At 43.7% G+C, this 72,089-nt stretch overlaps 2 protein-coding genes across 2 annotated transcripts in view; both read left to right on the forward strand.

Annotated features, from left to right (window-relative positions):
* Positions 1-25,373: 25,373 nt before the first annotated feature.
* LOC144599336 (ciliary rootlet coiled-coil protein 2-like) lies at positions 25,374-39,502 on the forward strand. The gene is made up of 3 exons (XM_078410130.1): positions 25,374-25,503; positions 27,912-28,062; positions 37,657-39,502. Exons 1-3 carry the CDS (start codon positions 25,453-25,455, stop codon positions 37,698-37,700), a joined length of 246 nt encoding a protein of 81 aa, XP_078266256.1. The 5' UTR covers positions 25,374-25,452; the 3' UTR covers positions 37,701-39,502.
* Positions 39,503-69,791: 30,289 nt separating this feature from the next.
* LOC144599338 (alpha-1,4-N-acetylglucosaminyltransferase-like) overlaps positions 69,792-72,089 on the forward strand; it is a 12,495-nt gene continuing 10,197 nt past the window's right edge. Inside the window, exon 1 of the mRNA XM_078410131.1 lies at positions 69,792-70,220. Coding sequence (XP_078266257.1) covers positions 69,792-70,220 — 429 coding nt within the window. The remainder of the gene's footprint in view (positions 70,221-72,089) is intronic.

The raw sequence follows: 72,089 nt of genomic DNA on the forward strand, positions 1-72,089 counted from the left end.
TACCGCTGGCAATACCTTGACACCAGCTCAGATAATAAAATATAAAACTGGTCCAAAGAATATAACCACTAATGCCGGGATTATGTTTGTGGAATCGACTAACAATGTGGAGCCGAAGCAGTTGGCGATGCGTTCAGTGGAGTCCGCTGCTCGTCACAACCCAGATAAACAAATCTACTACTTCATGAAGGGGTTCAGTGGAAACCTGAGCCAGTATCCACAGCCTGAATACAGAGGCATCCCTTTACTCTCGTCAATGAAGAATGTCATCATTCTACCTTTAAATCCCACTGAACTGTTTAAAGACACGCCGCTGGAAGGCTGGTACCAAAAGGTAACGAACACTTATGACATTCATTCGCATAAGTAAATTGGTTGTTTGAAAAGTAGAGGAGCTGTAGAATATAAGTGACCTGATGAGAATTAAGGGGTTTGCTCAATAACTCTCGTGATGCGGCTGAGAATAAGACCTCACAGTTTTACCAAATAATTCCGCGAAGAAACCCATCACCAAACACCACAGGTTTGCAGTTGTACAGGACCCTAGTGAGACCGCACCTGGAGTACTGTGTGCAGTTTTGGTCTCCAAATTTGAGGAAGGATATTCTTGCTATTGAGGGCGTGCAGCGTAGGTTAATTCCCGGAATGGCAGGACTATCATATGTTGAAAGACTGGAGCGACTAGGCTTGTATACACTGGAATTTAGAAGGATGAGAGGAGATCTTATCGAAACGTATAAGATCATTAAGGGGTTGGACACGTCAGAGGCAGGAAACATGTTCCCAATGTTGGGGGAGTCCAGAACAAGGGGCCACAGTTTAAGAATAAGGGGTAGGACAGTTAGAACTGAGATGAGGAAAAACTTTTTCAGTCAGAGAGTGGTGAATCTGTGGAATTCTCTGCCTCAGACGGCAGTGGAGGTCAATTCTCTGAATACATTCAAGAGAGAGCTAGATAGAGCTCTTAAGGATAGCGGAGTCAGGGGGTATGGGGAGAATGCAGGAACAGGGTACTGATTGAGAATGATCAGCCATAATCACATTGAATGGCGGTGCTGGCTCGAAGGGCCGAATGGCCTCCTCCTGCACCTATTGTCTATTGTCTATTGGATTGTTCTGCATTCCCCCGCTTTGAGTGTCGGGACTGCTGCGGCTCTGCACGGTCCACAACACACACTGTGACATTCTCCCTTGCCCCGAGGAGCCCGCGTGGGTCGGCAAAGCTCCCTCTATCACGATGCTGACAGATCCCTCACCATTTCCGCATTGCCCTTTGAATCTGCCAACAACATTCAATGCCCAGGAAAGAACTCGTACTGTCGGTGTCAGCGTGTCCGGCAAACCTGGTTCAGGGCCATTGTCGGAAACAATTACAGATGCTGGTTTAAACCAAAAATAGAAACAAAAAGCCGGAGTCTGAAGAGGGATCTCGACCCGAAACATCACTCATTCCTTTCACCCAGAGAAGCTGCCTGTCCCAGAGTTACTCTAGCATTTTGTGTCTATCTTCAGTGTAAACCAGCATCTGTAGTTCATTCCGACACATGGATTTTGTCTGTAGCTTTGTAGCTCTCTGCTTTGCAGCTCGTGTATATTTAATTGAGCGATGTGGTAAATTGTTTTCTAAAGAACCCAATTAGTTACAGAGTCCTACGGCGTAAAAAAACAGGCCCTTCGGCCGAACGTGCCCACACCGACCAACATGTCCCATCTGCACTGGACCCACTTGCCTGCATTTGGCCCATATCCCTCTGCTAGTTTAATATTTTTAGGCGAGGAACGCATAATGCAATTGCTTTAACCCGGTCCATTAAAATACATTGTAATTCTTGCATAAAATAGTGTTGGTGTCGGGAGAAGGAAGCTGAAGATTCGTGCTGTGGTTTTCACATTCCAGACAGCAGGAATCATCTTGTTCTCAGTAGAGTACTTTTCAAGCGTATTCTTTGATGGCGGGACATGATGAGGCACAGTAAGCTCTCGCTTGCAGTGGTGTGAGAGTAACCAGAGGTTGGGTGGAAGAGACGTTGATTGAGGGATGGATACAGTGCGGGTCGCCCAGGATAAATCATCTATTAATATTAAAATAGCGCTTTAGAATCTTTACAGCGAGCTGAGAAAGCAGAGCTGGGATTGAGTTAACATCTCAGTGGGGAATTCTCGTATCTCGGTGTAGGAAGGGAGGCACCTAATGTATCGGAGCCCAACCTAAAGTGAGTGGATAATTTTAACAGTGGTGCTGGTCCACTGTTACAGATTTTCTGGTCCATCACCATTGACATAATCTATAGGAGGTGCTGCCTCGAAAAGCTCTCATCTCGCTGCTACCATCGGAAGAAGTAACAGGAGGTTGAAAACCCTGGCCACCAGGTTCTTCCCCAGCAACCATCACGCTCTTGAACACTGCACGATATTACATAGTCCTCCCCTGAGCACCAATGACCTTCTATAGACTTTGTTTTAAGTTGAATTATGGACTTTGGTTTTGCACTGTATGGTTACTTTGTATTACTGATTATTAACTTGTGTTATTATTACATCTTTAATTGTGTGCACATATTTATTTGTGCGTATTAGGTTAATGGGCTTGTAAGACTGCAGCAAGTAAGAATTTCATTGTTCTGTTGTTGGTAAATTTGACAATTAAATGCGCTTGCAACTCTGGCCCCATTGTCTTCAATAAGAACTTAATTCAATTTTCACTGACCAACGGCCAGGCTACAAATCTCCGCCCACTCTAACACACACTTGGTCATTAGGAATAAACGAACACCTGTGAAACCTTGAGCAGATTCAAGGGCTGGTTGACAGTGTAAATGTGATGAAGTGGCCTCAGTGGGAAACCTCCTCCCACTGCACGATCTGCATTGTCAATGGCATATACAGAGAAAAGAGCACCATTAGCCTGAAAAGCCGACAGCAATTATGTCCACGTAGCATAATACGTTGATTTTAAATTCTACATTGGTGCAGCAATGGAAATTTCTTTGCTCTCCAATAAAACTTGCACAGTCCGACAAGACGTTTCACTATCCCACGAACATTTCTTCCTGGTTTCTATTTCTGTGCCTGTTCTTTATCTCCATGTATTTGTGCACTCTCCTTCCCAGAACTGTGCAAGCCTTCTCGGCTCCAGGTGTCCAGGACTGAAAAGGAAGGTGGAAGGAAGTACAGACCAATGTGATGGGAGTGGAAATAATTTAATATGCGCAGCCCCAACTGCTGAATTTGAGCTTTTGACGCGAGGGGTTTGTCCCAGTGCCATTCCACAGTTGCATATCCAACAAGAAGGAAATGGAGGCACATTCCCTGCAGCAGTGACTCTGAATCCTGATCAATGCCCAGGAGCTCTGCTGCAATAAATATGCATTTTCTCACAGGAGAAGACGGAGAACAGCACTTGTCTCTCCGCAATCCCGGACCCTGGAAAAGTTGGTGTTCCAACCCATCCTTGAAAGAGTTTTTGCCACTTGACAGGTGCATCAACTGGTCGCACAATCTTGTTCTAACATTCCTGTGCCCATGTGTGTTCACCATTAAGGTGGCGAGGAGTAATTATTGTGGTCATAAGGTTTGTGTGTAATGTGCTGGATGGATACAGATTCATGCCAGGAATTCTACTTGAAAGTAACAAAATAATATAATCATCCCTTGATAGAATGAGAATCAGCAATGCCTGGAGACCTTGTACTGGGCTGCAGAATTGGAAAAGCTACAAGTTAAATGTGAGAACTAATATTACTCTCTCCTTATAGGTAAATCCAGAAAAGGAGAAGTTTTGGCCCCATGTGCTTGCTGATGGCTGTAGATTAGCACTGTTGTGGAAGTTCGGGGGCATCTACCTGGATACTGACATTATAGGAAGGATGTCGACAAAATGGAGAGGGTACAGAGGAGATTTACTAGAATGTTGCCTGGGTTTCAGCACTTAGGCTACAGAGAGAGGTTGAACAGGTTGGGTCTTAATTCTTTGGAGCGTAGAAGGTTGAGGGGGGACTTGATAGAGGTTTTTAAAATTTTGAGAGGGACGGACAGAGTTGACGTGGGTAGGCTTTTCCCTTTGAGAGTGGGGAAGATTCCAACAAGGGGACATAGCTTCAGAATTGAGGGACAAAGGTTTAGGGGTAACATGAGGGGGAACTTCTTTACTCAGAGGGTTGTGGCTGTATGGAATGGGCTTCCGGAGGAAGTGGTGGAGGCTGGCTCGATTTTATTATTTAAGAGTAAATTGGATAGGTATATGGATAGGAGGGGATTGGAGGGTTATGGTCTGAGTGCAGGTAGATGAGACTAGGTCAGGGAGAATGGTCGGCGTGGACTGGTAGGTCCGGACAGGCCTGTTTCCATGCTGTAGTTGTTATATGTTATATGTTATATGTTATATCATTGAGGTCAATTCCATTTGCTAACTTTACTTGCCAGGAGCATGCAGGAGTAGTCAACAATGCAGCATTGGGTTTCCATCATAAGCACCATCCTTTTATATGGAATTGCATGGAAGATTTTGTAGTCAATTTCATTGGACATGTTTGGGGTCAACAAGGACCTTGACTGATTACCCGTGTGCTAAAAAGATGGTGCCGGATAGATAATCTAGCTGCCTTCACGGGCACAGAACGCAATGGCATCTCTTTATGGATCTCAAGCCGGTTCTACCCAATCCCATGTTCAAGCTGGGGGAAGTTCTATATTGCCTGGAAAAAGGAGGATATAGAGCAAACCTTCTCGGCTACATATGGAATACATGTCTGGAATTTCATGAATTATAGCAAGAAAAGAAAACTGGTCATGGGAAATGGATCATTATTGGAATATTATTTTCAGATGTATTGTCCAACTTCATACAGAATGTTAATTCATTAAAGAATTCGTTTTGAGACATTTAGAGTCTGAGCTATTGCATCTCTAGACCTCAGGAAGTTGGAATTTAATACAGAAAAGTGTGACGTGTTGCATTTTAGGACGTCTAACAAGGGCAGGATATACACAGCGAGGAATGTGGAGGAATCACTGTGGTGGATGTTCATGTTAAAATGTGTTTTGAGTGTTCTGTTGCTTTTTATTGTTATGACATTATGGCAAATGAAATTCCTCGTATGTTGCAAAACATACTTGGCTAATAAAGTATGGTTATGATATTAAGATAGTAGGCCTCTGCAGTGTAGTAGAGCAGAGGGATCTAGGAATTCAGGTGCATGGTTTTTTGAAGGTCGAGTCGCAGGTAGATAAGGTGGTAAAAAAGTATTTTGGCACATTGGCCTTCATCAGTCAGAGTATTGAGTATAGATGTTGGGAGGTCATGCTGCAGTTGTACAAGACATTGGTGAGACCGCTATTAGAATATTGCGTTCAGTTCTGGGCACCATGTTGTAGGAAAGATATTGTCAAGCTTGAAATGGTTCAGCGAAGATTTACAAGGATGTTGCCATGACTATAGGGTGTGAGCTGTAGGGAGAGGTTCTCTATTCCTTGGAGCGCAGGAGGATGAGGGTGATCTTATAGAGGTGTATAAAATCATGAGAGGAATAGATCGGATCGATGCACAATGTCTCTTGCCCAGAGTAAGGAAATCGAGGAGCAGAGGACATAGGTTCAAGGTGAAGGGGAAAAGATTTAGTAAGAATCTGAGGGGTATCTTTTTCACACAAACGGTGGTGGCTGTATGGAACCAGGGCCATCTTAACGCATGGGCCTGATGGGCACTTGCCCGGGGGCCCACGAGCATAGGGGCCCCATACTGATCTGTGTATGTTAAGTGACTTGCAATAAATAAATACTACTTTAAAAATGTAGGTTCAATAAGTGCTTTTTTCGCAACATTTTCTGTCACTAAGTGCTTCTCACAGCGATCTGTAAATGCTTTTCGCAACAATGTAGCACCCTGTCCATCACTAAGTGCTTTTCGGTAAGTGCTTTTCGGTAAGTTCTTTTCGGTAAGTGCTTTTCGCCGGCATGACGGGGGGGGGCTGGTAGGGAAAGGGGGGTGGGGGAGAGTAATGGTAGGGGCCCCAGTACACTGCTTTGCCCGGGGGCCCATAATGCTGTAAAAACGGCCCTGTATGGAACAAGCTGCCAGATGAGGTAGTTGATGCTGGATCACAGAGAGAATGAGCAAACTCCAAATGCGAACCATATGACCATATACACAGGGATATGGTCAGAACCCTGTAACCTCTTCCTATCCATATATCTGTTCAACCATCTTTTAAATGTCTTAACTTTGTCTGCTTATGTAACAACGCATCCCATATTTGGACCAATCTGTGTGGAAAAACTTGCCCTTGAGATCCCTCTTCAATCTCTCCCCTTTCAGGTTAAGCTTATGTCCTCTCCACTTTCAGGTTAAGCTTATGTCCTCTCCTCTAGTTTTAGAATCCCCTACCATTGGAAAAAGTGTGAGGATTCATTTTATCCATGCTCCTTGGGATCTTGTATATCTCATAAGATTTCCCCTATGATGCAAAGAAAAAAAAATCAACATGACATACCCTTCACAATAATACCATGGACCAGATTGTGCTATTAAAAGCTCTGGACAACAGCATCTCTGCATCTATGGGTGAATGAAGCCTCAGAACATTTTGGAATTCATAATATTGCAGGATGGGCTAAACAGAGAGGCCTTTCGCTCCGCTTTGATAAAGTCGACGAATACGTGTCTCAGTGCGAAGTCCGCCAGTGAATAGAGAACCGACCATTATTTAAATAGCATATGGTACACATGATGCATGGGAGTAGCCCTGCACAGGTTTGGCAGTTCAACTACATTGGCCCACTTCCCTTTTTAACTCCTTTTTGCAGGCTACTTTAATTTAATTTTAGTTTGGAGATACAGTGCAGAAACAGGCCCTTCCACCCACCGAGTCTAAGTCGACCAGCAATCCCTGTACACCAATACTATCCTACGCACACTGGGACAATTTACAATGTTACCAAGCCAATTAGCCTACAAACTTGTACGTCTTTGGAGTGTGGCAGGAAACCGGAGCTCCCGGAGAAAACCCATGCAGCTCACAGAGAGAATGAGCAAACTCCAAACAAACAGCACCCATAATCAGGGTCGAACCCTGGTCTCACACTGTATGGCAGCAACTCTACCGCTGTGCCACCGTGCTGCCCTAATTTCATTGACCCATCTACCCAATCTACCCATGTCTCACCCTCCAGCCTTACATTCCACTCCTCCTCTTCATTTCTTATCTGACATCCTTTTTGTCTCATTTTCACCTCTAGCCTTTGTCACTTCTTCCACCCAAATACTAACTCCCCAACAAGGGTAGATTGGGACCAGTTGCTATTGGGTAAGTCTACAGCTGACATGGAGTTGTTTAAAGGCCAGCTAAACAAAGTGCAGGGTCAGCATGTTCTCGTATGGAGGATGGATAAGGATGGCAGGTAAAGGGAACCATAGATGACCAAGGAGGTTGTAAACTTGCTCAGAAAGAAAAAGAAAGAGTATGTCAGGTTTAAGAAAGTGGCATCAGACATGGCCATGAGGAATATGAAGGGAATATGAATAGGAATTATGAGGAATATAAAGTGAATAGTAAAAATCCCAAGCAGGTGATTAGAAAGGCCATAAGGGGCCATGGAATACAATTGGTGAGTCATTTTAAGGGAAATCCCAACGATTTTTCTACGTATGTTAAAAACAAAAGGGTGACCTGCGAGAAGGTAGGACTGCTCAGGGATAAAGGAGTGTATATATGCATGGAGTCGGAGGATGTAAATGAGGTGCTACATCTGCATTCACCAAGGAGAAGGACAGTGAGGACAGAGAGCTCAGTGTGGAGAATACAAATATGTAAGGGCAGTTTGAGATTGAGAAGGTGGTGGTGCTGAGAATCTTGAGAAGCATCAAGTGGATAGGCCTCTAGCGCCATGGGATCTATCCCAGATTATTGAGGAAGGCAAGTGAGGAGATTGCGAGGGCCTTGATGAGGATCTTTCTTTCTTCTCTAGCACAGCAGACTGGAAAGTGGCCAATGTTATTCCTTTATAAGGGACATAGAGAGGATCCAGGGATCTATAGGATGATGCGCCCCATGTCAGTGGTTGGGAAACTATTCTTCGAGATAAGATTTACTCCCATTTGGAATGGGCTAATTTGGGATAGCCAGCATGGCCTTATACATGGCAGGTCATGTCTTACTAAATTGAGTTTTTTGAGCAGGTACTGAAGGAGATTGATAAAGGTAGGGCGATGGATGTTGTATGCATGGATTTTGATCAGGCTTTCGATAACGTTCCTCACAGTAGGTTGATCCAGGAGATTAAGATGCACGGAATTCACAGTGAAATGGTCATATGGATTCAGAACTACCTTATTCATAGAAGACAAAGGCATGTGGTGGAAGGTAGATATTCAGGCTGGAGGTCTGTGACCAGTGGAGATCCGCATGGATCTGTGCTAAGATCTCTGCTGTTTGAGATGAAGATAAATGCATTTGATGTAAATGTAGTGTAAGAAAATAACTGCAGATGCTGGTACAAATTGAAGGTATTTATTTCACAAAATGCTGGATTAACTCAGCAGGTCAGGCAGCATCTCGGGAGAGAAGGAATGGGTGACGTTTCGGGTCGAGACCCTTCTTCAGACTGATGTAAATGTCGAAACATATAAGACACGTTAGAGGCAGGAAACATGTTCCCAATGTTGGGGGAGTCCAGAACCAGGGGCCACAGTTTAAGAATAAGGGGTAGGCCATTTAGAATGGAGGTGAGGAAAAACTTTTTCAGTCAAAGAGTTTTAAATCTGTGGAATTCTCTGCCTCAAAAGGCAGTGGAGGCCAATTCTCTGAATGCATTCAAGAGAGAGCTAGATAGAGTTCTTTAGGATAGTGGAGTCAGGGGGTATGGGGAGAAGGAAGGAAAGAGGTACTGATTGAGAATGATCAGCCATGATCACATTGAATGGTGGTGCTGGCTTGAATGGCCGAATGACCCACTCCTGCACCTATTGTCTATTTCATATCATATCATCATATCATATATGTACAGCCGGAAACAGGCCTTTTCGGCCCTCCAAGTCCGTGCCGCCCAGCGATCCCCGTACATTAACACTATCCTACACCCACTAGGGACAATTTTTACATTTACCCAGCCAATTAACCTACATACCTGTACGTCTTTGGAGTGTGGGAGGAAACCGAAGATCTCGGAGAAAACCCACGCAGGTCACGGGGAGAACGTACAAACTCCTTACAGTGCAGCACCCGTAGTCAGGATCGAACCTGAGTCTCCGGCGCTGCATTCGCTATAAAGCAGCAACTCTACCGCTGCGCTACCGTGCTGCCTATTGGCTACGCATTGCGCTACATTCACATGTGAAAAACGACTATTATTTCCAACAGCCTGTAGTTCTTGGACTACATGTACAATGTTCTCAATATAGAAAGGTTATTGAACAGCAATACTTTTTACAACAAAGAAAAAATTGTTTTGTTTTGTTTTTTTTATTTTGCTTTTCCTTACACATCCCAATTCTCTTGGTATTGAATAAAAGAACAATGGTCATAAAATGTATGACTAAGTTATGAAGAAAGAGTTTCATTTAAAAAACTGCACATACCTAAATTAATTGAAGACATACTTGCTCCAGTGGTCTTCAACAGCTCCTCCTGGTGGCCATGGCACTGTGGGTCTTGGCCTTGTGACGATCGGGCAGGCGGCACAATCCAGCGGTGGAGCCCAGGCTTGCAGGTGGTCGAGTCGAGGACAGTCGGTGGAGGGACCCTGCAGGCGGGTATCCTTAGTGGAGTCCAGGTAGGTGAGGAACATTAATTGAATGTGTGGATCTACTGTACAATGAAGTAAAGTTGGGGGTTCAATGCAGGTCTGGGCGAGCCAGGCCCAGAGCAGCAGGAGAGTCACAGCGAGGGCCTGTTGGTGGCTGGGCAATGCGGCCCATGTGGAACACAGGGAATGGAAGGAGAACTGATGTGAGAAGCAGTGGATTGACTGTTGGTGCCTGAAATCTTGGTTGGGTTCGAACTGCGAAGTCAGGAACCGGAGTTGGAAGCCACGAGGCACAAGATGGAGGCATAAGCAATCGCCAAGGAAACACAAGTGGATGTGGTGGCGAGCCACATATAAAAACATGGTCGTAAGGCCGCAGAGCAGCAGGAATCGCAGAGGGGGAACAGCGAGAGAGGGTCTTGCAGAACTCCTATCGGAGAGAGGAAGAGAACGTTTTCAAAAGAGGCAAGCCTTGAGGATATTTCACAATGGAGCAGAAAAAATATAATCAAAAAGAAACTGCAGATGCTGGTTTGTACCAAGGATAGACAGAAAATGTTGGAGTTACTCAGGGGTCAGGCAACATCTCTGGAGAAAATGGGTAGGTGAAGTTTCAGTTTGGGACCCTTCTTCAGATCGATCGTAGTGAGGAAAAAAATAGAAGCAAAGAAAAACAGGACAAATTAGGGCCGGCATCAGATGCCGGCATGCAAGGAGGTTCCATGATAGACTGACTGTTGGCTAGAGACAGGCATCTGTTTCCATGCTGAACGAGTCTATGGAGCAAGCCACTCCTTGGGTTTAAAATTCTTATCAAACAAGAGTTTCTTGTTGCATTTGCCTTCATTGGTCCAGTAACGTGAGGCACCTTGTCTTGTCATATTGTGACAAGAACAAACATCTTCTGAAAGAACTTGTTTATCTGTTGATCAACATATTTTCAAATTTGAAACTGAATATTGAGCTATGCTAAGCAGAAACTGGGAAACTTGCCCAATCATTTTCAACACATCCTCAGATATTTATCTACCTTTTGTCTGTATTTTTGAATGTCAGTCATAGTCATATTGGACTATTATTTTTGAAAAACTCTATTACCCCTCCTTGAATCTGTGCCACAAAGTCTTATTTGGAATGCTTTTCATTTCTTTAGAGTTCCAGGATTGATAGTAAATTTAGTGAAAGCGTAATTCCAAGATATCCGAATGTGTTTTAGTACAGCAGACTTTACAACAGCATGGCTGAAACTAGAGATGGCATTATGGCAGAGTGCACTTTTTCTCTTTTAGCTTTTACAATGGCGATGGAGCTAGCGATTTGAGCATCATGGTGGGTCATCAATGGGGAGAGATGGCAGGACGGACTGTGCCTCCCTGCAATCAGGGCCTATATGGATGATATGACCACAGCAGTAGGTTAGGATGGACCGAGCGGGGAGTGTTCAGCGAAATGATTGCTGAGCCTGTGCTTGGCCTCGCCGATGATGAGAGGTTGACACCTGGCAAATGCAGTAGATGAGGTTGGAGGAGGTGCAAGTGAACCTCTGCCTCACCTGGAAAGACTGTTTGGATCCTTGGATGGAAACGAGGGGGGAGGTAAAAGAACAGGTGTTGCATCTCCTGCAGTTGCAGGGGAAAGTACCTGGGGAGGGGGTGGTTTGGGTGGGAAGGGACAAGTTGACCGGAGAGTTTCGGAGGGAACGGTCTCTGCAGAAAGCAGAAAGGGGTGGAGATGGGAAGATGTGGCCAGTAGTGGGAACCCGTTGGAGGTGGCAAAAATGTTGGAGGGATGTCCATTCAGTGCGTCTTCACCTACCTGATCTCCCGGTGGCTCAGCACTTCAACTCCATCTCCCATTCCAAATCTAACTTTTCTGTCCTGGGCCTCCTCCATTGTCAGAGTGAGGCCCAGCACAAATTGGAGGTACAGCACCTCACATTTTGCTTGGGTAGATTACACCCCAACGGTATTAACATTGACTTCTCCAACTTCAGATAGCCCTTGCTTTCTCTCTCCATCCCCTCCCCCTTCCCAGTTCTCCCACATCTTACTGTCTCCGACTACATTCTATCTTTGTCCCACCCCCACCCTTGACATTAATCTGAAGTAGGGTCTCGACCCAAAACGTCGCCCATTCCTTCTCTCCAGAGATGCTGCCTGATCCAGTGAGTTACTCCAGCATTTTGTGTCTATCCTGGTAATTATTCACTGACGTAGGATGTTAATTATTTGCAAAGTTCACAGGTTAAACAAACAGTCCAGGAATCGTGTTTTTCTGGGTTCTCAATAAAAGGTTCCTGTAATAATATAAAGAAAACCCATTTCAAAAGTGGTGACTCCCTCTCAGTGAATTTGGGCAGTCAGTCAGAGAGAGATATATCTGTATCAGCCAATAGCGATAGCAATATTCTTTCTGTTCTTAATAGACAATAGACAATAGGTGCAGGAGGAGGCCATTCGGCCCTTTGAGCCAGCACCTCCATTCAATGTGATCATGGCTGATCATTCTCAATTTGTACCCCGTTCCTGCCTTCTCCCCATACCCCCTGACTCCGCTATCCTTAAGAGCTCTATCCAGCTCTCTTGAATGCATTCAGAGAATTGGCCTCCACTGCCTTCTGAGGCAGAGAATTCCACAGATTCACAACTCTCTGACTGAAAATGTTTTTCCTCATCTCAGTTTTAACTGGCCTACTCCTTATTCTTAAACTGTGGCCCCTTGTTCTGGACTCCCCCAACATTGGGAACATGTTTCTAGCCTCTAACATGTCCAACCCCTTAATAATCTTATACGTTTCGATAAGATCTCCTCTCATCCTTCAAAATTCCAGTGTATACAAGCCTAGTCGCTCCAGTCTTTCAACATATGATAGTCCTGCCATTCCTGGAATTAACATAGTAAACCTACGCTGCACGCCCTCAATAGCAAGAATATCCTTCCTCAAATTTGGAGACCAAAACTGCACACAGTACTCCAGGTGCGGTCTCACTAGGGCCCTGTACAACTGCAGAAGGACCTCTTTGCTCCTATACTCAACTCCTCTTGTTATGAAGGCCAACATTCCATTGGCTTTCTTCACTGCCTGCTGTACGTGCATGCTTCCTTTCAGTGACCGATGCACTAGGACACCCAGATCTCGATATACATCCCCCTTCCTAACTTGACACCATTCAGATAATCATCTGCCTTCCTATTCTTACCACCAAAGTGGATAACCTCACACTTATCCACATTAAACTGCTTCTGCCATGCATCCGCCCACTCACACAACCTGTCCAAGTCACCCTGCAATCTCATAGCATCTTCCTCGCAGTTCACACTACCACCCAGCTTTGTATCATCTAGAAATTTGCTAATGGTACTTTTAATCCCTTCATCCAAGTCATTAATTTGTATTGTAAATACCTGCGGTCCCAGCACCAAGCCTTGCAGTACCCCACTGGTTACTGCCTGCCATTCTGAAAGGGACCTATTTATCCCCACTCTTTGCTTTTTGTCTGTCAACCAATTTTCTATCCATGTCAGTACCTTACCTCCAATACCATGTGCTCTAATTTTGCCCACTAATCTCCTATGTGGAACCTTGTCAAAGGCTTTCTGAAAGTCAAGGTACACCACATCCACCGGCTCTCTTAGTGAAGACAGATCCAAAGTACCAGTTCAACTCGTCTGCCATTTCCTTGTTTCCCATAATAAATTCCCCCGCTTCTGTCTTCAAGGGACCCACATTTGCCTTGACTATTTTTTTCCTCTTTACATACCTAAAAAAGCTTTTACTATCCTCCTTTATATTATTGGCTAGTTTTCCCTCGTACCTCATCTTTTCTCCCCGTATTGCCTTCTTAGTATTGCCTTGCACCACGGGAGAAGAATGAGGAGGAGATAAGACTTTTCTTTGCCTTCCATCACAGTGAGGGTGTGCCTAGAGCAATCACTGTGATGGCTGTTTGTGTAAAAATTGTATCTGTGTGTCCTGTGCTTTTTGTTGTCTACTGCCGGACCCTGACGTGAGAGGACGCTGGCGCTGTTTATTCGCCGCTTCTCCGTTAGGATAGTTTGTCTGTTTGTTTTTATGTTATGATTGTTTTTGTAAAGCGCTTTGAGCTTCTGGTAAGGCGCTATATAAAATAAATGCTTATTATTATTATTATTATTAGTCATCTGTCTTTTCTATATGTTGTGTAGCCCTGAATATTCAGTTCCAAGCCCTAGTCCTCTTGTAGCCATGTCTCAGTGATTCCCACAACATCATACTTGCCAATGTCTAACTGAGCCTCAAGCTCATCCACTTTATTTCTTATACTTAGCTCATTTAAATACAACACTTTAATTTCCGTATTCACCTCCCCTCACAATTGGCCCTGACCTTACTCTCTTATCCCTTCTAGAACTTCCCTCCCCATTCATTCGAGAGTCCTTTGCAATTTCTCCTGTATTTGCTTCCCCATTAACTCCATCTCCATATTCCCAGTGTGTCAACCCCTCCCCCCACTACTCAGTTTAAAGCCACATTTGTAGCACTAGCAAACCTACCTGCCAGAATGTTGGTCCCCCCTGCTGTTAAGGTTTAACCCGTCCCTTTTGTACAGGTCACCCCCAACCCCAGTAGAGATCCCAGTTGTCTAGAAATCTTAATCCCTGCTCCCTGCACCAGCCCCTCAGCCATACATTCATAACCCCTATCTCTCTATTCCTGCCCTCACTAGCACGAGGTACAGGTAGCAGTCCAGAGACAACCACCTTCGACGTTCTACTTCTCAGTCTTCTTCCTAACTCTCTAAACTCACGTTGCAGTATCTCCTTCCTCTTCCTCCCGACGTCGTTCGTGCCCACGTGCACAACTACTTCCGGTTGATCGCCTTCCCTCGCTAAGATGTTCTGAAGCCGCCCCGTGATGTCTTGAACCCTGGCACCAGGGAGGCAACAGACCATCCTCGAGTCCCGCCTGTCGCCACAGAATCTACTCTCCGTACCTCGGACAATGGAGTCACCCACTACTATGACTCTTCCTGACTTCGGTCCCCCCGTTCGAGTTTCCTTGCCTGGGTTAGATCTGCCAACACGTCCGCCGCTCGGACTGGAAACGTCTTCTGCCCCAACAGTTCCCAAGAGGGTGTACCTGTTTGCAATAGGCACAGCCACCGTGCAAGTCTTGCTTATATCAGTCACTAAATTACTTAATTGGCCAATTTACCAAACTTCTACTTTAATTGATCAACCAATCCAGGTACTCACTTCTATACTGCCTTCCTGACAAGCTTGGAGTTATGCACTTTTCTGACTGACTACAAACGGCCTCTTGGCGCTCTTTTTAAACTGCCTTTACACACAGCAATTAACACTTACTTTGCTCTCAGCCAACAGTCTTCCTTGCTCTGTTCCCGACCTTTTCTGACTGACTCTGAGGTGGAAGCTAAGTGAGGTGGAAAGCTAATTTGGGCAAGAGTGGCAAGAAGGATCCAATTTGTTTTTTGCCTGATTTTTACCCTGTCCAATGCTTCCTGTCCATAATCCAATTTATTGAAGATATTTTAATGATGTAGTATACAAATCTCCACATAAAACTGACCACAAAATCATAATATCAATATTTTGTTTTGATAATTAACCCTTTCGAACTAATTCATTAGCTATCTTTCAACATATTACACTAGAACTCTGTAAGGTGTAACCTTGGGAAAGATATATCTTTATCAAGATTCCTCAATTAATCTTTGACCAACAGCCATCTCTAGCTTGCGGGGTCTTGTTTCTAAGTTCCTTGTCACATTATTGTAATGACTGGTTTCAAAAGCACATAAGACAGATGAGAAAAAACAATGACTAAAAGTGGAGAGAGAGGAAACTGAAGCAATAAACAATCTGTTGGAGGAACTTAAAAGATCGAACAACATGTATGGATGGGAAGGAATGATCGCCATTTCAGGTTGAAACCCTGCATCAAAAACGGTTCTGCCATTTTTAGGAATGAAGTGTACGTACATACTCCAGGTTCTAAAATGCAGTTATGCCATGCGTGCTTGATCATATCTACAGGTGTCCATAAATTGGGGGCTCATAACACGGGGGTGGCATGTATCCTTGCTGCTATCTCCTCATCCTGTTGTGTCATCCTAGCCTGGGACTCTTGGAAGTAATCATGCTTTTTATGATTATCGAGGTGACAGGGGGAACAAACGGAACTTTTTGCATTGCTAACTTCATCCTGCGTAAAATCTTTTATTGTCAAAACTGTGGTGTTCTGTGCTAAGCTGGGGGCCCATTGTTTTGGCATTTCAATTTATGGCATCTCAGTGGTTTTAAAGCACAAGGTGGAATTTTGAATTGGGTGTTCATTCCCATGTGCCTTATGATCTGGGCTTTGGGCACGACACAATGTTTTCTCTTCCGCAGATATATGTAATTTGCATTGTTTGAGCTCCACCTGTGTGTACTCTCAGATTGGTGATTCTGAATGCAAGGTGAACCCAGAGGCAGATGCCCCTAGATTTCTCATGTTACAAAGGAAGAGGCAGACTTCTCTCCAGACTCAATAACTCTTACTACTGTTGTTGTCCTGGAGTGATGCAATTGAATAAAAATCTCATGGATATTGGGATCTACTCTTCCTATTGATTCTACTTTAAATATTTCCCACTCAATCTCTCTTGTGGTGTCAGACAAACTATTAAAACAAGATTATTACAGAACATCGAACAAAGAATAGCTCAGCACAGGAATTAGCCCCTTTGCTAATTCCCTTGACAAATTAATTTCCTCTTCGTGCAAGTGATCTATATCTTTCCGTTCCCTGCATATCCACCTGTACATTTAAAATCTCTTAAATGTCGTAATCGTAGCTGCCTCCATCCCCATCCCTGGCAATGTGCTCAAGGCACCCGCAACTCTTTGTAAAAAACATTGGCCCCGCACATCATCTTTAAACTTTGCCCTTTCCACTTGAAGCTCTACCCTCTGGCCTGTAATATTTACATGCTGGGAGAAAAGGATCAGACTGTCTACCCTCTCAATGGCTTTTATTATATTGAGCTACGTCTCTCAGGTGTCCCCTTAGCCTCCGACATTCCACAGAAAACAAACGGAGTCTGTCCAAACTTTCCTTGTAGCAAGAACACAGTCCCATTTCCCTTTCCCCATTTCCCTGTTCCCAGTAATTTATTTCTATCAAACTTGCCAATCATTCTTCCTTATATCCTTTATACCATTAACCCATTTTAAGGGGTAATTTAGAACAGACACTTAACCTACCAAACTTTCTTCAGATGCAGGGAAAGACAACCAATGCTGTCATAAAACGAATGTGCAAACTCCGTACAAACTGCACCAGATTTTAAGATGGAACCCAGGTTGCTGGAGCTGTGAGGCAGGAGCAGTACCACCATGCAGCCCATTCTTACACAAACAAGTCTATCCAGGGCACAATATACCTATTTGTTTTTAAGCAGAGCGTCTGTAAAATGATTGGACATGTTTTCAAGTTCACAGGTAAGTGCTTACTGGAGTGAGAATTTTTTCAGGTGCGGATAAATTCACAGATCTTTTCACATCAAAATTATATTTCCGCCAAATTTGGTGACTACTAATTAACCTGAGCAACACATCAACTCAGAAGGAATAAACTGCAAACCAAACATACTATCACGAAGGAGATCTTTGCATCAATTGATGTTACGTGCAGAATTTAGAATTATGTTTTTGAGGGATTTTTTTTTTTCAGTCTGCAAGGATTGCAGACAGAAATAATAATATACAGAAGAATGTGGGCTGCCAATGATCAGCTGTACAAATGTATATGAGTTGCATGGCTTGCTTAGTTTTTAATAAACTCCTACAGTATAAGAGCTCTGCTCATGCTGATTTGAATCTTGATTGGTTTTATATCCCAAATAGGTTCAGGCTATACTCCAGGATAAGACAGCGTAGGTTTACTAGGTTAATTCCCGGAATGGCGGGACTGTCGTATGTTGAAAGACTGGAGTGACTAGGCTTGTATACACTGGAATTTAGAATGAGAGGGGATCTTATTGAAACATATAAGATTATTAAGGGATTGGACACGTTAGAGGTAGGAAACATGATCCCGATGTTGAGGGAGTCCAGAACCAGGGGCCACAGTTTAAGAATAAGGGGTAGGCCATTTAGAACGGAGATGAGGAAAAACTTTTTCAGTCAGAGCGTTGTAAATCTGTGGAATTCTCTGCCTCAGAAGGCAGTGGAGGCCAATTCTCTGGATGCTTTCAAGAGAGTTAGACAGAGCCCTTAATGATAGCAGAGTCAGGGCCTATGGGGAGAAGGCAGGAACAGGGTACTGATTGTGAATGATCAGCCATGATCACATTGAATGGCGGTGTTGGCTCGAAGGGCCGAATGGCCTACTCCTGCACCTATTGTCTATTGTCTAAGACAGAACTATCTAGACTCCCCAATCATCATCCCTGCCATGGTGAATAAGAGTAATTGGTGCCTGGTGTGATGTATATGTAATGTAAATGCCAGTGCCCCCTTGAGGCCAAGAGCAGAAGCTGGCCAATGGGCTTGTGCCTTGTGACTGAGGTCAGGTGACCTTCTAGGGCCAATGGGCTTGTGCCTTGTGACTGAGGTCAGAGGACCTTCTAGAAGTTTCCTGGTGAAGGATCAGTAATAAAATCCTCTTACAAGATGTTGGGCGTATATTCATTGTGCTAGCCACAACAGGATCTTACAGAGGACATTACACCTGGGTTCACGAGGTTTCTTCCCAAGTTACACAGTGTCCTAATCCTTTATTGGTTCTCTGCCAAAATTCTGAATTAAGCAACTTTAAAGCCGGGTTGGAGTAAACAAAGGGACAGCGCGTGATGGGTTGGTGACCAAGAAAGTCAGCAGATTAAATATTTTTAGAATTGTCACCTTAAAGATGAATGAGAGCAATTAGAGGAGGAATTAAAAACATGAGGGAAAAGCTAAAGACATGGTGAAGGATAAAGGAGAAGGTTTATGTTTGGAACAACCTGTCAACAAGCCAATTATGTGCAGGGAGGAGCTGCATGTGCTGGTTTAAACTGGTTTAAACAGACACAAAAAGCTGGAGTAACTCAGCGGGTATAGCAGCATCTTTGGAGAAAAGGAATATGTGACGTTTCGCGACCCTTCTTCAGACCGAGAGTCAGGGGAAAGGGAAACGAGAGATATAGACGGTACTTAGGACAAATGAATGGAAGATATACATAAAGCAACAACGATCAAGGTGATGTGGAACCCTACTAGCTGAGCCCTGTGCCACTCACAATCTTTTACTGACACATTGACGCTTCAAAGGATCATCAGTAATTCTGTAGATGGCCAGATGCAATGCTGAAAGGGATGTTAAATCTGTTTGAGTGTGTGATAGCTGGAGGGTTAAAACAACCATCATAATGAGAAGACTGCACAGTGTATTTCATCATGACACACATACTCTGGGGCTTACCGCTCGCAGACTGGCTACCGTCCTGTGAAATACTTTGAGTACGTTAGGAAAAATAGTCAAAGACATTCAAAATACTTAATTGTAGAAAGAATGGATTTCTTCAGAACTGATATTTACAGGATTTAGACTCAGGGATTTTATTGAGTAACTATCAGTTGTGATTAAGACTCTGTGAAATAGATAAAATTACAGCATTAGAATGAAGCAACTTGTTCTTCCACTTCATTGAAACAGTAAAGTAATTCATTCTACTTCTGCTTGCATTTGTAATTTATCATAAGAGAATTTATAATGTGGAATACAGAATCGGCAGGGCATTGAATAAGCATTTTGATTCTGTCTTTACAAAAGAGGAAACAAATAAATTCCCCAAAATGCCAGGGGACTAAGACTCTATTGAGAAGAAAAATTTGAGAGCATTTGTAGAATTATAAAGATAGTGTTTGGAAATTCAATGCAAAAATGTCAATAAGTCTCCAGGGTCTGATAATCTGCATTCTTGAGGATTAGCAGAAGTAGTCATAGAGCTATTGTCATCTTACAAAATTCAATATCCTATATTTCCTCCACTGTATTAAAGCTTCATGGACTTCATGCAATCTTTGCTGCCCTCTTGAGGAGGTTTCACCCCCCCCCCCCCCAGATCCAACTTGAAATAGTGGATGCATTGTGGCAGCATGGTGGTACAGCTGGTAGAGCACCACAATAAGGTGACCCCGTTCAAATCTGTGTTAAGTTTGCACCCTCTCCCAGCGATCACGTGGGTCCCCTCTGAGTGCTCCAGTTTCCTCCCATATGCCAAACATAAGGTTTGGTTGGTTAATTGGCTACTGTCAATCACTCTTAGTTTGGATGGTAAAATTAATGGGAATGAGGGGAGTATAGATCACAGTGAAAATTAGTGCAGAAATGGGATTGCTCTATGAGCCTGCATAGATGATGAAGTAAGAAAAAATGCAAACATGTGCTGATCTTTCGAAATTATCAAAATTCTAGAACGATCACAGTAATTTGGGGAAGACAGGATGAAAGAGCAAATTTTTATTTAAGAAAGGAGTGGGAAAGTTACAGTCTGACATCTCTTGACAGCTATTTATTAAAGTAATCCTCACTTTATACTGATTGGGTAATTTGAAACATAATATGGCTAAAGTCAAGATGGCTTGACAGAAGGAGAAATTTGTTTAAAAGTGTCTCAGAGAATAAATGGCTAATTTCAAGGAGGTAGACTGTTGCTACAGGGATCTGACGGTGGTCAAGAGGCTCACCAATTACAATGATAGCTTTGGTGGAAAAAAGGCTAGGGTGGCTACAGGTTTCTGATGAGAAAAAGTTAAGTGTGAAAGTGAAGGCGAATGCATAGGATTTGCAGCAAAATTGTGATCACCTCAAACTCCCACAGTTACTGGTCTTACTGGACAGGTGGATTTTCTGCACTAATACATAGTACTCCTTTTAATACACTTTCAATTTACATTTACCAAGCCAATTAACCTACAAACCTGGGAGCATCTCTGGAGAGAAAGAATGGGTGACGTTTCGGGTTGAGACCCTTCTTCAGACTCCAGCATTTTGTGTCTACCTTCGACTTAAACCAACATCTGCGGTTCTTTCCTACAAGACCTTCAAACCTGTACGTCTTTGAAATGTGGAAAGAAACTGAAGATCTCGGAGAAAACCCACGTGGTCATGGGGAGAATATACAAACTCCGTACAGACAGCACCCATAGTCGGGATCGAACTCGGGTCTTCGGCACTGCAAGCGCTGTAAGGCAGCAACTCTACTGCTGCCCCTATGAGGAACATGATTGATGCCTATTCAGTTGTGTGAAGCACATTGCAAATGCAAGATTTTGTTAAGAATTGATGGTAGAGATCAAAAGATTATTTCTTTAGTTTGAGCATCTAGAATTAGGGAGTCACTATTTCAAATATTTTTACTCAATTTTTTAGGATCAGATATTTATTGCTCATTTCTAATTTTCCTTGTAGATGGTGGTAAGCCACCTTCTTGAATGACAGCAGTCTTATCTTGGAGAGCAATCTTGGAGCGCAATCGATGTTCAGCTGAGAATATTCAAGACTGAGATAAATAAATTTTGAACACCAAATGAATGGGAGGGTTGGGTACTGGCTAGGGTGCTGGCTAGGGTACTGGCTGGGGTGCTGGTCTCGAGGTATGTGACTGATTATCCATGAACCAGGCTCTGGAAGGTCTCCCTTTGCATGCATTCCAAATTCTTGAAAAACTGGTGGGTTGGGAAATAAGAACCTAACAACATAGAAACAGACGTATTGGTATTGGCTTATTTCTATCATGTGTACAGAAATACTATTGAAAACATTTGTTTTACCCGATACGCAGGGAAGTATGTCATACATGAGTACGTCATATAGTGTGAAAGTTCAGAATATAGTGTTACAGCAACAGAGAAAGTGCATGTGTCGTAACAAGGAAGGTTGAAAGATCGGGAATACAATACAATACAATACAATATATCTTTATTGTCATTGTACAGGTGTACAACGAGATTGGGAATGCGCCTCCCATACGATGCAATAATTTAATTAGCTAGTCAGTATTAATTTAAACAACCCAATGAAACAAATTGTAACAGTTTTAAAACAGAATAAAGTGCAAGTAGATCAGTGCTGGATCACTGTGCGATGTGACCATCCGGCTCAGCAGGACCGGTTCATAGCAGCTATGGCCCTGGGGATGAAGCTGTTCCTGAATCTGGAGGTGCGGGCGTAGAAGGCCTTGAATCGTCTGCCCGATGGTAGAAGTTCGAACACCATCTACACCTGCCTTCAACAGCAACACGCTCACGGTACAGGAGCATAAGGTGAGGCGTGTGCTCAGGGCTGTCAACACAAGGAAGGCTGCAGGCCCAGATGGAGTGACGGGAAGGGTGTTGAAAGAATGTGCAGACCAGCTCTCAGTGGTCTTCACGAAGATCTTCAACCTGTCCCTGTTCAAAGCCATCATCCCATCCTGCCTGAAATCCGCAACAATAATCCCACTGCCAAAGAAACCAGTCATCCGTGATCTCAACAACTACCATCCTGTTGCACTAACCCCGGTCATTATGAAGTGCTTTGAGAAGCTGGTCCAGCAGCACATCAAAGCCAGCCTCTCAGCCACTATCGACCCACACCAATTCGCTTACAGATCAAACAGGTCTACAGAGGACGCCATTACTACTGCCCTACACACCGCACTGACCCATCTTGAGCGGCAGGGCAGTTACGTGAGGATGCTCTTCATAGATTATAGTTCAGCATTTAACACGGTCATCACGGACAGACTGGTTTCTAAACTAACTGATTTAGGACTCTCCCAATCTATCTGTAACTGGATTAAGGACTTCCTGACCAATCGGCCCCTGATGGTCAGATTAGGCCCTCACACATCCTCCACTCTCACAATCAGCAGCGGCTGCCCACAAGGATGCGTGTTGAGCCCCCTTCTCTACGCCCTCTACACCCATGACTGCACCCCCACTCATCCTACCAACACCATCATCAAGCTTGCGGATGACACGACTGTGGTTGGACTCGTCTCAGGAGATGACGAGACAGCCTACAGAGATGAAGTCCAAAAACTGAAAGGATGGTGTGCGGAAAACAATTTGGCTCTGAATCCTTCCAAGACAAAATAACTCATAATAGACTTCCGAAGACACAATACGGGCTACACACCACTGCAGATCAGCGGGGTTTGTGTGGAAAGGGTCCCTGCCTTCAAGTTCCTGGGCACGCATATTGCTGAGGATCTCTCCTGGACCACAAACACCATAGCGGCAGTCAAAAAGGTACAGCAGCGGCTCTACTTTCTGAGGATCCTCAGGAAGAACAACCTGCAAGAGCAGCTGCTAGTGACTTTCTACCGTTGCACCATCGAGAGTGTGCTGACGTACTGTATTTCTATGTGGTACACCAGCAGCTCAGAGGCAGACAAGAAAGCCCTTCAGAGGGTCATCAACTCTGCAAAGAAAATCATTGGTTGCCCACTGCGCTCTCTAGAGGAACATTATTCCGTCCGCTGCCTCAGCAGAGCAGCCAACATCATGAGGGATCCTTCCCACCCTGGTCATCAGCTGCTCGAACTGCTGCCCTCTGGTAGACGGTTCAGGTCCATTACATCACGGACTAATAGACTCAAGAACTGCTTCTACCCCAGCGTCATACGTGAGCTGAACACTGCCAGACACTCACATAAAACTGAATGGAAGGAACGGAACTGATCGGAACACTGTCAGTTACTTGTCAGAAAACATAAGCCTCAATTTAATACATGTTTACATCCTACTGTACTTATATTGCTTAACATTTGCTAAACCTATTACATGTTACACCCAATTTATTCACAAAATGCTGGAGTAACTCAGCAGGTCAGGCAGCATCTCGGGAGAGAAGGAATGGGTGACGTTTCGGGTCGAGACCCTTCTTCAGACTGATGTCGGGGGTGGGACAAAGGAAGGATATAGGTGGAGACAGGAAGATAGAGGGAGATCTGGGAAGGAGGAGGGGAAGGGAGGGACAGAGGAGCTATCTGAAGTTGGAGAAGTCGACGTTCATACCACCGGGCTGCAAACTGCCCAGGCGAAATATGAGGTGCTGCTCCTCCAATTTCCGGCGGGCCTCACTATGGCACTGGAGGAGGCCCATGACAGAGAGGTCAGACTGGGAATGGGAGGGGGAGTTAAAGTGCTGGGCCACCGGGAGATCAGTTTTGTTAATGCGAACCGAGCGCAGGTGTTCAGCGAAGCGATCGCGAGCCTGCGCTTGGTTTCGCCGATATAAATAAGTTGACATCTAGAGCAGCGGATGCAATAGATGAGGTTGGAGGAGGTGCAGGTGAACCTCTGTCTCACCTGGAAAGACTGTTTGGGTCCTTTGATGGAGTTGAGGGGGGAGGTAAAGGGACAGGTGTTGCATCTCGTGCGGTTGCAAGGGAAAGTGCCCGGGGTTGGGGTGGTTTGGGTAGGAAGGGACGAGTGGACCAGGGAGTTACGGAGGGAACGGTCTCTGCGGAACGCAGAGAGGGGAGGGGATGGGAAGATATGGCCAGTGGTGGGGTCCCGTTGGCGCTAGGATGATAGATTTCTTCTTAAAGCAGATGGGAACCTCAGATTGGATTAGGGAGAGGTCAAAGAAAGTCAAGAGTGTTTGCTCTCAAGAATGACAATCTGGTGTCTACTGCAGAGACTGTGGGTACAGACTGCTAGGACAACTGACATCACTTTGTTGCCCTTCTCTTCAAAACAAGCATGTATGAGAGAATGCAGAAGCAAGATGTTGATTTGCCAAAAAACACACAAAGTGCTGGAGTAATTCCGGGTCAGGAAGCATCTCTGGAGAACATGGATAAGTGATATTTCGAGTCAGGACCCTTCTTCAGACTATAAGAAAATAACTGCAAATGCTGGTACAAATCGATTTATTCACAAAATGCTGGAGTAACTCAGCAGGTCAGGCAGCATCTCGGGAGAGAAGGAATGGGTGACGTTTCGGGTCGAGACCCTTCTTCAGACTGATTGGAGGGGAAATTTATTGTACTGTATGGGAATGCATCGGGCTCACAAGAGGAAAATGATGCTTTTTTTTTCCCCAGCAATTCTGCCTGACTTTACTTTGTTGCCCGTTGTAGCACACTATAACATGCAAGCCTTGCCACAATCGCGTGGTAGACTTGGAGTCTAGCTTGGTCTGGAATTGCATCTTGGTATCCCTGAAAACTTTGCGAAGGTCAGCCTCGATATCCTGCTACTCCGAGCGCGTTGTGTCCATTTACTGCAGAAGCTAAATATGCAGCTTAAAAAATACATAACTGGGAAACCGGCTAATATCTTGCGTTTGATTGCAAGAGGCCAATGCAATGAAATCGGAGGTGTTCCTTTGCAGTGCATCCACATGATTGTGCATTGCAGCTTCTTGGTGTGATATTTAAACGGCGCAAATGTTCTGGGTTATTGCGCGTCATGTGTGTGGTGTTGCTGAATCCCGCTCCCAACTACCTGGATCCCGCCTCCGGGCTCCAGTCTCCATGCCGTCCATGGCGTCCCCGCCGCCAGGCAACTGCCTGCACCCGGCGTCCCGTTTCCACGGCAACGCAAGCTGGGCGTCCTGTTTCCCCGGTAACCGTGGCCGGGCTGGGAGGGAGGGAGGGAGGAGGGAGGGGGGGGGGGGGGGGCGGGATGAGGGGCTGCTGAAGCTGAGCGGGCGAGCGGTCGCTGCGGGCTCCGGAGCTGCCGTGGGTCCCCATGAGTTCACCGAGCCAGCCCGCCGAGGACAAGCTGGAGGCTGTGATCCAGGTAGGCGGCCGAGCTGCCGGCAAGTTTTTTTTTTACACCGGCGGCCGTCTGGGTTGCAAACGAATAATGCTCAATGCGAAGAGAGGGATCTTCACAGGTTCAATTTTATTTTGCATTTGTAATGCTCCGAGGAATTGGCCGGTTTAACATTGTAAGCGACCCGTGCACCTGCACCGCCCAGGGCCGAATCGGACTTTGCTCCCCTTGCTAGTAGCTGGAAAAACCCATCCCCGAAACCAGCTATTGTTCCCCTCACCCTTCCTCTCACCGGGGGACCCCGCCGCCTGCACTTTCACATCATTGGACATTTCCACCCATTTCCATGCAGATGAAGGATCCCGAACCTGATAACTGTTTCTCTTTCTACAGACTGAAGAAGGAATGTCGACCCGAAACGTCACCCATTCCTTCTCTCCAGAGATGCTGCCTGTGCCGCCGAGTTACTCCAGCATTTTGTGTCTACCTTCTCTTTCTACAGATGCTGCCTGAGCAGCTGAGTGCTTCCATCATTTTCTGATTTTGGTGCAGATTTTGTCTGTCTGCACCAGTGGCTCATCACTTTAAAGTTCCTTTAATTGCTCCCCTGCTGCATGGAGGTTAAACGGACAGTCAAGAACGCTGAGCTGTGAATTTGAGACCAGATCTAATCTGTTGAATTTACCTCCATTGCCCTTGCTGTCCATGGAATATGCTGTGCATTATTCGTAGTGTCTGACTACACTTGAAAAAGATGATCATTGGCTGATCGGGGATTTTCTGAGGGATGGAAAGGATTATGCAAATATAAGCCTTTGTATTTGATTGTGCAGGTCTGCATAGAAACAGGCCCTTTGGCCTATCAAGTTTCCAGCATCTGCAGCTTTTTTAAAAAACTTTCAATGTGAGGCATCATTTTTGTTTTATTGATCAACAGCATTTTGTGCTTTTGGGATCACCATTTTGCAGCGGAGAATCACATACGTATTCATGCAAAAGCAATTCTCTACCCCCCTCCTTCACACACCTGCAGTTACTAAACCCTACCTCCCTTATGGATCTGGGCACAATTTCCAAATCCACAGCCAACTCTACTAACAGCTCGAGGAGTGCGGGGAAGAATTGCAATCTAAATCCCCTGTGGTAAGGATTAAAACAAATTTGAGAATAATTTGAGAATAAACTGATAATAATGATCAGTTTTCTCAATGAAGTTTTCTCAATGTAGTGACCGGAATATCCCTTGAGATATATAAGTAGCTTGACTGGTTCTGCTGATTTTCCCAGTAAATGAATAAAAAAACCATGGTAACATTGAAAGTTAAGAACCTGCAGATGCTGGAAAACTGAAATAAAAAGGATTAATTTATAATCCTGTACGTCTTTGGAGTGTAGGAAGATCCCGGAGAAAACCCACGCAGGGAGAATGTTGAAACTGTCTAGACAGGCACCCGTAGTCATGATCGAACCCTGGTCTCTGGCGCCATAAGGCAATAACTCAACCACTGTGCCACCCTGTTTCTGGTTATTAAAAGTGGGAAGATTTGGAAATGGGATAAGTTTGGACTAGCAGAGAAGGAAGAGGAATGGAATGGGTTAGCTGTGATCACAAACAAAGAGCTGGAAGAACTCAGTGGGTCAGGCACCTTCTGAGAGCAGAATGGACATAATATTTTGTATCGGAATCCTTCTACAGACACCGGTTTGCAACAGCCAATTGCATGTGTTTGGGGATAAAGGAAGAAACCAGAGCACTGGGGAAACAGGAGAAAGTGCAAACTCGCAGAAACAGCACCCAAGGTTAACATTGAATCTAGGCCACAGGAACTGCGAGACAGTAGCTCTCTAGCTACGCCACTGAATCTTCATCTGGGTCAGCTATTTGTTTCCACTGGGGCAGAGAATTCCATAGGTTCACCAGTCTTTGAGAGAAGAAATGTTTACATACCTCATTCATAAATTTTGTGGGAGGACCAACCTCACCAAGGCAGTGTGTTCCAGATTCTAACTGCCCTGTGGATGAAATAAAATCTTCCTTATAAACCCCTACCCCTTACCCTTTATTTTTGTTAGCAAGTTTGCTGTGTGGGAGGTTAGCCCCTGTCTATCCAATCTATGCCCCCATAATTTTGTTTACTTCTATCAGCCAACCCCTGGCATCTTCCACTGCCTCTGTTACAAGGAATACCAACCCAGCCTATCCAATCTCTCCTTGTCATTGAAGAAAGTTCAGTATGAAGGTTTTTCCTCTAGTATTCACAGATTGCAGATCCTTTGCTTTATTGACAATTCTATTGTTTTAATCTTAACAGTCTTATAAAAACTGCTCAAACAGGCTACACAATGATTCCAATGTCACCAACATTGCAGTTGTACTGATGTTTGGTCTGATCATGTGCTCCTCTCAGCCAGCAGTTATGTTATCGTTTCAGAAATTGGAAGAGACCATCCTTAATCCAGAGGTGCCTGAAGAGGATAAAAGTCTGACGGTGTGTGGAGAGGGGCAGGACTCTGCTCCGACTCCCGTCCCTGCTCGAATCCGAGAGATAGTTACCAAGAATCTAACTGAGGAAAGCATGGAAGGTTAGTGTACTGCTCTAATACAACACCACCAGTGAGCAATAGGGTTGTGGTAAATACAATGCTTGTGTTATCGTGGGATTGGATAGTGACCGATGCTTGTGTTATCGTGGGACTGGAGAGTGACCGTTAGCAAACATTATCGTGGAGCATTATTCTCCACTTTCACTTCCTCCACTCTGTTATATTTTAAGCCTATGAAAATGTCATTACCTATGGCACTTGAAGATTTATTTTATTCATTCAGAGAGTATGGGACTCACAGGAATTATCTGACATTTCTTGCCCTTGAACCGAGTGTCTTGCTGAAGCATTCAAAGGGCTGTTACAATTCACCTTTGCAGTGCGTCTGAGATCACAAAGATGTCAGAATGGTGGGCAGGGGATTTTATTCCACTTGATATTAGTGAGCAAGATAGAAACATAGAAAAATAGGTGCGGGAGTAGGTCATTCTAGCCTTCGAGCCAGCACCGCCATTCAATATGATCATGGCTGATCATCTAAAATCAGTACCCCTTTCCTGCTTTTCCCCCATATTGCTTGATTCCTTTAGGCCTAAGAGCTAAATCTAACTTTTGAAAACATCCAGTCAATTGGCCTCCACTGCCTACTGTGGCAGAGAATTCCACAGATTCACAACTCTCTGGGTGAAAAGTTGTTTTTTTTAAGACCAAGATATATTCATAGTCAACATTACTGACGCTTTTTATTTCAGATTTGATCAATTTAACCAAATTTAAATTCTCTGGCTATTTAACCTGTTAGTCAGATGGTGCTGTAAAAAGAATGGTTAGACAGACAGAAAAGCCACATAGGGGCACATTAAAGGTGATGAGATCACCTCTCATTCTTTTAATCTTCAAAGAATATAGAACTAATTTATTTGGCTGCTTGTGATGGGTAAACCTAACCCAAAGAATTAGCCAAGTGAATCTCTTTAAGACTACCTTCAATGGCATTAGATCCTTCCTTGATGAATGACAAAAACAGTGCTCCCGGGGTAGCCTTGCTTGTACCTTGTACAATTCTAACAAAAATGCTCATATTCAATGTGCAAATCGTCCTTCTTGCCTTTACAAATTGCCTTAATTGCCCTTGCTTCTTGTTAACTTCTTGTCTTCCATGCCCAAGAATACCAAGATCCCCTGGTACTCCCACTTCCTCCAAACCAGAGGCGTAGCTATGGGCACTCGCATGGGCCCTAGCTATGCCTGCCTCTTTGTCGGGTCCGTCAAACAATCCCTGTTCCAGACATACACTGGCCCCATCTACCTCCGCTACATTGACGACTGCATTGGTGCTACCTCTTGTACCCATGCAGAACTCACTGACTTCATACAGTTCACCACTAATTTCCATCCTGCTCTTAAATATACTTGGACCATCTCTGACATCTCCCTACCGTTTCTGGATCTCACCATCTCCATCACAGGAGACAGACTAGTGACCGACATCTACTACAAACCCACTGACTCCCACTGCTATCTGGACTACACTTCTTCCCACCCTGTCTCCTGCAAAACGTCTATCCCCTACTCCCAATTCCTCCGTCTATGCCGCATCTGCGCCCAGGATGAGGTGTTTCACACTAGGGCATCAGAGATGTCCTCATTCTTTAGGAAATGGGGCTTCCCCTCTTCCATTATAGATAAGGCTCTCACTGGTGCCTCTTCTATTTCCCGCAGCTCCGCTCTTGCGCCCCCCCCCCCCATTCGCCCGCCTTGTCCTCACCTTCCACCCCATCAGCCATAGTATAAAACAAATTATCCAACAACATTTCCGTCACCTCCAACGGGACCCCACTACTGGCCACATCTTCCCATCTCCACCCCTTTCTGCTTTCCGCAGAGACCGTTCCCTCCGTAACTCCCTGGTCCACTCGTCCCTTCCTACCCAAACCACCCCTTCCCCAGGCACTTTCCCCAGCAACCGCAGGAGATGCAACACCTGTCCCTTTACCTTCCCCTTCGACTCCATCCAAGGACCCAAACAGTCTTTCCAGGCAGAGGTTCACCTGCACCTCCTCCAACCTCATCTATTGTATCCGCTGTTCCAGATGTCAACTTCTGTACATCGGCGAGACCAAACGCAGGCTCGGCGATCGTTTCGCTCAACACCTTCGCTCAGTCCGCCTTAACCAACCTGAGCACTTCAACTCCCCCTCCCACTCCCAGTCTGACCTTTCTGTCATGGGCCTCCTCCAGTGTCATTGTGAGGCCCACCGGAAATTGGAGGAGCAGCACCTCATATTTCGCTTGGGCAGCTTACAGCCCAGCGGTATGAACATTGACTTCTCTAACTTTAGATAGCTCCTCTGTCCCTCGCTTCCCCTCCCCCTTCCCAGTTCTCCCACTGTCTTCCTGTCTCCACCTATATCCTTTCTTTGTCCCGCCCCCCTGCCACAGTCTGAAGAAGGGTCTCGACCCGAAACGTCATCCATTCCTTCTCTCCAGAGATGCTGCCTGACCTGCTGAGTTACTCCAGCATTTTATGGTACCTTCGATTTGTACCAGCATCTGCAGTTATTTTCCTACCTTACTCATCTGCAATCTCTCTCCATCTGGATAATCCTTTGCCTTTAGATCCCTAGTGTCAAAGTACACAATCTCACATCTTCGCACATTGAATTCTATTTGCCAACTAGACAAAGTGGGCCCGTTGGGCCCATTCCCCACTCCCCCATTCTCTCGTCCCCCATCCCCACTCTTACTCTCCCCACACTCTCCCCTTTGGCCCGTCCATTGTATCCGGGAGGGGGTGAGGGAGTGAAGGGGGGAGGGAGGGAGAGGGAGGTTTGGGGGAGGGAGGTGTGGAGTGATCGAGGGGGAGGGAGTGGTGGAGGGAGGGATGTGTTGAGGATGGAGGGTGGAGGGAGGGGGGGAGGGTGATGAGAGATGGGGTGGTATTTGTGGAGGGAGGGGGGGGTGGGGAGAGAGGGGGGAGGGAGGGATGGGGGAGAGGGGAGGGATATGGACCTCCCCTTTTCCCAGTACCCCTCTTTCCCCCACCACCAATTCCCCTCCGCACTACCCCTGTTGTCCCATTCCCCATCCTCAGCCCCCCCCCCCATTTTCTCTCCCCCAGAAACACTCTTAGCATCAGTTAAAGGCCCAGGGGGGGGTGCGGGTGATCGGATCAGTGAAAAGTCCGGTGGGGGGGGGGGCTTCGGGAGATCGCATCATTCAAAGGCCCGGGGGGGGGGGGGGGGGGGATAGCGGGGAGATGTTCTCCCGGGTGTGGGAGAGAGGAGAGAAGCAAGGGGAGAGAGGAGAGGTGAGCCGGTGATCGCGGGCTGGCGCCGCTAACGGCGTCCATTGTTTTGGTGCGAGTGAGGAGATTCCGCGCATGCGTACTGAGCACTGCCGCACCGCAGCGCCCCCCTTCTGTCAAAACTTCGATAAATGAGGGGGGGCAGCACTTTTAAACCTCTGTAACTTAAAAATTATGCGTCCGAATTAAATAAAAATATCATTTTCCAGCAGCGAACCGCGTGCTGATTAAGGCGGTACAAAAATCGTGGCGCTACGGTTCACCGTTTTGCCGGAATTGCCGTATTCAGCCGACATCAGTGGAATATATATATATACATACAAGATCTGAGTTTTAATAGTATACTAGAACAAGTGTGCCCGTTATATAGATAGAATAGATAGATAGATAGATAGATAGATAGATAGATAGATAGATAGATAGATAGATAGATAGATAGATAGATAGATAGATAGATAGATAGATAGATAGATAGATAGATAGAAGATAGATAGATAGATGGATGGATGGATGGATGGATGGATGGATGGATGGATGGATGGATGGATCGATAGATAGATAGATAGATAGATAGATAGATAGATAGATAGATAGATAGATAGATAGATAGATAGATAGATAGATAGATAGATAGATAGATATGGGGAAATAGACCCCACCTGGGGCAGGCATGGGCTAGCTACCCATGTCAGCAGGATCCAATACTATTCAGTATTTTGGAGACACCCGCTTATGGCTACGAACAGAATTAAAGAAAGAATACCCCTAGAGTCTGCGAGAAGACTCATTGATGGATAATACGGCCATAGACCTAGGAACGGAAAAGACCATGAGCAATACATGCACTCAACAAGAACCATGCGCACAATCAGAATCCGAGAAGAGGTTGCAGGTCTGCTCCTGCGGCTGGATAAAATAATTTCAAAGGGCTTGAAAATACATCAAGGAAAGAAAAGGTGCTTGAGGGAGGGACCTCGCATTGATAAGTACTTCCTGAGAAGTCAATCAAGTCAGACGAATGAAGTCCAGTGACTGGAGTCTCACCAAAGTTCACAGGGCATCAGCCCCCCTGATGAAGGAAACTCAAGCCAGTTATGCAGGCAGAGGAAGATATGGAGCCCATCCAGCCAAGAAAACCAGCAATGGAGAAAAAGATCGGCGGAAGAAAACCCCGCATGAAATGGCCTGGAGCTTCAGAGAAGAAAGAATGGGAGACCATAAATGCAGACTTGACCAGACTGGTGTAAGGGGTACAGTCGAAAGAAAGCTTGACAAGATGGGGGACATCCTCTATGGCTATGGAGCAGAACGATATGGAGTAAGGGAGAAAAAGGAAAAGGCACTAGCTTTGGAAAGCAAGTCCAGACGGCAAAAGGAGATGGAATGCCTAATCCGGGAGAGAAGGCAGCTCAAGCAGTGGAGGAAGGCTTCTGATAGTGAGAAGGAGGGCATCAACATTCTCCAGGGAATTATCAAAAGCCGTTTAACAACCTTGAGATGAGCAGAATACCTGCGGAAATCACGAAAAAAGAAAGAACGAACGAGATCACGCTTCTTCAAGGACCCCTATAAGTTCGTTAAATCACTTTTCATCAAAGAAAAGGGAGGAAACCTGAAAACATCAAGGCAGGAGCTAGACGAGCATCTGGAAAGAATGCATGCGGATGACAAGAGACACCTGAAGACAGCTATTCCATCGGACATTCCACCAATTGAACAACCAGAGCACCAGATGGGCATTAGTCCTCCAAAGTAGAGGGAGGTGGAACAGACAGTAAAGTGGGCAAGAGCATCTTCAGCCCCAGGGCCAAATGGGGTTCCGTATCGACTCTACAAGGGCGCTCCTGATGTTCTTTGCTTCCTGTGGAGACTAGTGAGAGTGGCTTGGGAGAAGAGAATCATACCCAAAGCATGGCGCAGGGCAGGAGGAGTACTGATTCCGAAAGAGAAGGAATCCACAGATATCAGCCAATTCTGCCCTATCGGTCTCCTCAATGTAGAGGGTAAGATCTTCTTCAGCATCATAGCTCAGAGGATGACCAGCTATTTAGAGAGAAACAACCTTGTGGATACAACAGTCCAAAAAGCAGGCATCCCAGGGTTCTCTGGATGTCTCGAACACACCAACATGATTTGGCACCAAATCCAGACTGCACGAAAAGAGAAGAGAGATCTGCATGTCATTTTCCTTGACCTTGCCAATGCGTTCAGAACTGTCCCTCATAGTTTCCTCTGGGCATCCTTTGACTTCTTCAGGATACCAGAGACTATTGCAAGTCTTGTCAAGGCTTATTTTCAAGATCTGCAGCTCTGTTTCACCACACCAGACTTTACCACCACATGGCACCAAATGGAGATTGGCATAATGGCAGGGTATACCATCTCCCCATTGATTTTTACAATGGCTATGGAAGTCATCATAAGGGCCTCCAAGTGGGCAGTGGGTGGCGAGCGGCTGAGGTCTGGAGTCCGTCTACCACCCATCAGGGCCTACATTGATGACATGACAATCATAACAACAACAGCACCTTGCACCAGGTGCCTTTTAGGGATGCTTCAAGAGAACATCACTGGGGTTAGAATGAAATTCAAGCCATCCAAATCAAGAAGCATTTCTATAATCAAAGGCAAACTGACAGATCAAAGGTTTTTCATTGATCAAGAACCAATCCCAACTGTGTCAGAGAAGCCAATTAAAAGTCTGGGAAGATGGTATGACTCTAAACTGAAGGACACTGATCAGGCAAACGAGCTTAGGCAAGAAATCATCAAAGGTCTGGCGAACATCGACCGATCCATGCTGCCTGGAAAGCTGAAAATCTGCTGCCTGCAGTTTGGGTTACGACCTTGCCTTATGTGGCCACTAACCATGTATGACATCACCCTCACAAGAGTCAAGAAGATGGAAAGAACAATCAGCTCTTTTGTGAGAAAGTGGTTAGGTGTTCCTTGATGCCTGAGCAACGTAGGCCTGTACGGTCAGGGGGCACTCCACCTGCCTCTCTCTAGCCTCACAGAGGAGTTCAAGTGCACTAAAGTCAGACTAGAGATGACCCTGGCAGAATCAAGGGACACTGTCATCCGAGCTGCTGCCCCAACCCTGGCAACAGGAAAGAAGTGGATGGCTAAGAATGTGACACAGCAGGCAAAATCTGCTCTCCACCAGGGCGACATGATTGGGCAAGTCCAACACGGAAGAAGTGGCTTGGGGCTTGGCGGAAAGCGACCTTGCTGGAAAAAGGCATCCTCACTGGAGCGCCGGAAGTTGGTCGCGGCCGAAGTCCGCCGACAGGAGGAGTCGAGTAGATGTGCCAGGGCTGTGTCGTAAGCTAAACAGGGCCAGTGGATGAGATGGGAGAGTGTGGAAAAGCGGAAGATCAGCTGGAAGGACATGTGGGAGATAGAGGCGAGCAGGATAAGTTTCCTCATTCAGGCAACCTATGATGTCCTTCCGAGCCCAAAAAATCTCAACCAATGGCTGGGCGAAGATCCATCATGCCCCCTGTGTTCAACACCAGCCACGCTTAAGCACATCCTCACTGGGTGTAAAGTGAGCCTCTCCCAAGGACGGTACACCTGGAGACATAATCAAGTGCTCAAATGCCTGGCAGCGACTCTGGAAAGCAGGAGAACAACCAACAATGCCCTGCCGCCCAGAACAACCAACCCAGTTACGCCAATTGCCTTTGTTCAGGAGGGGGAACAAAGGCAACAGAAAATTATACCAAGGACCAGGTTTGGACAGCTGGAGGCAGCCAGGGATTGGCAGATGCTGGTGGATGTGGACCAACGGCTTACAGCTCCATCAGAGATAGTCATCACCAACTTGAGGCCTGATTTTGTCCTCTGGTCGAACTCTAAGCACATGGTGTATCTTGTGGAGCTCACAGTCCCTTGGGAGGATGCTGAGCAGGAAGCCTTCGAAAGAAATAATCTGCGCTACACAGAGCTTGTAGCGGAGGCAGAACAGCGGGGCTGGAGAGCAAAGATCTGCCCGGTAGAAGTTGGATGTCGAGGATTCGTGGCAACATCTACCGTAAGACTGATGAAGGACCTGGGGATCAGCGGACAAGCCCTACGCCAGGCTATCAAGGAAACATCACGGATGGCAGAGCGTAGTAGCCAGTGGCTCTGGCTGAATAGGAAAGACCCCATTTGGTCTCCCAAATAAGCCGGCTAGACAGATGCAGAGGGTGGTGGTTCTGAGATGCTAGAACACACCACTGAGCCTACTGGAGACGTCGTGGGTCCAATCTGCAAAACGTCGATGAAAGTAGGAGCCCACTTGATAACCCCAATGACGTGTCTGCGTAGCCTTTCTCAACATCGGAGGAGCTTGGGTGAGTGCATAAGCCTCCCATCACCACCGGGAGCAAGTTGACATTTGGCACTTTGGATTTTTAACATCTTGTCCTGTGTATTTGGAAACATTCAATGCGAGAGTCTATTTTGGCACATATTTCTTGCTTCACTGCAGAGAGCTCTTGGCGAAGGATTTCAATGGCTTGTAAGACCGGTGTTTTTGTTGTTGTCTCTTCACAGGACTGTTTCTCAGGCGAGCTCGGGGCTTCTGCGCGGCCTTCCTCTCTGTCTGTTTTCAGCCTTTGTTTGGGTGGCATTGTGGTCTGTTTACCGCTCCGCTCTGTAAAATTGCGTATCATTAATCAGCTGTTTAACCAGTGGATACGTTGCTAAATTAACTGTTTTGTTCTTTTATTCTTTTGTTGATGTGATTTGTTCGGCAAGGTGCAGAGCTACTTAGACGTACGTCCTATCTCTCCATAACACCACCGGAAGTACTATGTTTTTAAGGACGTTATCAGTTATAGTGGTTTTGAGTTATAAGGAGAGGCTGGATATGCGGTATATTTCTTCATTTGTGTATAGGAGGCTGAGGAATGCCATTCCCTCAATAGCAATAATGTCCTTCTTCGAATTAGGAGACCAAAATGGCACACAATACTCCAGGTGCGGTGTCACCAGGGCCCTGTACAACAGCAGTAGGACCTCCTTGCTCCTAAACTCAAATCCTCTTGCAATGAAGGCTAATGTGCCATTAGCTTTTTTCACTGCCTGCTGGACCTGCATGCTTACTTTCAGTGACTTGTACAAACATATCCTCATCTCATTGCACCTCCTATTTTCCTAGTTCGGTTAGCCCTAAGAGCTATATCTAATTCTCTCTTGAAATCATTAGACGGCCATCAGGCATGATAAGTGGCAAGAATAGACCATTCATCCCCTCCTCCTCACCAGGATCATGCCTGCTACTTTATTCCAGTCATACTTTACTGCAGAAAGATGAGGACCCAAAGATGTATCAATCTATCACACAAAGGAGTGTAATGAGTTGAAGAGATGGAACCTCATTGTTAGTGCGAAATAATGCAGCTGTTAAGTGGCAGTGGAACTAATTTGTCTGTGCAACTTGGTGCAGATATTGTCAAGTCTGAGTATTTTTGTATATTCTGATCAACTGGGACATGCCCAACAACGCAGACTATACAGATAAAGGAAAAATGTGTCGGAAGGAACTGCAGATGCTGGTTTAAACAGAAGATGGACACAAAAAGAGGAAGAAGCTTGGACTTTATTGCCTTCCCACACAGTGAGGATTGTGGGGAATTCGCTATGGTGGATGTTTATGTTAACTTTTATGTAGCTGTGTGTCTTGTTGCTATCTGGAATGTAAGCGTGATGGAGGCAGGTACTTTCACAATATTTACAAAGCATCTTGGTAAGCAAATGAATCTACACGGACTTATTGTAGATAAATGGGGCAAGTATCAATGAGTGCAGTGATCAGGTACATGTAATAGACCGAATAAATTGGTTTTACCTTTATAACTACATGACTCTTTTTTAATGAACAAAGATGTAGAGAGGAGAAAGATGTTTCTCAAGGGGTGGACCTGTCAGATTAACATGAATTGAAGGATAGGTAGTGGGTTTATGATGTGATTTATTGAAGCAGCAGCCTTTTGTAATGTGAGATTGTGTGGAGCAGTCAATTCGCATGTTCCCTTTTAGAACGGATTGTAGTATGCTTATGTAGGAAGGAACTGCAGATGCTGGTTTAAACTGAAGATAGACACCAAATCCTGGAGTAACTCAGCAGGACAGACAGCATCTCTGGAGAGAAGGAATGGGTGACGTTTCATTCGAGACCCTTATCAGACTGGTGCCTTTGTGCCTTGACTACAGCCACTGGAAGGTGACCTCCATGGTGAATGAGCTTTAGCTTCAGGAAGACAAAAAGACTGGGAAAGAGGATGATTAGAAAGACTTGAAATTAAGATAATGTTTCTTTCTCTGTTTTATCACAGGTGGATCCAAAAAAGGAGAAGTATTGGCTCCATGTGTTTGCTGACGGCTGCAGATTAGCACTGCTGTGGAAGTACGGGGGCATCTACCTGGACACTGACATTATATCAATGAAGCCGTTGCCCTTTGGCAACTTTACATGTCCACAGAGCTCAGATTCAATCAGTAACGGGGCAATGGGTTTCCATCACAGGCACCATCCTTTTCTAAGGAATTGCATGGAAGATTTTGTGGCAAAATACATTGGACATATTTGGGGTCAGCAAGGTCCTGGACTGATTACCCGTGTGCTGAAGAAATGGTGTCAGGAGGAGTACCTAGGTCTCTTCATTGGCAAAGAATGCAATGGCATCTCTTTATGGATTATAAATCGATTCTACCCCATCACATTTCGATCTTGGAGGACGTACTTTGCTCCCTGGAAAAATAAAAACATGGAGCAGACCTTTTCAGCCACATATGGCGCACATGTTTGGAATTTTATGAATACCAATAACGCAAGGAAAATAGTTGCTGGAAGTGGATCATTAATTGAACGTTTATTCCAGTTATATTGTCCAACTACATACAGACATTTAATTCAATTCAATAACAGTTCAATGATTTAGGCCTTGATATTGAGGAATGTGTGGTAGAATTAAATTCACGGGTGTTCTAAAGACATAGTATGAAGTGTGCATAAAACAATGAAACATTAAATGTTAAACTTTTTTATCTGACAGCTTCCTCTGATCTGGATACACTACAATTCCCTTGTGTAATTTCAAGTAGAATCAAACACCAATTTCTGACCCCCACCCCGGTTTGTGTGATGTATCTCTGCACCTAGGGACGTTGGCATTGAACCTGCAGCAGCTGTTGTAGGCACCTCACTGTAAAATAGAGTCTCAACCCGAAATGACACCCAGAGGTGACATTTTCTCTCCAGAGATGCCGCTTGTCCCACTGAGTTACTCTAGCATTTTTTTGTCTATCTTCGGTGCAAACTAGCATCTGTAGTTCCTTCTTACACAAATATATCCTGTCAGGTCTCTTTCTGAGGGGAGCGGGAGATGGGAAGCATAAGATGATAGTTATTTGAGTGGGTGGAAACAGATGATGGAATTTTCATCAGCTTAACCCTGGGCACTGTAGTTCGTCTCAACGTGGTTAGGACACACACAGTGATAAAGCATGTGTGATGGTGCCAATCCTCAATCACTGATCTTAGTAACCCTATCACAGCAAACTGTTGCAGTTGTGGGACAGTGGCCTGTATAATTAGGCCATTCTATTCTATTTGTTCCTGAGCTTTAGTTGATAGAGACAGGGCCACGATGACTGTGTTGAGCAGGTGCTGGCAATTCTCATGTTAAAACTGCTGAGTACTTCCTCAATTCCACTGTACTTTTGGTCTGTAACCTCAATGCATTTCTATCTGGTAAAGGCAATTTTCATGATCAATTTAAAAATATAAACTGAATGATTTTCAGAGAAATTGGCTTCATTTTTTTCTTCCTTATTAATACGTGATTAAAACTAGTTGTGTGCTTGATGGGAAGGGAGAAAGGTTTCACTACAAGGTATAGATGAATTACTCAATGATAATACATCAGGGAAGCTGCTATATGGAAATACAAGATTTCATTGTCTTGTAGTGTATGCCTATATAACTTTAAAGATAAGAAGTCATATAGATGATGGTAATAAGGCATGTTATATCATGCACTAAATGTTGTGTCTAGATCCTTTATCTGCGCAATATGTACTGCTTGATTGTATTCGTGTGCAGTTTATCTTTGACTGGATAGCATGCAAACAAATGGTTTTCATTGTACCTCATTACACGTGACAATAATAAATGAATAAACTAAACTAAAGTACACACTGTTGGTTGAGACGTAGAATATAAACTATAATCACATACCATATTTTTTCATCTGCAATTTGTGAGATGTGTCTGTTCAGGAGAATAAATTACAGCAAAGATCTCATTCCACTGGAGTGGATGCAGAGGAGATAATCAGGATGTTGCCAGGACTGGAAACTCGACCTTTGAGGAAAGATGAAGCTTCCACGGCTACCCTAAGAGGAGATCATTCCTCCATTTGCAAGTATCCCCACCCCTCGATAGTGGGACCAGACCTGAACACGGTGCTTCTTGTCAACTTGACAAGTGCAAAACATTTATAAAGCATGTTTCCATCTCATACACACCTGGTAGACACAAAATGCTGGAGTAACTCAGCGGGTCAGACAGCATCTCAGGAGAGAAGGAATGGGTGACGTTTCGGGTCGAGACCCTTCTTCAGAATGATGTCAGGGGAGGGGGCGGGACAAAGGAAGGATGCAGGAGGAGACAGGAAGATAATGGGAGAACTGGGAAGGGGGAGGGGAAAGAGAGGGACAGAGGAACTGTTGGAAGTTAGAGAAGTCAATGTTCATAACGCTGGTGTGTAAAATGCCCAAGCGAAATATGAGATGCTGTTCCTCCAATTTGCACTGGGCCTCACTATGACAATGGAGAAGGCCCATGACAGAAAGGTCAGACTGGGAGTGGGAGGGGGAGTTGAAGTGCTGAGCCACCTGGAGATCAGTTTGGTTAAGGTGGATTGAGCGAAGGTGTTCAGCAAAACAATCGCTGAGCCTGCGTTTGGTCTCGCCGATGTAGAGAAGTTGACATCTGGAACAGCGGTACAATCGATGAGGTTGGAGGAGGTGCAGGTGAACCTCTGCCTCACCTGGAATGACTGTTTTGGTCCTTGGATGGAGTCGAGGGGGGAGGTAAATGTTGCAGGGGAAAGTACCTGGGGAGGGAATGGTTTGGGTGGGAAGGGACGAGTAGATCAGGGAGTTACGGAAAGAACAGTCTCTGCGGAAAGCAGAAACGGTTGGAGATGGGAAGATGTGGCCAGTAGTGGGATCCCGTTGGAGGTGATGGAAATGTTGGAGGATAATTTGTTGTATATGACTGCTGATGGGGAGGAAGGTGAGGACAAGGGGGACTCGATCCTTGTTACGAATGGGGAGAGGGGGAGCAAGAGCGGAGCTGTGGAATATAGAGGAGACCCTAGTGAGAGCCTCATCTATAATGGAAGAGGGGAACCCCCGTTTCCTAAAGAATGAGGACATCACTGGTGCCCTAGTGTGAAACACCTCATCCTGGGCGCAGACACGGCTTAGACGGAGGAATTGGGAGTAGGGTATAGAGATTTTTACAGGGAAAAGGGTGGGAAGAAGTATAGTCAAGATAGCTATGGGAGTAAGTAGGTTTGTAGTAGATGTCAGTCACTAGTCTGTCTCCTGTGGTGGAGATAGTGAGATCCAGAAACAGTAGGGAGATATCGGAGATGGCCCAAGTATATTTAAGAGCAGGATGGAAATTAGTGGTGAAATTTATGAAGTCAGTGAGTTCTGCATGGGTACACGAGGTAACACCAATGCATCAATGTAGCGGAGGTAGAGTTCGGGGATGGGGCCAGTGTACGCCTGGAACAGGGATTGTTTGACGTACCCTACAAAGACGCAGGCATAGCTAGGGCCCATGCGAGTGCCCATAACTACACCTTGGATTTGGAGGAAGTGGGAGGAGTCAAAGGAGAAGTTGTTGAGGCAGAACCAGCCAATCTCCATCTGCCAATACTCTCTTCAGTCTAGCAGAACAGATTCTTAAGCGAATTCTCATACACACCTGGAATCAGTCAGGAGCAAATAATTCATCTTCAGCAGAGCAGAAGCATAATACTGATGATGTTTTCTGTAATATTATACTGCATAATTTCCCTCATAGGTGAAATAAATTGACAGTGTTAAGTGGAAAGGATGTAATTCTACATTATTTCAGTCAACACCAAAGATACTAGAGGAGCAAGATAGACCACTCGACCCTAAAAACCGTAGTATGTCATGGCACCATTTTAGTCGGCAGAAACTTGCAGAAACATATAAAAAGAAAAATAACAAAATCTGTGAAATAATACATGAGATATATTCTGCATTTTAATTGTATCATCCACATACTGTTCCCCCAAAACACTGATTACAGTGCGAGAGGCATAGAGAACGGTGGGTTTCGCCTTCTAAAATGGCCGTCGTTACGCTCCTTTGCGTACCACACTTCAGTATCAGCGATTTCAACGGAGTGTCCATCTTGTTCCTCTAGTATCTTTGGTCAACACTGGCATATTTTAATAATAAATTTGAATTGAATAAATATAGTGAAAGGAATGTGTTCACAATATAATAGGTTTGTTTGTCAAAACTTGTAAAGCAAACTTTGCATATCAAATAACCAGTTGTCCTTATACTTACATTACAACACACTTCCTTCCAGTTCATTGGACAATACAACACAGGAACAGGTCCTTCAGCCCACATTGTCTGTGCCAAACATGGATCCAAATTAAACTAATACCTATGCCTGTATGCGATCAATACCCTCCATATACTCACTGGAATTTAGAAGACTGGGGGGGGATCTTATAGAAACATATAAAATTCTTTAGGGGTTGGAGAGGCTAGATGCGGGAAGATTGTTCCCGATGTTGGGGAAGTCCAGAACTAGAGGTCACAGCTTAAGGATAAGGGGGAAGTCTTTTAGGACCGAGATGAGAAAACATTTCTTCACACAGAGAGTGGTGAGTCAGTGGAATTCTCTGCCACAGAAGATAGTTGAGGCCAGTTCATTGGCTATATTTAAGAGGGAGTTAGATGTGGCCCTTGTGGCTAAAGGGATCAGGGGGTATGGAGAGAAGGCAGGTACAGGTTACTGAGCTGGATGATCAGCCATGATCATATTGAATGGCGGTGCAGGCTCGAAGGGCCGAATGGCCTACTCCTGCACCTATTTTCTATGTTTCTATGTTTCTATGTGATCCATAGTTCTTCATATCCATGTATCTATCCTATTTAAATGCCTTTTAAAGATCACTATTGTATCTGTTTCACATCCATCCCTAATAGTGCATTACGGATACTGACCAGAAAGAATTTGACCCCTCCAAATCTCCTTTTAACTGTCCCCCACTACCTTAAATTTATGCCCTCTAGTCTTTGAAATTTCCACGCTAGAAAAAACTCCTCTCATAACTCTATATACTTCTGATAGAACGCCATCTTCAACCTATGATGCTTTGGAGAAAACCTTCCAAGTTGTCTAAATCTGGTAGCATTCTGGTAAACCTCTTCTGCACTCTCTCCAAAGCCTCCACATCCTTTCTGCAGAAGGCAAGCACACCAAATGTTTTCTCCAATATCCTATTCAGCTGAACTGCCGTTTCCAGGGATCCATGCACTGTCCATTGGCCTCGCTGTCGACTATACCATCAATTCTAGTGTCATCTGTAAATTTACTATCAATTTACGAACAAACTTTTACTACTATCATTTGGACAGGTACGTGGATAGGAAAGGTTTTGATCAATATCAGTCAACAGAGACTAGTTTGGATGCTAACTAAATGCTTGTGGCAATACCTCTGTGATGCTGCACCTATCATGCGTTGATGGCACTGATCATCAGCACCCAAACACCCTCCTCAACTTATTCTCAATGTCCTGTCAGGTTCCCATTTGTCCTATCCTTTACCTTTGCCACACCCTCTCTACAACTTAAAACTAACTGGTTTTCTTTCTTTCCAAGTTGCCAGCATGGTCTAGCACTTGAATGTGAACCAAATCTCTGTTTATTTAGTTGCTGTGTTTCCAGCATTTTCTTTTGTTATTTCAGACTTGCAACATTTGCAGCTTTTGTTTTATCATTCGTTGTTACACCATATATGATAATTCCCTTTTCATGGTTATTCTAACATTGAATTGATTCTGTTTCCTGCAGATCATATCCTTTTATCATTCTATCCTCAGCCTTTGTTTCCTACGTAGCTAAGAAATAAGAAAGGGATGATCACCTTGTTGGAAATGTACTACAGGACCCCAAATAGTCAACGGAAATTAGATGAACAAATATGCTTGGAGATTTCAGGAAGCTGCAGGACTAACAAGGTTGTCTTTGTAGGGGATTTTAACTTTCCAAAATTGACATGGATTGTCATAGTGCAAAAGGTTTAGAGTGGACAGAATTTGTCAAATGTATTCAGGAAAGTTTCCTCAGACAATAAGCAGAGGGCCCTACATGGGAGAGGGCAACACTTGATCTAGTGTTAGGAAATTGTACTAAAGATGGTGGATCCAAATAAAGCAGCAGGACCTGATGGAGTACTTGGCAAAGTGCTGAAAGCTTGTGCTGACCAGCTTTCAGAGGTCCTCACAAAGATCTTTAACATCTCCCTGACACAAGCCACCGTCCCATCCTGCTTAAAATCGGCTACTATTATCCCTGTCCCCAAAAAACCTGCTGTCAGTAGTCTAAATGACTACAGACCAATAGCCCTCACATCTGTTGTGATGAAATGTTTTGAAAAGCTTGTGGCACAATACATCAACGCCATCCTTCCTCCCAGCTTTGACCCTCATCAGTTTGCCTATCGAGCAAACAGATCTACAGAAGACGCCATCAATACTGCCCTCTACACTGCACTGAGCCACCTGGAGTGCCCGGGGACCTATGTAAGAATGCTTTTCATAGACTACAGCTCGGCATTCAATACGATCATCCCAGGCATACTAGTGGACAAGCTGTACAATAACCTGGGTTTCTCCCCATCCATCTGCACCTGGATAAGAGACTTCCTCACAAACCGCCCACAATCTGTTAAGATCGGCCCCCACAGCTCCTCCACCATTACGCTTAGCATTGGCTCCCTGCAGGGCTGTGTGCTGAGCCCCCTCCTCTATGCTCTGTACACACACGACTGCACTCTTATCCACCCCTCCAATTCTATCATCAAATTTGCAGACGACACAACTGTGGTCGGTCTGATCACTGGAGGGGATGAGTCTGCGTACAGAGACGAGGTCCGTGCTCTGTCCGGATGGTGCGAGGCAAATAATCTAGCACTAAACACTAGCAAGACAAATGAAATAGTGCTGGACTTCAGGAAACAAAGAGCGGCTTCCACCCCACTTCATATAAATGGGGAGGAAGTGGAGAGGGTCTCCACCTTCAAGTTCCTAGGGACCACCATCTCCCAGGACCTCACCTGGGCTGCAAATACCAAGGCGGTAGTGAAAAAGTCACAGCAGAGACTGCATTTCCTAAGATTACTTTGGAAAAACAGACTGAAGGAGAATCTGCTGGTGACCTTCTACCGCTCCACCATCGAGAGCGTACTGGCATACTGCACCACTGTGTGGTATGCTGGCTGCTCGGCTGCAGACCAGAAGGCCCTCCAAAAGGTCATTAGGACAGCAGAGAAAATCATCGGCTGTCCACTACCCTCTCTGAAGAACATCACCAGCTCGCGCTGTCTGAACAGGGCCAGAGTCATAATCAAGGACAGCACTCACCCGGGACACGAATTGTTTGTTCTCCTGCCCTCTGGGAGGCGCTATAGGAGCCTAAGGGCCAGGACAAATCGACTCAAGAACAGTTTCTTTCCCTGGGCAATAAGAACAGTGAACGGAAGCACATGATTCGGCTACTATCATTTTCAAAAAAAGAAACTTTCTTTTAAGAATTTTTAAGTGTTTAACCCACTCATTATTTATTAGGATTTTAAATCGTTTTTTATATGATACTGGCATTTGTTGTGTTGGTTCGTATGTCTGTGCAATTGTCTCTGCACTGTCGCACTGTTATCAGTTGTAGCATTTCTAATTTTGTTGTACCTTGTGTACAATGACAATAAAGGCATATTATTATTATTGGGAGGGGCAAGCGGATGAAGTGTTTGCGCATGAGCCATTTGGGACCAGCGACTACTGTTCTATTAGGTTTAAGATAGTTATGGAGAAAAACAGAGTTACATTCTAAATCGGGGCAAGGCAGACTTTAAAGGAATAGATAGGAACTCGCTTAACTTGATTGGAGCAGGTCATTTGAAGGGAAAAGAATGTCTGGAAAGTGGGATGATTTTAAAAGTATGGTGACTGGAGTTCAGGACCTGCAAGTTCCTGCTTGAGGAAAGGGCAAAGTAGGTGGGCTAAGGAAGCTTGAATGAAGAGGCAAATTGAGGCCTTCGTCAAGAATAAGGAGGCAAGGGGCAGGTATATGCAGCTGTGATCAAGTGTATCTCCAGAGGTGTTTCAGGAACTGAGGAGCATGCTAAAAAAAGGAAATGAGGAGGGCAAAAAGGGAACAGGAGATAATATTAAAGATAATCCAAACAGCTTTTATGAGTACATTAAGGGGGAAAGCGTGACCAGAGAGAGAACAAGGGCCCTCAGGAATCAAAGCAGTCAACTCTGTGTGAGACACAAGAGATGAGCAAGATCAGCAATGAATATTTCTCCCCTGTGGCCCATTGCTGTTTGTCATCCATGTCAGTGATTTGGATGAGAACATACAAGGCGTGATTAGTAAGTTTGTAGATGGCAATAAAGAGGGTGGTATTGTAGATAATGAAGATGGTTTTCGAAAATTGCAGCAGAATCTTGACTGGTTGGGCAGGTGGACTGAGGAATGGTTCAGCAGGATATGGGCCAAACGCAGGCAGGTGGGACTGGTAAAGATGGTGCATGTTGGTTAGCGTGATCAAGTTGGGTGGACATGCCTGTTTCCATGCTGTATGACTCTATGATTACTTCTTTGAACTCATGATGCCTCTGATTATTCAAAAATGAAAAAAACGCAGATGTCATAAATCCAAAATTTAATCAGAAAATCCTGGAGAACCTCAGCAAGTCCATTTGTCAGTTTTAGAGATACAGCATTAAACAGCCCTTTGGCCTACTGTGTCTGCACCAACCATCTACCACCTGTTCACTAGAACTATGTTATCCCGCTTCCCACCTTCCTGTATACTAGGGGCAATTTACAGAGGCCAATTGACCTTTAAACCTGCATCTCTTTGGAGGAAACCAGAGCATCAGAAGAAATCCCAAGCAGTTGCAGGGAGAACGTACAAACTCCCCACAGACAACATCTGAGGACAGGATCGAACCTGGGTCTCTAGCGCTCTAAGGCTGCAGCTCGAGAAACAATGTTAGTATTTCAGGTCAATGATCCTTCATCAGCATTTCCTATTTTCATTTTACTAATTCTGATGAAATGTTATTGATTGAAACTGTTGCTGCCTGTCCTATTAAAATTTCTTCCAGCATTGCTTTTCATTGAAGGTAGACACAAAATGCTGGAGTAACTCAGCGGGACAGGCAGCATCTCTGGAGATAAGTAATGTGTGATGTTTCGGTTCGCGAACCTTCTTCAGCCAAATTGATTTTCATTTGATATATTTCCTTCTCATGATTGTCACATTACGTATCTGTCTTCCTTTAAGCTTCTCTTTGTGTTCAACGATTCAACCAGTTTAAATCAGGTAATCTGAAGAAGGGTCTCGACCCAAAACATCACCTGTTCCATCTCTCCAGAGATGCTGCCTGTCCCACTGAGTTACTCCAGCAACTTGTGTCTCACTGAGGTTGCCAACAACCATCTTTAATATATTTACATTGTGGTTAAAATTGGAAAAATGTGTTTTATTCCTCATGTCACTGTCCACTTTTGATACCACCAACAGGAGATTATTCTATCGAAAAATACATGTATGGCATGTATTGAGATGCTCAAACGTGTTTCTGCAACCTGCTTTCAGAGTGATTCTTAATTTATGATGATAAGGAAATCAGCAACACAGATATAACAATTTTCCACGCTGAAATCAAGTCAGAGTAACAACAAAGAAATATGTCCCTTCATGTTGCTAAACAGCTTAGAATATTTTGATTCTATTTAAAAGTAATTGAAGGAGCTGCTTGCACCCACATCTGATCTGCGGGTTAAACAGCAAGAAACCAAATGCTTCAAAGGAGATACAAGATACTACGATGCAAGAATCCCGAGCAAAAGCAAATAACTGGAGGAACACAAACCATTGTGCACTTTGGCACAAATGACATCGGTCGGAAAAGGGATGTGGTCTTGCAGAATAAATATAGGGAGTTACGCAAAAGCTTGCAAAGCGGGATTTGTCGTAATCTCCAGATTACTGGCAGTGCACATGCTCGTGAGGATAGAAATGGGATTGATCCTAGTACTTCTATAGGATTCCAGATGATGTGTCAAACAAAGGACTCCTAACTTAATCGGTACACCTTAATCCTTATTAGCTTTTGAGTTACTTATGCGTGCATGCAAACCCTGACTTCTAATAATTTCTCATTTGATTTACTGTTCCAATTTATCACTTCTTTCACTTAGTCACAAGAATGTTGTGAGACCTGTGTGTTTCCAGCATTTTCATTTGTTAAGTCAAGTCAAGTCAATTTTAATTGTATAGCACATTTAAAAACAACCCACGTTGACCAAAGTGCTGTACATCTGTTTAGGTACTAAGGAAAAAATGAAACATACAGTAGCACACAAACATAACAGCACATACAAAACAGTTCACAGCGCCTCCTCAATGGGCCTCAAACGCTAGGGAGTAGAAAAAGGTTTTGAGCCTGGACTTAAAGGAGTCGATGGAGGGGGCAGTTCTGATGGGGAGAGGGATGCTGTTCCACAGTCTAGGAGCTGCAACCGCAAAAGCGCGGTCACCCCTGAGCTTAAGTCATTTCAGACTTGCAGCATCCGCTTATGACTTCAACATTTTGATTTTAATTCATATGTCACAGAAGTAACATTTCTGTGTTGATTCATATCTGCTTACCTATTTGCATTATTCTTCTCCAGCACCAAGATTAATGCTCTTGCAGAATTAAAGCCCACAAACCTGCATGACAAGGAACTGGAGAAATCTGATGAAATATTACTACTGAAAATGATGCTTGCCTGTCCTTTTAAACTTACTTCCGACATTGTTTTTCATTTAAAGTAGACACAAAATGCTGGAATAACTCAGCGGGACAGGCAGCATCTCTGGAGAGAAGGAATGGGTGACTTTTTGGGTCGAGACCCGTCTTCAGACAAGGAACTGTATTAAAGTCCTAGCCTGCTCAATCTTTCCCTATAGCTCAGGCCCTCAAATCCTGGCAACATCCTCATTAATCTTCTCTGCACTCTTTTCAGCTTAATGACATTGTTCATAGCAGGGTGACCAAAACTGATCACAGTAATCCAAATGCAGCCTCATTAACATCATGTATAACATTACATCCCAATTTCTGTACTCCATTCCTTGACTGATGAAGGATAGCATGCCAAAAGCCTTCTTCGCCATCATATCTGCCTGTGATGTCACTTTAAGGGAACAACATACTGGTACTCCTTGACTACCACTGCTTGACAACACTCCACAGGGCCCTACCATTCACTGTGAAGATCCTGACCAGGTATGACTTTCCAAAACGCAACCATCTCATAACGAAAAACATTAAACTTCATTTGTCATTCCTTGGACTACTTGCTCAACTGGTCATTCCTGCTGTAACTCTCGATAATCAACTTCATTGTCTCTGATGATTAGGGTGTTGACAGCATTGGTGCAGTACTGATCCCTGAGGCACACACCTCAGTTCCTGAGGCACACACTCGTCACAGGCCTTCAGTCCAAACAACAAGGTTAATGCCTCTGTCTGAACCAAAGCTCACAAACCTGCTTGACAAAGAATTGTATTGTTTTATTGCCAGCTCCCATAAAAATACCTCATACCACCCTCCACCCCAAATCTGAATGTTATCATCTAATGAGATTAGAAAACCTACAATTATCTCCCTGAAATGTCCAATATTCGTTACGTGCTTGACAGGATAAATACTGACAATGTTTACCTTGACTATGTGTCTATATTAAGAAAATGACTATCTCCACATGGAACTTTGGCCATTCAGGATAAAATTGAGGAGGAACTTCTCTCAGTCAGAGGGGGGTGTGGTGAATCTTTGGGATTTTCTGCCAAATAAATCAGTGAATGTTTAATGGTTGGACATCGATAAAGCATGAATTGATAGATTTATTCATATTTGCTGCTGCAATATTCGATGTTTAAAATAGATAATAATGACAACTATGTTGTCTAGATTGGATTACTTCAGTCAAAATAACAAACTGCAAAGGGTGTAAAGAAGATTTTTAAGGAAGTTATCAGTTTTAGAGGTTTTGAGTTATAAGGAGAGGCTGGATAGGCTGTATATTTCTTCATTTGAGTACAGGAAGCTGAGGGGTGACTTCATTGAGGTTTATCACATCATAAGAGACATAGATAAGGTAATGAGCCTGGACAGCAGGTTGGAGGCAGGTACTCTCAAACTATTTAAGAAGGATCTCGGTAAGCATGTGAATCACCACGGATCTATTGGAGATAAATGGGGGTAGAATCGATGAGTGCAGTGATCAGGTGGATGTGATTTACGAAGTATTTACCAATATAACCGTATGACTCTCTATCTGGCATGAACAAAGATGAAGAGAGGATAGAGTTGTTTATTAAGTAGTTGACCTGACAGCTTAACATGGATTGAGGGATAGGTCTGAAGGTTTAGAAGGAATTGAAATTACGATAATGTTTATTTCTCCTTTATATCACAGGTAAACCCAAAAAAGGAGATGTATTGGCTCCATGTGTTTGGTGATGCCTGTAAATTAGCACTGTTGTGGAAGTACGGGGGCATCTACCTGGACACTGACATTATATCAATGAAGTCTATGCCATTTGGTAACTTTACGTGTCCTCAGGGCTCAGATTCTATCAGTATGGGTGCAAAGTGTTTCTATCACAGGCACCATCCTTTTCTTTGGAATTGCATGAAAGATTTTGTGGCCAACTACATTGGAAATAGTTGGGGTCAACAAGGTCTAAACTGATTACCCATGTGCTGAAGACATGGTGTCAGATGGATAACCTAGGGGCCTTCATCGGCAAAGAATGCATCTCTTTATGGATCATTGATCGATTCTACCCCGTCCCATATCCAGCTTGCGAGAAGTACTTTGCTCCCTGGAAAACGAAAGATGTGGAGCGTAAATTCTCAGCTACATGTGGTGCGCATGTCTGGAATTACATGAATTCCAGCAACAAAAAAAACAAAGTCATTGCTGGAAGTGGATCATTAATTGAACATTTTTTCCAGTTATATTGCCCAACTACATTTAGGACTTTGATTCAATTGAATAATAGTTCGGCGATTTAGGCCTTTGTATTATGCAATGAGTGAAATAATTAAACCAACAAACTTTTTAAAACTCACAATGCAAAATATGTGTAAAACACATTTGAGGACTAATAGAATTTGTGGAACAATCACAGTTGTACTTATTTCTTCTGACAACTTCTGATCTAAATAAACTCCAATTTGCATGTCCAATTGACACAACACGTCTCTTCCTAGCACACTCCATTTCTGTCACAAACACACTCCATCTCTCTCACTGACAAAATCTCTCTCTCACTCAATGGCACATTTTTTCTCTCTTGCTAGCACACTTGCACACTCCCTCTCTCTCTCTCTGGCCACTGACAGATTCACTAATGCATTCCATCTCTCCCTTGCATAAACTGCAGGTAGGAGGAAATTTGGTATCCTGAATTTGACATTACATGCAGCCCAGCTCTGATAGGAACAGACACAAATAAAGCATCTCATAGAACAGTGGTGAGCTTCATGAACAATTCAGTTCATTCTATGCCTTAATGGGATGCACTGGGAAACACTCTAGGGAACCCAAAGTGTTTCAAAGGTTCATAGCACCCATAGCATTTTTATATTCTCAAGACACTATGGTTACTTGTGGTTTCTACAGTTTTGAAATAAATTATCATTGATCAATGTCTCTGCAGCCTTTCATCTTTGTCTTTCCCCAGAGTCATCTTGAACCTTATGTTCCCTGCTATTTAGAAACCCACTTTTCTATTTGCATAACAGTACTCCCTGATTAGTTTTATTGCCCCCAGCTTAGTTTACAACTGCCAATGTTTACTTTAATGAATGGTATCAGTGCTATGGAAACTAAACACCATGATAAATCTATTTATTGCCTCACTAACACCGAAAAGTTCCCCATGTTGGCCATTTTCCCCATCACAAGTTCTCAGTAGATAGGATCTTTGGTAAAACAGATTATAGAAACATAGAAAAATAGGTGCAGGAGTAGGCCATGTAGCCCTTCGAGCTAGCACCACCATTCAATATGATTATGCGTGATCATCTAAAATCAGTACCCCGTTCCTGCTTATTCCCCATATCTCTTGATTCCTTTCACCCGAAGAGCTAAATCTAATTCTCTCATGGAAACATCCAGTGAAATGGTCTCCACGGTCTTCTGTGGCAGAGAATGCCATAAGTTCACAGCTCTCTGGCTGAAGAAGTTTTTCCTCATCTCAGTCTTAATTGGGCGACCCCTTATTCTTAAACTCTGACCCCTGCTTCTGAACTCCCCCAACATCTGGAACACTTTTCCTACATCTAGCCTCTCCAATTCTTTAAGAATTTTATGTTTCTGTCAGATCCCTTCTCATCCTTCGAAATTCAAGTTAATACAAGCCCAGTCAACCCATTCTTTCATTATATGTCAGTCCTGCCTTCCTTGGAAATTTCCTGGTGAACCTACGCTGCATTCCCTCAATAGGAATATTGTCCTTCCCCAAATTAATCAACCAAAATTGCATACAGTACTCCAGGGCCATGTACAACTGCAGTAGGACCTCCTTGCTCCTAAACTCAAATCGTCTCGCAATGGCCATGTACAACTGCTGTAGGACCTCCTTGCATTTAAACTCAAATCCTCTCGCAATGAAGGCCAACATGCCATTAGCTTTCTTCACTGCCTGTTGTATCTGCATGCTTACTTTCAATGACTGGTGTACAAGCACACCCAGATCTCGTTGCAACTCTCCTTTTCCTAACCTGACACCATTCAGATAATAATCTGCCTTCCTGTTCTTGCCACCAAAGTGGATAACCTCACATTTATCCACATTATACTGCATCTGCCATGCTTCAGCCCACTCACTTAACCTATCCAAGTCACCCTGCAGCCTCATAGCATCCTCCTCGCAGCTCACACTGCCACTCAGCTTTGTGTCATCTGCAAACTTAGAGATGGTGCATTTAATTCCCTTGTCTAAATCGTTAATATATATTGTAAACAACTGGGATCCCAACACCGAGCCTTGTGGCATCCCGCTAGTCACTGCCTGCCATTCAAAAAAAGGACATGTTAATTCCTCCTCTTTGCTTCCTGAAAGCCAACCAGTTTTCTATCCATGTCAATATCCTGCCCCAATACCATGTGCTCTAATTTTCACACTAATCTCTTGTGTGGGCCTTTGTCAAAGGCTTTTTGCAAGTCCAGATACACCACATCCACTGGCTCTCCCTTATCCATTCTACTTAATAGTTCCACAAAAAATTCCAGAAGGTTAGTCAGCCGTGATTTCCCCTTCATAAATCCATGCTGACTTTGACCAATCCTGTCACTGCTTTCTAAATGCGCTGCTATAACATCTTTAATAATCGACTCCAGCATCTTCCCCACTATCGATGTAAGGCTAACTGGTCTATAATTCCCCGTTTACTCTCTCCCTCCTTTCTTAAAAAGTACAGTTACATTAACTATCTTCTGGTCCACAGGAACTGATCCAGAGTCTAGAGAACATTGGAAAATGATCACCAATGCATCCATGATTCCGTGGGCCAACTCCTTGAGTACTCAGGGATGCAGACCATCAGGCCCTGGGGATTTACCTGCGTACAGTCCCAACAGATTACGTAACACCATTCCTGACTGACATGGATTCCCTTCAGTTCCTCCCACTAGGTCCTTGGTCTCCTCGTATTTCTGGGAGATTGTTTGTGTCTTCCTTAGTGCAGACAGAACCAAAGTACTCATTTAACTGTTCTGCCATTTCCTTGTTTCCCATTATAAATTTGCCTGTCTCTGATTGTAAAGAACTTACATTTGTCTTCACTAATCTTTTCTATTTTACATATCTAAAGAAACGTTTAGAGTCAGTTTTTATATCCCCCGCAAGCTTTCTTTCATGCTCTTTTCCCTCCCTCTTAATTAACACTGTGTCATCCTCTGTTGAATTCGAAATTTCTCCCAGTCCTCCGGTTTGCTGTTTCCTCTGGCGTATTTATACGCCTTTTCCCTTCGATTTAACACTATCCTTGATTTCCCTCATTAGCCACGGTTGAGCCACCTTTCCCATTTTATTTTTTCGTCAGACAGGGATGAAGAAGTTTTGGAGTTCATCCATGCAGTCTTTAAACCTTTGCCATTTCATCTCCACCGTCAGCCCTTTAAGTATAATTTGCCAGTCTATCCTTGCCAATTCTTGTCTCATACCTTCAAAGCCTTTCTTTTAAGTTTAAGACCCTAGTCTCTGAATTAACCCTGTCACTTTCCATCCTTGTGCAGAATTCCACCATATTATGGTCACTGTTGCCCAAGGTGCTTTGCTCGACAAGATCACTAACTAATCCTTCCTTATTACACAATATAATATTATAAACTAGTATTCTTTGTTTTAATTTTTTTAATTGCCTCCATCACTGCACAATTCATATCACTTATTGACACAACCTTCTCTCTCATTGACACACTGATGTACTCCCTCTCTCTCTCTCATGGACTCGTTTCCCTCTCCTCCGACTTTCAGTCTGAAGGGTCTCGACCCCGAAATGTCACCTATTTCTTTTCTCAGTTGCTGCCTGAACCACTGAGTTACTCCAGCGTTTTGTGTCTCTCCTCTTCTCGCAACATGCCTTGGTAGTTTATAAATGTCTCATCCTGTATTAGACAGTAGACAATAGGTGCAGGAGGAGGCCATTCGGCCCTTCTTGATTTCACAGACCACCTGAGATAATCAATCAATAAAATTTCTATCTGTGCTATCATTTCATTGAAGATAGACATAAAATGCTGGAGGAACTCAGTGGGACAGGCAGCATCTCTGGAGGGAAGGAATGTGTGACGTTTTGGCTCGAGACCATTTTTCAGAGGCAGTGGAAGGGTTCGTCTGAGGAAGGGTTTGAAGAAGCGTCTCAACCCGAAACCTCACCCATTCCTTCTCTCCAGAGATGCTGCCGGTCCTTCTGAGTTACTCTAGCATTTTGTGTCTATCTTTGTTTTAAACTGCCAACTACAGTTCCTTCCTACACTATCATTTTCATAAGCAGTTTGTCTTCTGTCATTTATATACCTTGCATGCCTGGAGCCTTTCTCTTTCTGTTTTGGCAATAATGGTCCCTTGTGTCATTTGCTGTCCACACTCGACACTCGTGCTGTTCTCAGTGTGAATAAAATTGTCTACAGGAAAAGTATGATTACATCAAAGCAATTTATCGAAAGGAACACTAAGTTTCAAAATCAGCATTTCAAAAATCATTGAAGATTGTGGATAAGAAAATATTTATTCCTGTGAGCAAAGGAAAGCAAGTTTTAGGAATGTATCCCAAATATTTTAGTCTTCCAAAATACCAGTTTCAAATTCCCAATTGAAAAATACCCTCATTCCCAGTTTCTCCAAATGCTGTGTGTCCATGGTCTCTCAAATCAAATAAATTATTATTTTTTTAAACTTAAAACACAGATACAACAAAACAAAACTTCATGCCTGCACCTCTCTTGCTTTAGAGTCTTCACAAATAACAGAAAATCTTTGAAATAATAATTTTCACAGTGAAAACTTCCAACACATAATCCATAGAAAGGAAAAGATGGATGTGTGGCTTCCACACAACTCACACAATTTCTCAAAGAGATACTGCCTCTTAAATCACAAGAGGCTGCAAATTTACAGAGGAACAGGATCTTTCAATTAGACCCTATTCTGCCTGGAGCATCGAATTAATCAAAATGTTTTCCAAAACAGATTTTAAAATCTTCATCATCAGCACCATCACGGACCTCACCATTTCAGGCGATCTACCCTCCAATTCCTCCAAACTTATAGTTCCCCAGCCCCGCAGGGCCCGATTCTACCTCCTACCTCCTCCCGTGGAGTGCTCATCCTGCAACATGTGGAAGATCAGGGATATTGTCGGTGTCCCTGATGACTACGTGTGCAGGAAGTGTGTCCAGCTGCAGCTCCTGGCAGACCGCATTGAACGGTTGGAGCTGCGGTTGGATTCATACTGGAGCATACTGGGTATGAGACATGAATTGTCCAAGATAGACTGGCAATTGATACTTAAAGGGTTGACGGTGGACATGCAATGGAAGGCATTTAAAGATTGCATGGATGAACTACAACAATTGTTCATCCCAGTTTGGCAAAAGAACAAACCAGGAAAGGTAGTGCATCCGTGGCTAACAAGGGAAATCAAGGATAGTATTAAATCAAAAGATGAAGCATATAAATTAGCCAGAAAAAGTAGCATACCAGAGGACTGGGAGAAATTCAGAGTCCAGCAGAGGAGGACAAAGGGCTTAATTAAGAAAGGGAAAATAGATTATGAGATTAAACTGGCAGGGAACATAAAAACTGACTGCAAAAGCTTTTATAGATATGTGAAGAGAAAAAGACTAGTTAAGACAAATGTAGGTCCCTTGCAGTCGGAAACAGGTGAATTGATCATAGGGAACAAGGAGATGGCAGACCAGTTGAACAACTACTATGGTTCTGTCTTCACTAAGGAAGACATAAACAATCTGTCGGAAATAGCAGGGGACCGGGGGTCTAATGAGATGGAGGAACTGAGGGTAATCCAGGTTAGTCGGGAAATGGTGTTAGGTAAATTAAATGGATTAAAGGCCGATAAATCCCCAGGGCCAGATAGGCTGCATCCCAGAGTGCTTAAGGAAGTAGCCCCAGAAATAGTGGATGCATTAGTGATAATTTTTCAAAAACTATTTAGATTCTGGAGTAGTTCCTGAGGATTGGAGGGTAGCTAATGCAACCCCACTTTTTAAAAAGGGAGGGAGAGAGAAAACTGGGAATTATAGACCAGTTAGCCTAACATCTGTAGTGGGGAAAATGTTATTAAAGATGTGATAGCATCACATTTGGAAAGTGGTGAAATCATCGGACAAAGTCGGACAAAGTCAGCATGGAGTTATGAAAGGCAAATCATGTCTGACGAATCTTATAGAATTTTTCGAGGATGTAACTAGTAGAGTGGATAAGGGAGAGCCAGTCGATGTGTTATATGTGGACTTTCAGAAGGCCTTCGACTAGGTCCCACATAGGAGACTGGTATACAAACTTAAAGCACACGGTATTGGGGGTTCATTGTTGAGGTGGATAGAGAATTGGTTGGCGGACAGGACGCAAAGAGTAGGAATAAATGGGTCCTTTTCGGAATGGCAGGCAGTGACTAGTGGGGTACCGCAAGGCTCAGTGCTGGGACCCCAGTTATTTACAATATATATTAATGATTTGGACGAGGGAATTGAATGCAACATCTCTAGGTTTGCGGATGACAAGAAGCTGGGTGGCAGTGTTAGCTGCGAGGAGGATGCTAGGAGGCTGCAGAGTGACTTGGATAGATTAGGCGAGTGGGCAAATGCATGGCAGATGCAACATAATGTGGGTAAATGTGAGGTTATCTACTTTGGCGGCAAGAACAGGAAAGCTGAGTATTACCTGAATGGTGGCCAATTAGGAAAAGGGGAGATGCAACGTGACCTGGGTGTCATGGTACACCAGTCATTGAAAGCAAGCGTGCAGGTGCAGCAGGCAGTGAAGAAAGCGAATGGTATGTTAGCATTCATAGCAAGAGGATTTGAGTATAGGAGCAGGGAGGTTCTGTTGTAGTTGTACAGGGCCTGGGTGAGACCGCACCTGGACTATTGTGTACAGTTTTGGTCTCCTAATCTGAGGAAAGACATTCTAGCCTTAGAGGGAGTACAGAGAAGGTTCACCAGATTGATCCCTGGGATGGCAGGACTTTCATATGAAGAAAGACTGGATAGACAATAGACAATAGACAATAGGTGCAGGAGTAGGCCATTCGGCCCTTCGAGCCAGCACCGCCATTCAATGTGATCGTGGCTGATCATTCTCAATCAGTACCCCGTTCCTGCTTTCTCCCCATACCCCCTGACTCCGCTATCCTTAAGAGCTCTATCTAGCTCTCTCTTGAATGTATTCAGAGAATTGGCCTCCACTGCCCTCTGAGGCAGAGAATTCCATAGATTCACAACTCTCTGACTGAAAAAGTTTTTCCTCATCTCTGTTCTAAATGGCCTACCCCTTATTCTTAAACTGTGGCCCCTGGTTCTGGACTCCCCCAACATTGGGAACATGTTTCCTGCCTCTAACTTGTCCAACCCCTTAATAATCTTATACTTTTCGATAAGATTCCCTCTCATCCTTCTAAATTCCAGTGTATACAAGCCTAGTCGCTCCAGTCTTTCAACATATGACAGTCCCGCCATTCCAGGAATTAACCTAGTAAACCTACACTGCACACCCTCAATAGCAAGAATATCCTTCCACAAATTTGGAGACCAAAACTGCACACAGTACTCCAGGTACTCCAGATCCTGTTACTGCTATCCAAATGTTCCGCGATTTCGTCTTTTATAATTGACTACAGCATCTTCCCCACCACTCGCTGGAATTTAGAAGACTGAGGGGGGATCTTATAGGAACATATAAAATTCTTAAGGGGTTGGTGAGGCTAGATGCGAGAAGATTGTTCCCGATGTTGGGGAAGTCCAGAACCAGGGGTGACAGCTTAAGGATAAGGGGGAAGTCTTTTAGGACCGAGATGAGAAAACATTTCTTCACACAGAGAGTGGTGAGTCTGTGGAATTCTCTGCCACAGAAGGTAGGTTGAGGCCAGTTCATTGGCTATATTTAAGAGGGAGTTAGATGTGGCCGTTGTGGCTAAAGGGATCAGGGGGTATGGAGAGAAGGCAGGTACAGGTTACTGAGCTGGATGATCAGCCATGATCATATTGAATGGCGGTGCGTGCTCGAAGGGCCGAATGGCCTACTCCTGCACCTATTTTCTATGTTTCTATGTTTCTATGTTTCTATCCACGATGCTGAGAAGGTCGTGAATAGCACGTACAGTGAGTTGGCCACACCGCAGGTAAAAGATAAGCGGACAGAAAGGGAACGGGTGGCCACTAGCCAGCGTAGCAGTAGGCAGGTAGTGCAGGAGTTCCCTGCAGTCATCTCCCTCCTAAACAGATATACCATTTTGGATACTGTTGGGGGAGATGGCTCACCAGGGGAAGGCAGCAGCAGCCGTTCATGGCACCGTGGGTGGCTCTGGGCCAAAGGAGGTGAGGAAAAAGAATGGAAGGGCTATAGTAATAGGGGATTCAATTGTAAGGGGAATAGATAGGCGTTTCTGCGGCCGCAAACGAGATTCCAGGATGCTATGTTGCCTCCCTGGTGCAAGGGTCAGGGATGTCTCTGAGCGGCTGCAGAACATTCAGGAGGGGGAGGGTGAACAGCCAGTTGTCGTGGTGCACATTGGCACCAAGGATATAGGTAAAAAATGGGATGAGGTCCTACAAGGTGAATTTAGGAGCTAGGAGATAAACTTAAAAGTAGGACCTCAAAGGTAATAATCTCTGGATTACTACCAGTGCCACGTGCTAGTCAGAATAGAAATAGGAGGATATTTCAGATGAATACGTGGCTTAAAAAATGGTGCAAGGGGGAGGGATTCAAATTTCTAGGACATTGGAAACAGTTCTGGGGGAGGTGGGACCAGTACAAACAGGACGGTCTGCACCTGGGCTGGAAGGGAACCAATGTCCTAGGGCTGTTTGCTAGTGCTGTCTGGGAGGATTTAAACTAATGTGGCAGGGATATGGGAGCATGAGCAGAGAGACAGACGTGGGTAAAATGAAGGTAGAAGCAATAGGTAGCAAGGTGAAAAGTAAAAGTGGCAGGCAGACAAATCCAGGGCAAAAATCAAAAAGGGCCACTTTTCAACATAATTGTATATCATCATATCATATCATATAAATTTTATATACAGCCAGAAACAGGCCTTTTCGGCCCTCCAAGTCCGTGCCGCCCAGCGATCCCCGTACATTAACACTATCCTACACCCACTAGGGACAATTTTTACATTTACCCAGCCAATTAACCTACATACCTATACGTCTTTGGAGTGTGGGAGGAAACCGAAGATCTCGGAGAAAACCCACGCAGGTCACGGGGAGAACGTACAAACTCCTTACAGTGCAGCACCCGTAGTCAGGATCGAACCTGAGTCTCCGGCGCTGCATTCGCTGTAAAGCAGCAACTCTACCGCTGCGCTACCGTGCCGTACCGTATAAGGGGTAAGAGTGTTGTAAAAACAAGCCTGAAGGCTTTGTGTCTCAATGCAAGGAGCATTTGTAATAAGGTGGATGAGTTGAATGTGCAGATAGTTATTAATGAATATGTTATAGTTGGGATTAGGGAGACATGGCTCCAGGGTGACCAAGGCTGGGAGCTGAACATCCAGGGATATTCAATATTCAGGAGGGATAGACAGAAAGGAAAAGGAGGTGGGGTAGCGTTGCTGGTTAGAGAGGAGATTAACACAATAGAAAGGAAGGACATTAGCTTGGAGGATGTGGAATCAATATGGGTAGAGCTGCGAAACACTAAGGGGCAGAAAACGCTAGTGGGAGTTGTGTACAGGCCACCTAACAGTAGTAGTAGAGTTGGGGATGGCATCAAACAGGAAATTAGAAATACGTGCAACAAAGGTAAAACAGTTATAATGGGTGACTTCAATCTACATATAGATTGGGTGAATCAAATTGGCAGAGGTGCTGAGGAAGAGGATTTCTTGGAATGTATACGGGATAGTTTTCTAAACCAACATGTAGAGGAAACAACCAGAGAGCAGGCTATTCTAGACTGGGTATTGAGTAATGAGGAAGGGATAGTTAGCAGTCTTGATGTGCGTGGCCCCTTGGGCAAGAGTGACCATAATATGGTTGAGTTCTTCATTAGGATGGAGAGTGACTTAGTTAATTCAGAAACAACGGTTCTGAACTTAAAGAAAGGTAACTTTGAGGGCATGAGACGTGAATTGGCCAAGATAGACTGGCAATTGATTCTTAAAGGGTTGACGGTGGATATGCAATGGAAGGCATTTAAAGACCACATGGATGAACTACAACAATTGTTCATCCCAGTTTGGCAAAAGAATAAATCAGGGAAGGTAGTGCATCCGTGGCTAACAAGGGAGATTAGGGATAATATTGAAACAAAAGATGAAGCGTACAAATTAGCATGAAAAAGCAGCCTACCACAGGACTGGGAGAAATTCAGAGTCCAGCAGAGGAGGACAAAGGGCTTAATTAGGAAAGGGAAAATAGATTATGAAAGAAAACTGGCAGGGAACATAAAAACTGACTGCAAAAGCTTTTATAGATATGTGAAGAGAAAAAGATTAGTTAAAACAAATGTAGGTCCCTTGCAGTCAGAAACAGGTGAATTTATCATGGGGAACAAGGACATGGCAGACCAATTGAATAACTACTTTGGTTCTGTCTTCACTAAGGAAGACATAGATAATCTGCCGGAAATAGCAGGGGACCGGGGGTCAAATGAGATGGAGAAACTGAGTGAAATCCAGGTTAGTCGGGAAGTGGTGTTAGGTAATGAATGGATTAAAGGCCGATAAATCCCCAGGGCCAGATAGGCTGCATCCCAGAGTGCTTAAGGAGGTACCCCCAGAAATAGTGGATGCATTAGTGAAATATTTTCAAAACTCTTTAGATTCTGGAGTAGTTCCTGAGGATTGGAGAGTAGCTAATGTAACCCCACTTTTCAAAAAGGGGGGGAGAGAGAAAATGGGGAATAACAGACCAGTTAGTCTAACATCGGTAGTGGGGAAAATGCTAGAGTCAGTTATTAAAGATGGGATAGCAGCACATTTGGAAAGTGGTGAAATCATTGGACAAAGTCAGCATGGATTTATGAAAGGTAAATCATGTCTGTTGAATCTTATAAAAAATTTTGAGGATGTAACTAGTAGAGTGGATAAGGGAGAACCAGTGGATGTGTTATATCTGGACTTCCAGAAGGCTTTCGACAAGGTCCCACATAAGAGATTAGTATGCAAACTTAAAGCACACGGTATTGTGGGTTCAGTATTGATGTGGATAGAGAACTGGCTGGCAGATAGGAAGCAAAGAGTAGGAATAAACGGGTCCTTTTCAGAATGGCAGGCAGTGACTAGTGGGGTACCACAAGGCTCAGTGCTGGGACCCCAGTTATTTACAATATATATTAATGATTTGGACTAGGGAATTGAATGCAACATCTCTAAGTTTGCGGATGAGACGAAGCTGGGTGGCAGTGCTAGCTGCGAGGAGGATACTAGGAGGCTGCAGAGTGACTTGGATAGATTAGGCGAGTGGGCAAATGCATGGCAGATGCAATATAATGTGGATAAATGTGAGGTTATCCACTTTGGCGGCAAGAACCAGGAAAGCAGAATATTATCTGAATGGTGGCCGATTAGGAGAAGGGGAGATGCATCGAGACCTGGGTGTCGTGGTACACCAGTCATTGAAAGTAGGCATGCAGGTGCAGCAGGCAGTGAAGAAAGCGAATTGTATGTTGGCATTCATAGCGAGGGGATTTGAATATAAGAGCAGGGAGGTTCTGTTGCAGTTGTACAGGGCATTGGTGAGACCACACCTGGAGTATTGCGTACAGTTTTGGTCTCCTAATCTGAGGAAGACATTCTTGCCATAGAGGGAGTACAGAGAAAGTTCACCAGATTGATTCCTGGGATGGCAGGACTTTCATATGAAGAAAGACTGGATAGACTCGGCTTGTACTCGCTGGAATTTAGAAGATGGAGGGGGGGGGGGATCTTATAGAAACTTACAAAATTCTTAAGGGGTTGGACAGGCTAGATGCAGAAAGATTGTTCCAGATGTTGGGGAAGTCCAGAACAAGGGGTCACAGTTTAAGGATAAGGGGGAATTCTTTTAGGACCGAGATGAGAAAGTTTTTTTCACACAGAGAGTGGTGAATCTGTGGAATTCTCTGCCACAGAAGGTAGTTGAGGCCAGTTCATTGGCTATATTTAAGAGGGAGTTAGTTAGATGTGGCCCTTATGGCTAAAGAGATCAGGGGGTATGGAGAGAAGGCAGGTATGGGATACTGAGTTGGATGATCAGCTATGATCATATTGAATGGCGGTGCAGGCTCGAAGGGCCGAAGGGCCGAATGGCCTACTCCTGCACCTATTTTCTATGTTTCTATGTTTCTATGTTTCTACTCAAAATCCATAAACAGAACTGTCCCGGCAGACCTATTGTCTCTGCCTACTCATGTCCCACCGAACTTATTTCCACCTACCTCGACTCTATCCTATCCCCCCTGGTTAAATCTCTCCCCACCTACGTCCAAGACACCTCACACGCTGTCCATCTCCTCGATAACTTCCGGTTCCAAGGCCCCCACTCCCTCATCTTTACCATGGATGTCCAGTCATTCTACACTTCCATCCCCCACAAGGATGGTCTCGAAGCCCTCCGTTTCTTCCTCGACCGTAGAACCAGCCAATCCCCATCTACCAACACTCTCCTCCGCCTAGCAGAGCTGGTTCTTACCCTTAACAACTTCTCCTTTGACTCCTCCCACTTCCTCCAAACCAGAGGCGTAGCTATGGGCACTCGCATGGGCCCTAGCTACGCCTGCCTCTTTGTCGGGTACGTCGAACAATCCCTGTTCCGGGCGTACACCGGCCCCATCCCCGAACTCCACCTCTGCTACATCGACGACTGCATTGGTGCTACCTCTTGTACCCATGCAGAACTTACTGGCTTCATACACTTCACTTCCAATTTCCATCCTGCTCTTAAATATACTTGGACTATCTCAGACATCTCCCTCCCGTTTCTGGACCTCACCATCTCCATCACAGGAGACAGACTAGTGACTGACATCCACTATAAACCCACTGACTTGTACAGCTAACTGGACTACACTTCTTCCCACCCGGTCTCCTGCAAAAAGTTTATCCTCTACTCCCAATTCCTCCGTCTACGCCGCATCTGCGCCCGGGATGAGGTGTTTCACACTAGGGCATCCGAGATGTCCTCAATCTTCAGGAAATGGGGCTTCCCCTCTTCCATTATAGATGACGCTCTCACTAGGGTCTCTTCTACATCCCGCAGCTCCGCTCTTCCTCCCCCTCCCCCCACTCGCAACAAGGACAGAATCCCCCTAGTTCTCACCTTCCACCCCACCAGCCAGCGGATCCAACAAATCATCCGCCAACATTTCCGTCACCTACAACGGGACCCCACCACTGGCCATATTTTCCCATTCCCTCCCCTCTCTGCGTTCCGCAGAGACCGTTCCCTCCGTAACTCTCTCGTCCACTCGTCCCTTCCTACCCAAACCGCCCCATCCCTGGGCACTTTCCCCTGCAACCGCACGAGATGCAACACCTGTTCCTTTACCTCCCCCCTCAACTCTATCCAAGGACCCAAACAGTCTTTCCAGATGAGACAGAGGTTCACCTGCACCTCCTCCAACCTCATCTATTGCATGTCCAGATGTCAACTTATTTACATCGGCGAAACCAAGCGCAGGCTCGGCGATCGCTTCGCTCAACACCTGCGCTCGGTCCGCGTTAGCCAAACTGGTCGAGCACTTCAACTCCCCCTCCCATTCCCAGTCTGACCTCTCAGCTAACATTTTAAGGCTTTTTCAATATACTAAACAAATACATTTTGAATTTGGAGATAAACCACAGAAATTGTTAGCACGTCAACTCCGTAAACTAGAAGATAAATCTACAATTCATAAAATTAGATCAGATAACGGAGATTTGCTTAAACTACCCAAGGGCATTAATCAGAGATTTTTGCAATTTTATCAGAAATTATATTCATCAAAAATAACAGATAGCTCTGCGCAGATGCAAAACTTTTTGCAGGAATGTAACCTCCCTGGTTTGAATGAGAGTGACAGAAACTTATTGGGCGCAGAAATAACTATGAAAGACGTTGAAGAGACCATTAAATCCATGAAAAATGGGAAGACCCCTGGCCCTGACGGCTTAAACAATGAATTTTATTTAAAAAATAGTGATTTGATCTCTTCACGTTTGCAAACTGTATATAGTTACGCCTTTAAACAACAGAGATTACCACAAACTCTGACTGAATCAACAATAATACTTATTCCTAAAAAAGATAAGGATTCTGAAGACCCTGGTTCATACAGAGCGATAGCTCTTTTAAATACTGATCAGAAGATATTAGCGAAAATCTTAGCTCATAGATTAAGTTTAGTTATAGATAAATTGATACACCCCGACCAATCAGGCTTTATATCTAAACGATATTCATTTTTCAATTTGAGACGCTTGTTCAATATAATATATTCAAATAGAATATTAAACGAAGATTTAGCAATCATTTCGCTAGATGCTGAAAAAGCATTTGATCAAGTAGAATGGCCCTATCTTTTCTCAGTGATGGAAAAATTTCAATTAGGTGAAAATTTTTGTTCATGGGTGAAACTTTTATATACATCCCCAACAGCTAGAATATTAACTAATCAAATGCTGTCATCCAAATTTCATTTATTTAGGGGTTGTAGACAAGGATGCCCACTATCCCCACTTCTATTTGCCCTCATTATAGAACCACTTGCTGAGAGTATTAGATCAAATCTAGACATTCACGGTTATAACACTAAACATACAACCAATAAAATTTCTTTATACGCGGTTTATGTATTAATATACATTACAAATCCTGAAATTAGCATTCCGAATTTATTAAATCTCATAACTCAATTTGGTTCATTTTCAGGTTATAGAATTAACTGGTACAAAAGTGAAATTATGCCAATAATGGAACAAATTCCGGCCATACTTCAACAATTTCCTTTTAAAATTGCCTATGAAAAGTTTAAATATCTTGGAATTTACGTGACTAGGAAATATACTTCTATATTTAAATTAAATTTTCCTCCTTTACTTACTAAATTACACAGAAATATCCAATTTTGGAAAACACTCCCTATATCATTAGTTGGTCGTAGTAATGCTATAAAGATGATCTTTCTTCCACATCTACTATACTTATTTCAAGCAATTCCGATCTATCTTCCAAAAAAGTTTTTTTTTTAAATCGATTCAATTATTACTAATTTTATTTGGGACTACAAGACTCATAGAATAAATAAAAGACATCTATGTAAGTCTAAAACTAATGGAGGAATTGCTTTACCTAACTTCTTATTTTATTATTGGGCGGTTAATATTAAAAATATAACCCTCTGGTTGGATGACACTGATCAACAACCGGATTGGTTAAAGATGGAGAAAGAGGATTGTTTACCATTTGACATTGGTGCGATCCTCTTAGCTCCAATAAATTTAAATAAAAAAACATATGGAGGTAATCCGATTATACATAGTGTTATCCGTACCTGGAAACAATTAAAACTTACTTTAAAACTGAGTAAATTATCCTCTTTCCTCCCTATTGCGAATAACCCTTCTTTTAAACCGTTTGTCTTAGATAGAGGATTTGCTCAATGGAAAAGTTATGGAATTAAAATGGTGGGAGATCTTTATCATAAGGGAACTTTTCTTTCTTTTCAGGATTTACAACAGAAGTACGGATTACATGTTAATAATTATTTTAGATATTTACAACTTAGAGATTATGTAAAATTACACATGCAAGAATATAAATTTAGAGGTCCAGAAACTCTTGATGTATGCCTGAATCGACATTATAATTCAAATAAATTAATATCCTTTATTTATAATACTCTCCTAGATACTGACATTCCGTCATCAGAATTATATAGAAGAGCATGGGAGGATGAATTGAACCAACTCATAATGCAAGATATATGGGATGAAAGTTTACAACATATACACCAATGTTCATTAAATACTAGACATTCCTTAATACAATTTAAAATAATACATAGACTACATTATTCGAAGACGAAATTAAATAGGATTTTTCCTAGTATCTCTCCTATGTGTGATAAATGTCAATTTCAAGAAGCTAATTTAACTCATATTTCCGTAACTTGCATAAAAATGCAAAATTTCTGGTTGGATATTTTTTAAATAGTTTCTAAAGTTATCGAAAAGCAATTGGATATGGATCCAAAATTAATAATATTAGGATTATCAGAACATATTACAAACTTTACAACAAGTCAGGTACATTTTCTTGATTACAGTTTAACAACTGCGAAAAAATTAATACTTAAATTTTGGAAAAAACCAATAACCCCCACAATTAAAATGTGGATTACGGAAATGACAGACCTTGCATTTGGAAAAAATAAGATTTGCCTTAATTGACAAACCTGATTTATTTTTTAAAATATGGTCTCCATTTATTGAATTTTAAGAAAAGTAAATGGGTTTGACACAGGAATAAAATAAAAATTTAAAATTAAAAGTTGAAACTTGAGTTTAGGGTTGGATGTACAACTGTGGTTATTGTCTCCCGGATCTACCCCCTTTAATTTTTATAGTTATAACTCTTTTTTTATTCTCTCTTCCCAATAGTTTATAGTTTTTTTTTCTTTTTCATTCTTCTTTCTTTTTATTTTTTCTCTTTAAAAATTTAAAAATTGAAGCCATGTAAGAACTTTGTAACAAATTTGTCTTTTATTTCTATCTGTGCATATGCTTTTAAAAATTAAAATTTAAAAAATAAATAAATAAAGTTCATAAATTCTGGATGATCAGTCAGGTGCTGTTAATCCCCAACAGGGTTCCCAACATTGCTGTCAGCTGTTGTTGTCAGTAATGAATCTCTCCCCATATATTCATCAGGACCTATTTTGGTATTGATTCCACTGGCACACTCAGTCGTGGGAATGCAAAGGATCAGAGCATCGAGAAAAAGCTAATCTCCATTCTCTGAATTATGCACATGGTACCAAGACAAAAAAATAGCAAAACTGTTTTTCATGGAAAATCCAGGCTGAGATCACCCATGGTCCAAGTCTGAAGAAGGGTAGACATAAAATAGAGACATTACACTGTTTTCCAAATGGAATATTATTGGAGACAGAAGAGAACTCTAGACAGCTGGAGTTAATGATGGATTTTGAACAGATTAAGATGCTTAAGATAGTATTGTCAATGTGGGAGTGGCAAAGATCATTTTGGAGCATAGAGCTCTAGTCATACACTGTGGAAACGGCCCTTCGGCCCAACTTGCTCACAGCAACCAACATGTCCCATGTACACTAGTCCCACCTGCATGCGTTTGACCATCCCAAACACAATTCCTCATGAAAGGAATAGATCGGGTAGTTGCACAGAGTCTTGCCCAGAGTAGGTGAATCGAGGACCAAAGGACATTCTGTAGATTTAAGATGAAGGGGAAATGGTATAATAGGAATATGAGGGGTAACTTTTTCACACAAAGGGTGGTGGGTGTATGGAACAAGCTGTCAGAGGAGGTAGGTGAGGCAATGATTATCCCAACGTTTATGGAGTTGGCCAAGTACATGGATAGGACAGGTTTGGTACAATATGGACCAAATGCAGGCAGGTGGGACTACTGTAGCTGGGACTTAATGGCTGGTGTGGTCAGGATGGGCTGAAGGGCCTGTTTCCACACTGTATCACTTTATAACTCTATGGCTCGATAAACCTCATCATCAAATGAAGGACAGTGTTTATGTTTTTGATGCCAGCTCTCAGACAATACCTCTCAGCACACTCCACACCATTGGGGAATGTCTAACCATTGTTGCCGATCTTGTATCTACAGTCAATCCTCCCTCCACTCCTCCAGCTTCAATATGCACAGCTTCTGTCCACCTACTGCCCAAAGTCCACAAACAGGACTACCTGGGTCAACTTATTGTTTTAGCCTCTCGTTGGATAACTAAATATAATTTCTAACTTAGCAACCCATCTACATTCATGTCTTGGTCATTTATAAGTAGATGTACCAGCACTGATCTCTGTGGAACTCCACTGATCACAGACCACCAGCCAGAATATCTACCTTCCACCACAACTCTCTGAAATCTATGAATTCCAAAACCCCAGTTCTGAATCCATTAGCCCAAGTCACTGAGAATCCCGTACATCTTAATCTTCTGGATGAGCCAACCATGAGGGACCTTATCAAAAGCCTCACAAAAATCCATGTGTACACCATGTACACCTTCATCAATCTCCTTCAGCCGTTCCTCAAAAAATTCAATTGTTATTAACACACAACCGGTCATGTACTGGCTATCTCTAATTAACCCATTCTCTTCCAAACAGGAGTAACCCTGTCTCAAAAGAATTCTCTCATAGTTCTCCAACCATTGACACGAGGCTTACTGGCCAATAGTTCCCTTGTTTCTCACGACTTCCATTCTTAAACAAAGAAACAACATTGGCCACTCCCCAGTCCTCTGAGTCCTTGCCTGTGGCTGGAGAAGAACTGCAGCAGGATGATGTAATTCCAAGCACTGACCCAGGTTCTAAGTTTATCAGGTTTACCCATTAAACTCCTTGCATTGAAGTAATTACACTTCATCCCTTTATTATCCCATATTAATGAACCTCTCCCTGCCTGTCCTTTATTCAGACTAGCGTGTCGTTACATCCACTTTCCCATCAGCCCTTCCATTTGTTAACTGCTGCTCTGCTATTGGAATTGTCATCGCCATTTGTTTATTTTCAATGCATAACTCAACTATTGTAATTTATGAAGGTATAACTGAGAGTGAACTTTCCACACATAATAAAAACTGAGTAAAAGAAACCAGAAAATTATGGAACCACTCATTTAACAAAATATCATAACCGATAGGAACAGAATTAGGCCATTCGGCCCATCAAGTCTACTCCGACATTCAATGTGATCTATATCTGTCTCTTCTCACCCCATTCTCCTGCCTTCTCTCCATAACCTCTAACACCTGTACTAATCAAGAATCTATCTATCAAAAAGAAAGATAAATAATATACTGAAGCATTCAAGTAGATTTTGGAGCCACAAAAGAAATCAGACTTCTAATTGCTTGGCAATTGTTTTTTTTCGAAATTTCCGACTTCACAGCATGCTCCAATCCAAAGCTATCAAACAATTTCAAGCCCCTCCCCCCTCTGCGAATGATACTTTTTAATTTCATCTCTAATCAAACTAATAATTACCATAAATGTGGAATCTCTGGTATTTGATTCTAATTGCTAAGGGAAATAATTGTTCCCATGGAAATGTTATTAATATTCAAAAGACCCAACAATATTTCACAGTAGCTTTTTCAGAAGACCCTCAGGCCACGTCATGATTTCCATGCATCATGGTTATTTCTTTATCATCACATTTGGAGTTTGTGTCCTGCTATATGCACGTTGGTATATGGAATCACAACGCAAGGATCGTAATGACATGATAAGAATGTCACACGTGGACGATGAAGCTACCATGGAGGATCCTCATCCACTCCTGAATCCTGGGATTATGTTTGTGGAAACATCAGACAATGTGGAGTTGAAGCCATTGGTAGCTTGCTCAGTGGAGTCCACTGCTCGTCAAAACCCAGATAAACCAATCTATTTCTTCATGAAGAGGTTCAGTGGCAACTTGAGCCAGTATCCAGAGCCTAAGTACAGACTCATCCCGTTGCTCTCCTCAGTGAAGAATGTTGTCCTTCTACCTTTAAACGCTGCCGAAATGTTTGAAGATACTTCGTTGAAATTCTGGTATCAAAAGGTAACCAATAAGAAGAAAGTGTGATGTGTTACAGTTTGGGTCGTCAAACCAGAGTAGGACTTTCTCAGTAAAATTTAGGCCCCTGGGGAAGGCTGCAGAATAGAGGGAGCTAGGAGTACAAGTACATAATTCACAGAAAGTAACATCATATGTGGACAGGGTGGTGAAGAAGGCATTAGACATAAAGATAGACACAAAATGCTGGAGTAACTCGACGGGTCAGGCAGCATCTCTGGAGAAAAGGAACAGGTGCCATTTTGGGTCGAGACCCTTCTTCAGACTGAGAGTCGGGGAGAGAGTAACTAGAGGTATGAAAAGGTACAAAACAAATCTGAGGCAGCACCAATGACCAAACAAAAGTGGAGTCCCCAATGATCAATTTTTGGCTGTGGGGAGGTGGTAATGACGAGACATGCTGGCCCACATCAGTGAAATCATTAAGTATAGAAGTTAGGATGTTGATGATGGTGCAGTTGCACAAGAATTTGGTGAGGCCCCAACTGGAGTTTTGTGTTTTGTTTTGATCACCCAGGAAAGATTCCATTAAGTTTGATTGAGCGAAGAAAAGCTTTACCATGATATTAACCAGGAAGCAAGGACTAAATTATAGGAAGAGATTGGACAGGCCACGAATTTGTTCTTGAAGCTTACGAGTCTAATGTCGTTAGGGACATGCATCAGGTGAATGCACACAATAGGATCATGAGGCCTGGTTTTCTACAAAGTGAATGGTCTGTTTATGGAATGAGCTGGAGGAACTGCTTGAGGCAGCTACTATGACAGCACTTAAAAGACATTTGGATGATCGGAAGGGTGTGCATTAACTATTTTCTTCCTGGGAGTAAGTTGACTCAGTCTATCTGAAATTTGCGTCCAGGTCTGGTCTCCTTGAATCAGGAAGAATGTATGCACTAAGTGGAGTGCAGTAAAGTTGCACCAGGTTGATTCCTTGCATGGCAGGTTTGTTGTATAACAAGATTGAGCATCTTGTGCCAGTGCTCACCTAAGATTAGACAACACACAAGTTATCACCTTGAAATGTCCAAAATTTGTAAGGTGCTTGACAGGGTAAATACTGAGATGGTGTTTCCCTTGACTATGTGTCCATATTAAGGGGGTGACTATCTCCAAATAGGACTTTGGCTATTCAGGATAATTGAGGAGGAACTTTTCTCAGTCACAGGGTGGTGTGGTGAATCTTTGGGATTTTCTGCCAAATAAGTCAGTGAATGTTTAATGGTTGGACATCTATAAAGCATGAATTGATAGATTTTTAAATATTTGCTGCTGCAATATCCGATGTTTAAATTAGGTGTTAATGACCACAATGTTGTCTGGATTTTTAAGGAAGTTATGTTTTTGAGGAAGTTATCAGTTGTAGTGGTTTTGATTTATAAGGAGAGGCTGGATAGGCAGTATATTTCTTCATTTGTGTATAGGAGGCTGAGGAATGCCATTCCCTTAATAGCAATAATGTCCTTCTTCAAATTAGGAGTCCAAAATTGCACACAATACTCCAGGTGCAGTCTCACCAGGGCCCTGTATAACAGCAGTAGGACCTCCTTGCTCCTAAACTCAAATCCTCTTGCAATGAAGGCTAACGTGCCATTAGCTTTCGTCACTGCCTGCTGTACCTACTTGCTTACTTTCAGTGACTGTTGTATAAACAAACCCTCGTCTCGTTGCACCTCCCCTTTTCCTAGTTCCGTTAGCCCTAAGAGCTATATATAATTCTCTCTTGAAAACATTAGACGGGCATCAGACATGAGAAGTGGCAAGAATAGACCATTCAGCCCCTCCTCCTCAACAGGAACATGCCTGACAATTTACTCCAGTCATACTTTACTGCAGAAAGATGAGGACCCAAAG

The sequence above is a fragment of the Rhinoraja longicauda genome, chromosome 13 (genome assembly GCF_053455715.1).
Source record: "Rhinoraja longicauda isolate Sanriku21f chromosome 13, sRhiLon1.1, whole genome shotgun sequence".
Lineage (NCBI taxonomy): Eukaryota > Metazoa > Chordata > Chondrichthyes > Rajiformes > Arhynchobatidae > Rhinoraja > Rhinoraja longicauda.

Excerpts from the sequence above, each read along its gene's own strand:
- LOC144599336 (XM_078410130.1), top strand. The coding sequence starts at position 25,453 with ATGAGTTCACCGAGCCAGCCCGCCGAGGACAAGCTGGAGGCTGTGATC. Across the intron at positions 25,504-27,911 it reads AGCTGGAGGCTGTGATCCAG|AAATTGGAAGAGACCATCCT; the intron begins GTAGGCGGCCGA and ends TTATCGTTTCAG. Across the intron at positions 28,063-37,656 it reads AACTGAGGAAAGCATGGAAG|GTGGATCCAAAAAAGGAGAA; the intron begins GTTAGTGTACTG and ends GTTTTATCACAG.